This window comes from Phallusia mammillata, chromosome 6 (genome assembly GCF_965637545.1).
Source record: "Phallusia mammillata chromosome 6, kaPhaMamm4.hap1.1, whole genome shotgun sequence".
Classification (NCBI taxonomy): Eukaryota; Metazoa; Chordata; class Ascidiacea; order Phlebobranchia; family Ascidiidae; genus Phallusia; species Phallusia mammillata.
The window spans coordinates 12,711,287-12,783,375 of NC_137257.1; the positions used below are offsets into that span (position 1 = coordinate 12,711,287).

At 37.1% G+C, this 72,089-nt stretch overlaps 3 protein-coding genes across 5 annotated transcripts in view; 2 read left to right on the forward strand and 1 right to left on the reverse strand.

Moving 5' to 3' along the window:
* Window positions 1–3,021: 3,021 nt before the first annotated feature.
* LOC145232223 (lon protease homolog 2, peroxisomal-like) lies at window positions 3,022–32,163 on the reverse strand. Of its 3 annotated transcripts, none has more exons than XM_080096769.1 (16): window positions 32,045–32,163; window positions 28,206–28,310; window positions 27,939–28,087; window positions 19,049–19,282; window positions 18,298–18,391; window positions 17,822–17,950; window positions 12,342–12,403; window positions 11,599–11,720; window positions 11,225–11,451; window positions 10,658–10,795; window positions 9,069–9,253; window positions 8,786–9,004; window positions 7,669–7,732; window positions 7,361–7,609; window positions 5,866–6,044; window positions 3,022–3,423 (listed from the first exon to the last, which is right to left on the reverse strand). In XM_080096769.1, the coding sequence occupies exons 1-16, from the start codon at window positions 32,124–32,126 to the stop codon at window positions 3,190–3,192; spliced, it is 2,472 nt and encodes an 823-aa protein (XP_079952895.1). In that variant the 5' UTR covers window positions 32,127–32,163; the 3' UTR covers window positions 3,022–3,189. The 3 variants fall into 3 exon arrangements, with proteins under 3 accessions (XP_079952895.1, XP_079952894.1, XP_079952896.1); XM_080096768.1 differs by having other exon boundaries at window positions 17,822–17,953; XM_080096770.1 differs by lacking the exons at window positions 3,022–3,423; window positions 5,866–6,044 and adding an exon at window positions 6,919–7,031 and having other exon boundaries at window positions 17,822–17,953.
* A 5,041-nt stretch (window positions 32,164–37,204) lies between these two features.
* LOC145234279 (uncharacterized) lies at window positions 37,205–38,882 on the forward strand. Its single transcript, XM_080099024.1, has 2 exons — window positions 37,205–37,317; window positions 38,381–38,882. The coding sequence occupies exons 1-2, from the start codon at window positions 37,205–37,207 to the stop codon at window positions 38,880–38,882; spliced, it is 615 nt and encodes a 204-aa protein (XP_079955150.1).
* Window positions 38,883–57,458: 18,576 nt separating this feature from the next.
* LOC145232170 (dnaJ homolog subfamily C member 8-like) overlaps window positions 57,459–72,089 on the forward strand; it is a 22,689-nt gene continuing 8,058 nt past the window's right edge. The window contains exons 1-3 of the mRNA XM_080096702.1: window positions 57,459–57,791; window positions 64,179–64,289; window positions 64,948–65,062. Of these exons, the coding sequence (XP_079952828.1) occupies window positions 57,732–57,791; window positions 64,179–64,289; window positions 64,948–65,062 (286 nt within the window). The 5' untranslated portion in view covers window positions 57,459–57,731. The remainder of the gene's footprint in view (window positions 57,792–64,178; window positions 64,290–64,947; window positions 65,063–72,089) is intronic.

Consider the following 72,089-nt stretch of genomic DNA (forward strand, 5'->3'; position numbering starts at 1 on the left):
GTTGTAATATTAAGGGAAACAAACTCATCTGAACAAAAAAAATCAAAATAACAGCGCCAAACTAACTACAATAGATAAAAATATTATCACAATCCCGAATGTTGTTTGTAACACGACGGATTAGGAACGTGACAAACTACATAAAAAATTATTCGCCCTTTAAAATGAATTAGATAAACTTTGAATACCCGTAGTCGCACTCGCTGGGCTGCAGGAGAAAAAACACAAAGTACTTTTTAACCCGGGAAAGAGGTTATGCGAAAAGTATTAATATTTGGATCCTTCCAAATAAAAAAAATCTCAAAAGCTTGGAGGAATTTTGTATACTATTTTATGGGGAGAACAATGAAGTTTGAACTTCCCAATATTCCACTAGACAGTGGTGGGGAGACTCAACTCGAGTCACCTTTTTAAAAGACTTGACTTGAGTCTCAGTTGTGAAAAGACTTGACTTGGACTCGTCTTAGTAGAGACTCGACTCGGACTCGTTATGTCACCAACAAAACGAAAATTTCTTATAATTAATAACCTGTTCAGTTGGCTTCAACCAAACAACAGCAGCAATTTACTGTGCTACGCGAAGTTATTTTTGCTTAATTTTAACGTAACGAAGTCGCTGCTACATGCACAAACTTTCTTACGTTGGCATTAAGCGTTGTACTTCTTGCTTGGGTTAAGTTATCGAATGCAGTACATGTCAAAGCCAAGTGTTCGCTTTTAAGCGCTAATATTAGCGAACAAACGCTCTAGGGCAGTGCTCTTCAACCGGTGTGCACGATGTACCCTACGTGTGCACCAAAATATGCATGGGGTGCACAATTACGAAAAGGTACACAAGAGTGTATCACAAACTTTAAATGAACCATCAGTATTTTGACTTTCAGGATATTACCAAAAAGATGTAGGTTTCAACTGATGTATAACTTAGTTAAACCTTTTTAATGTTTTATCGCTGTGTCAAGTTTGATAGTGTCTGTGTTACATTCGGGTTATATTAGTATGTCGAGTTTTGGCTTTTTCACCGATGTTTCACAGAAAATTCGCCAACATATGCTTGGAGTATTGGTAGCAAATCAAGGATTTTTTGAAAGCTCCGCTCGGTTTAATTGACATGATGATATGCATAATGATTTTTCATATTGCTTATTAGGCTACCTAAGGCTGCGTTTACACAGAGGCACCGCCACGTGGTTTCGTACCAGGTGTTCACTCCGCGCGTTCACACTGAGCAAAAAACGTCGTTCACACTAGACCAGTGGTTCTTAACCTTTTTTCCTTGCTGCAGCCCTTTCAAATCACTAACCAATTTTCGCACCCCCTTTCAAATCACTAACCAATTTTCGCACCCCCTTCTGTAATTGCTTAAATATAATATACCTAACCAACCTTAATGATTCTGCATCTCCGCACCCCTTGGGGGTGCGTGCACCCCAGGTTAAGAACCCCTGCACTAGACGGTTTTCGCGACGAGGCATCGCGTTTTTTGCTGGTTTAGACGACAGGTTTTGACGTCTGAAGACAAGTTTCGCGATGAGAGAAAAGTGTGGTTTCAAACCTGATGTTGTTGAAAAAACTCACTACTATCGCTAGTTTTATTTGATTTTTGGCAATGTCAGATTAGAGTTTAACTGAACTGTGCAGGTCATGTTTGAAAAAGTTACTTTTTCAGTTTGTAGACTTTTTTGCATGCATTTCAGTTTCATAAAAAAAAAGAATAAATAGGGATTTAAGTGGAAGGCTTTTAAGTGTAAATTTATTTTGGACTCTTGCTAAACGAAAACGCAGACGTGTAGGCTACAGCTCAATCAAGATTTCCCTTTTAATTCATTGAGTTACACACATGTAGCCCAATGTAATTTTTTGAAACACGGCTCTTTGCCGTTAAAATCATGTGCTGAACCTCCTCCGCACTACAAAGTTTATTCAATTTTGTGACTTTTCTTTAGACCATAGTATTCCCCGTTCACTCATTTTAGGCACGCAAACGTACACTTCAGTTAACAAAAATAGACGGCACTTATTATAAACCAACGCACAAACCGCTGCATTCGGTTTCGCGCCTTGCTTCGTTCAGACACGGGTTTCGAACCTTGCATCGTTCAGACACGGGGTTTCACGACCACGTTTAGGCGCGAAACCACCTCTTGTCGTACCAGGTTTCGGTAGGTGACGTTTCGTTCACACTACCAAAAAGTTTCATTCCTAGTGGCGAAAACCTACCGCGGTGCCCGAGTGTGAACGCAGCCTAAGTTTACCTTTTAAGTAAACAGGGTGCATGGGTTCGTCACAATAACTTTAAAGGGTTCACCAACCCAAATAAGGTTTAAGAGCACTGCTCTAGCGCATGCAGTAAAATATGAATTTTTGGTTTTGAAAAACTCCTTTGAACAAATTGACGTTCTTTTCCACACTGTTTAATGGGTGTCAATTAACGTGTTTCATTAAAGTTGACCCTACTCTAAGAAAGGGACGTTGATGGGAAATGTTCACTGTAATGAAGCGGTGTCCGTTTTTAAGGTAAAAACGTCGCGATGAACCATTCAAATAAATAAACTATCTAAATTCTAAACCTTTAACCTTTCCTTGCAAAAGTTTTTGGGAATTGTCTTGACTCGAACCGCTAATGACTTGACTCGACTTGAGACTCAAACCTCATTTGACTTGACTTGAGACTCGACTGATAGGACTCGTTACCAAACCCTGCCACTAGATGCCATGGAAAAAAACGAAACCGAAATTCTGGAAACAAAGTTTTCAAACGCACTGAAAGACATGGGCGAAAACATATTCCCCAGGACTCGACGACTTTCCAGCAGATTTCTATTTTCGGTTTAGGAAAAACCTTTTTACGGACGCGTGGAGTTATTCGATATCAATTGGCAACTTACCACTTTGCCTCCAAATCAGTAAATAACCGAATACGAGTGGTTTGAAACCATGTAATCTCTCCTAAAACACACTGGTAGATCGTAACTCGAGGGTTGGGAAATGTGGCGAGCAGTAATTGTTGTAGTGTTTACATTCAGAGAGATCATTTAAAATTATATTGGCATAAGCATTCAAAAAACATCTATTGCAATTGAATCGTCGCGCAAAACACAATTAAAAACAAGGTTAGCAGAAACCGTAACACCATGATGTAACAAGTAGGTCAAACTCCTGTTCAAATTATAACAAACGACATAAATTTTACAATTTGCTAGAGTTGTTCATTAATGCTTCACATTGAATAGGAATTCTAACTTCATCGAGAAATGCATTTTCTAAGACTTCTTCTATACTTCCAACATATTGAATGTCCATTGCTTCACAAACATCATGTGGTAGCTCAGTGATAACGTCCCTTCGATTTTGTGCCGGTAATAACACTTTATTTATCCCTGCCCTGTGAGCGGCGAGTACCTTTTCTTTTATTCCGCCAACCTACAAAACAAAATTATAGATTCGTGACAGTGGGCTTGTGTATGGGACATTTGTGATTTAGGCAGATATAAGCTATTTGTATGTGTGCCAGACAAAATAATATGACTCTTTAGAAACAGACACATTGCATTTTTCTATTTGTTTTATTTGTAAAGCTTGTTAGTAAAGTTTGTTTTTTACATTTTCATCCTCCAAAGATGCATGTTAGAAATAAAGAGTGTTGTTTCTGAACGTAATTGTGTTATTCCGGTGAGATTACTTTGCTTAACATTTGCCGCCTGCTACAGTGTGGTATGTTTAAATTTGTTGCTATATTTACAGACGTTCTGCTGACACTGGTCCCAATAGTTTTGGTGATCGTAAACGTCTCTGTTTAATGAATGTTGCCGTTACTAAATTAGAAACATTGTCGGGAAAGCCGCCTTTTTATTCTTGTGCTCGCCGTGTTGTGGTACTGTCGAGCGCCACTATCTGACCATATTTCACAAATAGAAGAAAAATCTACTAACACCATACCTCACGGCAGGCCCACATTTAGCTTTTTTCGATAGGTGGCGCAAAGAGCATTTTACCCGTTTAAAACGAAATATCTCTCAAGAAGCTCACGGTTGGGGCTATTAGGATCGGGGTAAGGTATTAGCGTTCAAAATTCAAAAAAACTAGAAGAAGGACTTAGTTTCTATTGCAAAATTTTCCAAAACTTGCATCCTATCCCTAACCCTCTTCAGCTGCAAAATAAGTATTTCAGCTCCTGCGCCACTTAACCAGCTAAATAGGCGTTTGCCGCGAGGCGTGGTGTCAGTAGCTCTACCTGTACCATATAAAAGAGTTCGTTAATTAACTCTTGGTGCAATTGAGTTTGAGCGCAAGGAAAAACGCGCTAAAGACCATTTTAGGAAAACTAGCGATCGCCCCTGCAGTGCTGTCAGGAGGCGCATAGAATCACGCCTTCGTATAATGAAGACAGCGCAACAAATGGTCTTGTTTCAACAATTATACATTAACGCAGTGCTTTTCAACTTTTTTGAGAACACTTCGCACTTTTTTTTGCAAAACTTTCATCCGCACAAACCAACCGAAAAGGTTTACACAAAAAGAAAATGAAGAGATTTAACATTTTTTTTATTCAAATGCCCAACAAGTAGGCTACCGGTTTATCAATGACTTGGTTGTTGTTGGCAATTTCAGACCAGTTAGGCACAACTTCTTACTCCAAAGCTCCCCGCATTAGGTCATGAAGAAGACAACCACTTTTCCTCGTTTTGATGTAAACTAGTGCACTAAAGCCGTTTCGGCAAAACAAGTTGTGGGGTTTTGTACAAGAACTTCTGGTGCTTGGATGGTCAGGTCTTTATAAGAACTATCCAGAATTTGTTTTCCGCGATTAAAAAATGCTTGCTGGCAGAAATCGTTTTTGAGAGTATGACCTAAAGGTCCCGGAGGCTTCTGTTCACCGAAGGGGTTTGAAACCCACACGTTTGTTTTAATGCTTCTGTCTGATGGCTAGGAAAATTAGCTTCAAAACTATCAACAGAGTCGCCACCTACATGATACGCTACTCCAACTTGTGTTCCGTTTTATTTCCATTTCCATGTAGACATGAAGGTCTTTAGCATCTTCAATCTTTTAAGACTATCACTGCAGATTTCTTCTTTCAAAATTTGAATTTTTCGCTTGATTCAAGTAATTTTTGAGGTCACTTCAAATATATCAATTTCCTTTCCTTGTATACTGGAGTTGAACTCATTAAGTATACCGAATATGTCAACAAGACAAGCTAGCCGGGCAAGCCAGAATAAGTCTTGAATCAAATGTCGCAGGCTCAGACATTTTCTTGTCTGTCTGCCTTTTGATTACGTAATAATAATAGTGCGCAAATATTAAATCACTGGTGGCTGGTGTGAAACAAAATTATAAAAGCTACGATTAGCGATGCGTCGTAAGTCCAACAAGTTTTTACAAATGCGTCGCAACGATTAAAGTTAGAATGCCACTGTACCTAATATCCTATTAAGTTTATTTGAATTATTCCCTGTCAAAAAAAGTAAAAAAAATACACAATTATCATCCCCACTCATCCGCACTACAATTTTTTTCATCCGCCCAAGTGCGTACCATCCCACAGGTTAAAAAGCACTGCATTAACGTATTCTTATGCCGTTAAACCCATTGTCTTTCACTGAGTTGGAGCAATGTCGCTCAAACTTCTTGGAAAATTTTGCCCGCATTGGCCACTGTTTAAAAGCTTACCCACTAAAGGCAACATGTTCATTGCACCACAGAAATTTTTCATAAGTGGGGACTTGAAGCAAACAAAACAAATTAAAAAGTTTTACACTATGGGGCTGTCAAGTCAAACAGGTAAGGGAGCCAAAAATAGCCAGAGTCGCATTAACTCTCCAATAGTCATTGCAAGTTAGAATAAAAAACAAACAATCATACTGGTAAAACTCGTCCTTGTAGTGTGATTTCTCCGGTCATGGCAATGTCAGACCTCACTAACTTTCCTGACAGTAATGATACCAATGCTGTAGCTATGGTAATTCCAGCCGAGGGTCCATCCTTACCAACAGCTCCCGCAGGAAAATGAAGGTGTATGTCACTGTTTGATAATTTGGGGCCTACAACAGCAGTCAAGCTGTTAGGTTGGTCTTGATAAATTGTGGTTAAATAACAAAAGAGTATTGTATTTAAACTACAATAGAAAAAATTTAAAGGTCAATAAAAAGCAGTATGGGATAAATAGTGCAATGTGTTTGTTATTGCTTTGTTCCCTAAACCATAAATTTACTCCATCTAACTACATTTTTTAGACGTAATCATCCTTTAAACATGCAACTTATGAACAGAATGTATGTCCCAGACAATACAAATATTTCAAAAAAATATTCACAACTAAAAAAAATAAACGCAATGGAAATCATAAACGCCAGGCCTATTAAAGGAGTTATACCGAATAAGCCGGTCACCAAGCATTCACCACCATATGGTAAGGCGTAGCCTAGAAAAATCTAGCTTGCGGTGGGAATCGAACCCACGACAGTGGTCTTTCCGGAAATCGCGCTCTACCAACTGAGCTACGCAGGCTCAGAGAAGATTGAATCGCAAGTGCCGTGGCCTGTCTTATATGCTGCACATGTCAGCTTTGTAGTAGGGAATCGCCAGTTCGACTGGTAATCAGTTAAGACACAGATAAATAGCTGGGATCAGCCCTGAAGCTAAAACGTCGATGCAGACCAGCGACCACGGAACATTCATACAGAAATCATAGTACGTCAGGCCTATTGAAGTTTCCCTACTACGAAGCTGACATGTGCAGCATACGAAGCAGGCAACGGTGCTTGTGATTCGACTTTCGGCGGATTCTCCACTGAGCCTGTGTAGCTCATTTGGTAGAGCGTGGGTCCCAGAAAGACTCCTGTCGCGGGTTCAAATCTCACCGCTGGCAAGATCTTTCTAACCCAAACCTTGCCAAATGGTGGTGATGCTTGGTGACCGGCTGATTCGGTATAACGCCTTAAATAGGCCTGGCGTACAATGATTTCCATATGGGTGTGCCGTGATCGCTGGTCTGCATCGAAGCATCAGGGCCGATCCCAGCTATTCATCTATGTCATAAAAATCAAACGTTAAATAGGATAGTTTTTTATCTTATTTAATTGTTTGTAATTTATTCACCTAAGAAGCGTTTGAGCTAAGGTAAATTCGCTTGGTTAGAGGACTCCTGACACATTTGCACTAAAACAATAACTTAGTCGGAAAATAGTGGAGGCCACAATTTGTGGATCATGACCAACGACTCTGCATATTATAAATGTGACGGGAGCTCTGTTGGTATAATTACATCAAGCCCCCTCCCCCCCCATTGAAAATGAAACCATGTCAATCTTCTGCTATAGCTTGCCTACCAGGGATAGGATTACTCAACAATTCACACCTTTTAAGTCTGTTTTTTTCACGTTGCTTCTAACCCAACTAACAGCCAGCTGAGCAGATTCCTTCATCACATCACCAAGTTGGCCAGTTAATATAATTTTGCCGATGCTTGATTCATCCATTTGCCCACGATCCATGCAGCTTGCTTCAACATACATCAGTTCACCTCCTGTTTTGGTCCATGCCAAACCTGCCGCTACTCCAGGCTTACTCAAAATCAACAGATCTGTTCTGTCAAATTTTTGTGGTCCTGCTTGCACAAAACTCTTGTAAATGCCTGGAGTATCTCCACATTTATTTGCAACATACCCAGAATCGTTGGTAAGTCATCAACTCCAATGTCAACAAGTGGTGCTTGACTGTTGCTGGTTGCCTTAAAAAAACATAAAAGTTGAAATTGTTATTGTTTGTAAAATAAGCATGTAAGGCAAGTAAAACAAAGACAAATTATATATGTAATAAACTTAACATTCATAAATGTCAATCACTGGGTTCAAATTCCCCAGGGGTCGGCAACTCCTGGCACGCGTGCCAAGATTGGCACGTGAGGTGGTTTTTCATAGGACGCCAACCAATTTGCGTGTTTATATTTAAACTGTCAAAATGCTTGTTTTTGGATTTCATAATGCCATTCTCTTGAAATTCAGCTTTACATGCACAAAACTCTGCTTAAGAGTTGTAAACGATTCTGAAATTGGAGCCCGAACCCGAGCGTTTTTGAGAAGCCCGTTTAGGACGGAAAGTTTGATAGGTAGGTATGCATACATTGAAGCTTTAGAAAAAAACAAAGATAACAAGAACAATAGACAATTAGTCGTGAACAAGGCGTTTTAGGGCTGTTTGACATTATAGTTTAGGTCCAGCAACTAGCTACTTAGCTTGTTAATTTATTTAAAAAATACCGACAAATAGTGAGAAGTCAGGCCCAAAGCAAGCCCATTTTTTTTAGGAAACCTAAGCCTCAACCCGGCCTGAAAAGCCCGGCCCAACTTACAACTCTGCTCTGCTTTCTTTTTATTATTGATATCAGCTGGCATGGACCATTAGTATGTACAAAAAAATGTTGGCATGCGAAGTCATTGCCAAATGGATATAACAAATTGGCATGCGTCGCCTCAAACGTTGCTGACCCCTAAAATACCCCCTTGGGCTTGACCAACTCTTGCAACATCTTTTAAATCACAAAACCTACATTTGAAGAAACATTGTGATGCAGTAAGTCATAATATAAACTTTGTAACTGATCTATTGTATCAAAACGTTTTAGCAGAGGTAAATATTAAATAAAAGTATTATAATGAATAAAATTGGTAATCTAGAGAGTTTTTTGCTGCATTCAAATATTAAATCTACGCTATCATAGCGAGTTAAAATCTAATTATCTTGCCATATAATTTAGGGTAAGTAAACCTGTTGGCTGTTTTACCTGCACTGCAACAGCTCTGCATATTGATGCCAATTTTCTATCCAGTTCACGTACTCCCGCTTCTCGAGTATACATTTTCACAACTTTTTTAATTGCTTCTTCACTAATGTCCGGTTTTGCTCCATTATTAATGTTGTGCAAACCATGCACATCCAGCTGCTTGGGCCAAAGATGTTTTTTGCAAATTGTAATTTTTTCTTCTTCAGTGTAACCTGGTACCTGTACAGGATATTTTTATCAGTAAGACATCCAATCATTTTTAACAAGTTTTCTCATTGGTCACCTCTAAAATTTCCATGCGATCGAGCAGTGCACTGGGAATTGTAGAAGTAATGTTTGCAGTGGCAATAAACAAAATGTTTGACAAATCAAATGGAACATTTAAATAATGATCCACGAAAGAATGATTTTGTTCAGCATCCAAAACTTCTAGCAATGCTGCACCAGGATCTCCTTGGAGCCCTTTACCTTTGAACATGATTTTTAAGCATGTTACCATAAATTTAAACGATAAACAAAACACCTAAACAATGCAAATATTGTGCTAAAATTTATACCTTGATAGGACAGATTTTTTCAACGTAATAAAGTTGATTCTAACTGTGCCACAGAGTTTCTCAAAATAAGTTAAATTGACAAACTAAAAAGGCAGCTTTCCTATACATTGCTAATTTATATAATCTGCATCCTATTTAATGATGTTATACATTAACCATTTAACTTACTAAAATGACTGTTTTTGCAAGCAAAAACAAATGGGCCACCACACTTGTGTAAACGCAAATGAGTAACAGTATTAATATGGTTTAGGTATTTATCAAGTTCAAAGGACAAATTAGAACAAAGCATGAACCAAAACATCGAAAGATGTGTCCAGATTTTTTACATTATTATAGTGTCATATATATTTGCATTGGAATTGTTGTCTGAGGTTTGTTTTAAAAATAATAACGTCTAGAAAACTTAGGTAGTATTACAGACACCGACACATTTAAAAGCCAAGTTGCAGCAGATGTATAACAAATTGTTTTTAACCTTGCTTATGTGTTAACCTGCAGTAGCCAATCTGAATTGCCTTTCGACATGTATTTTAACAAAAAGTTTTGCTGAAATTATACATGACCATTGTTTCTCGCATCAATATCATATTAAAACACAAAACTCCAAACATGCTGTGACAAATGTATGACAAGTTGACAATAATAAAATAACTGTAGTGGACACAGCTTAGGGGGAAGTTTTAATCAAAAAGTATAACAGGAAGTTAAAAATTGTTGTGCCTTGTTTTTTTCCTGCTTTTATATTGTAACAAATTATTAATGAGATTTCTGTGTGGTATGGAATTTAAAAAGGTTTATTTAGTTCATGTATTTTAATTGAAGTTCAACCTGCCACTTACATTTTTTCAATGGTCTAAACACTTTTTTGGCCCAACATTGTTTATGTTGCACCTTTTTCAGGTTAACAACGCAACAGTTTTTGTCAAATAACTTTCCTTCAAAATTTTAAAATCTTCATATAATTAGGAAAAGAAATACATAAGTATGTCTGATTTGTTGCATTCCATTTTCATGTTGTTGTATAAGGTTTGTGTAATGACAAAGATGTACTCAAAGAAAAAAAAGGTTTTGGGAGTTTTCGGGTTAAAATTGACTCAACTGGGGTTAGACTTTAGAAGGACAAAGTTCAAAAAACTAACTAACATTTGTACAATTTTAAATAGAGTGCTTAAAACAAGAAATGGTTTAGTAGTGAAACATTGCCTTATTATAAAATAAAGTATTGTCCTTCTCTATACTAAAATAGTTCTTGCTACAAAGCAAGGACAAGGCACCTAATTAGTGAAAAACAACAGCACAACATTGGCCTTACCCAGTTTATCAACTTCATCCAATAAAAACACTGGGTTGTTTGCACCGACACTTTTTAAACCTGATATTATGCGACCTGGCATACTTCCAATATATGTTCTGCGATGTCCTCGGATGTCAGACTGATCACAAACTCCACCTGCAATGATAAATTATTCATTGCAAAATTGCACAATAAAAATTTAATTTTAATTAAACATTACATGGTTACTTCGTAATTTGTGGATGTATAAAAGTGGTTCTCACATTTTTCAAACATGTGGCGTATTAACTAATTGAATTCTTATTACATGGCACACTTGGTAGGTCAACAATATAAAAGTTGTTGAAAAAAAGTTAATGCAACTACTTTATTGTAGTGATTGAAATAGCTAACTTTTGAAAAAAGAAAATAAATAAAAACCTAATCATGCATGTTCGCATTTCGTCATTAAATTCTAAAACACCAGATACTGTTTTCATTTAGTAGCTATAGCATTCAGTTTAAAAACACTGTTTTCTAACAATCAGCAAAAAGTTGGTTCAAATTCAATATACCTGAAAGCAACAGAAATTTATAGTTATTTACCTAAAGAAATACGGTGAAATTTTCTCCCCAATGTTTTGGCAATTGATCGACCTATACTAGTTTTTCCAACTCCAGGTGGACCAACAAAACATAAAATAAGACCTCCTATGTTGGCTCCGCGATGCTTTAACTTCTGCACTGCCAAATACTCCAAAACTCTCTTCTTTAATATTTCCATTGAATGATGATCTTTATCTAAATCTTCCTTAGCTTTTTGAAGGTCCAATCTAAAATCATCCAAGGATTGAAAGATATCAAATAAAAAAGAAATAAATAAACATGAAAGTACATTTTTAGGTTTAATTGAAATTTTTGACAGCAACAAAAATATTATGAACATTTTTGAGCAAAACAATGAAAAATGAGACACTGACGTATCAGTTGTTGAAATGCACCATGGCAAATCTGTTAAAAGCTCTAAATAGTTCAGTAGTACAGAATGTTCTGGCAAAGCACTTGGCATCTTCTTCAGTCTTTGTAATTCCCGCATTGCCACCTGCATTTAAAGGATATGCACTAGAACCGTGGGTGTGCAACCTGGTTTACTACTACCATATGGGTCAAGAGCACTATAGAGGAGCATGTTACCCATATGGTAGTAGTAAATGTTGGGTAAATATAGTTTCAATCAATTAATAGCTCAGGACTTGGCGTCCCCTCGCTTTGATGGACACAAGATTCGTCCTTCGGATCGCAACCCTCTCAAGTGTAAGAAGACCCAAGTTGCAATCCGAACCAGGAGATTCTTAGCACCCCCTTTTTGCCCGGGGCTGAGGGCCAAACTAGTTTCATGATGGACTATATTAACATATTTCTAATTGCAAAATAGTAGCAGCCTAAGAGAGGGTGAATAATATAATGTTTGGAATGAAGGGTTTAGAAGTCAACAAAATATTTTAAAGCAAATAAAACTGTTTCATGCAGAAATTTTAATTGTGTTGTATGTTAACAGGAATCGAAAATACTTTAGGTCTTCACAGTACCCATAAAATAACTTATTCCAAAAAATGATGAAAAATGGAAATTCACAAGTATAAAAATATGCCGCAGACAGCAGTTAGTGCTTTTACATGCAACTAAACAGAATTGACAGTCTTGAAAACAATTAAGATTTTACCTTTGAAACATTAGGTGGTAATCCAACAGACTTTAATTTTTTCTCCAAACACTCCAAACCATCTGAAAAGTTTCAGCACAATATTGTAATTGAAATTTGTTGCCAAGGCAAGTAACAGCTTAGAGTTCAACAATACCGTTTTCCCAATTTATATATGACCTAAGTATTGATTCTCGAATTTATTTGTGAAAAATTACTGAAGCTATGTTATGACGAAAAATCAATCTTAACTGTGTTTGCAATACAAGATGTGACCTCTTGTCATGCAACGGCTAAACAAATAAAACAATGCTAAACAACGACCATATTTTTGTGGCTTTCAGAGATGACAAGTTCATTCTTTACCTTTATGTTGATCAACAACATTTTGTCCGACATATACATTGAAAATACTGTCTCATAAAATTTCTGTTCGTGTGTCCAGTGCATCAAACGGCCTCAATTGTAAACCAGTGAAACACTCCCTTCTAACTTCTATCTGACTGACTGAGTGTTCACGGTACACTTTACACATATTATAGACTGTAAAGGTAACCATTTGGCTGGTTGAGCCAAAATTTTAATTTCTAACAGGTAACTCACTAAAAACAACTGTTTAAAATTTCAGCACAATAGGGCTTGTATTTCTGGCCTAAAGGAATGGAAAAGCTAAAACCTTTTGAGGCCAGTGGGTAAACTGCTGGGTCATTCGGGGTTAAACTTCAGGAGAATCAAATCTAGATCAACTAGAAAGTGGCTTTCTAATATACTTCCTTAATATATATATACAGTATTCTATATCATATTTACCAATTTACTATACACATAATTTTATCTACACATATGATTGTTTTTGCAAGCAAAAACGAATGGGTCCCCACATGCATGTTTGTCTGGATTTATGGTAACTAAATGTTCCGGTTATGTTAAGATTCTAAAAAAATTGTACTTTTTGCTATTTTTTGCCATTGCATATCAACTACTCAAGAAAGCTTGTGTAGAAAATGCATAAATCGACTACATCTTATCGCATCGCAGGTCATAAACAACAATTTTTTATGTCTGAGTGAAAACAAAGCGCGAAACAAAAAAAGGTTGTCTGCAATTTAATGTTTTCGTTTCCGTCGGCGTAATCACTATGTCCATTGTAAACATGACGTGAAACAAAAATGAAGCTATCGCTGTTTGTATTACCCTACTCTGTGCATTGAGCTGTAAATCAGTGAATCACTCCCCTGGGACCAGAGTGATATAGTGTTAAACTCCATCAGAAGATTTAGTAAATGTTTTAACACATATTTGGGGGTGTAGGCCTACGGATAACCACTTGATAGATTTGGCTGATATTTTAAATAACAAATGAGTAACCCAATGTTAAACAATTCAGCACATTAGGGCTTGAATTTCTGGCCTAAAACTAAAACTGATTATTTAGGGGTTTTAGTGGTGAATCCAATAAAAAGTTGGAAATTATTTAGAATACCTTACATTGCACCAACCAACACCACATGAAACTCCTAGATCATGTACTTTACTCAGTAAAACCGATTTTTTTTCAAAAAAGGTTTTAACGTTTCAGGGGCCTGTGGGTGAACCGCTGGGTCATTTGGGTCAAACTTCTGGAGGATGAAATCCAGGATAATAACTAGAAGAGTGGCTTTCTGATATACTTCCATTTTATATATTCTATCCAATATTTACCAATTTACTATACACATTTGATCTACACATATTATTGTTTTTGTAAACAAAAACTAATGGGTCCCCACACGCGTGTTTGTGTGGATTTATGGTAAACTAATGTTGCGGTGATTTTTAGATTCTTAAGGACAAATTTTTATAAAGCATTAACCCAACAATAAAAAAATGTTCGTCTTCTTTTTGCACTATTATTGTCATATAATTAAAAACGATACAAATACTTCAATTTAATCTCTTGCTTCGACCCAGATATTGTCGTCCAAGGTCGGGTTTCAAACAAATTTTCCTACAAAGCCTTAATAGTTATATTACAGACACTATAAATTAAATAGCCATTTGCTGCACAAGTATACATAATAAATTGTTTTTTACTTAACTTTGTTTCGCAAAACGACTACCATTGAGCTTTAGTAACCTCTCACTGACCTTTAGTCACCTCTTTTGACGCGTTTTCAATAGCAAGCAGACTTAGTGTAAAACAATACCAGTTTGCCTAATTTATATTTGAGTATTGATTTGTCAAAAATAATGAAGCTACGTTGTGACGAAAATTCGATCTTAACTGAGTTTGTAATACCTACAAGTTGACCTTTAGTGACCTGTGGTCATACGGCGGCCAAGCTGACAACGAGAATTTAAAGACCATTTATCACGGCTATAAAAAGAAATTATGTTTATTTTATGACATGGCATTGCTGCGCAAAAACAGATGATTTCTAATCACTGAAAAGACTGTCTCTTAAAACGTCTGTCCGGACGTCAAGCTGATCCCTCCCGCTCTGCACTAAACCGTTTTAATCGTAAACCAGTGAATGACTCCCTTGGGACTTCTGTCTGACTGACAGTGTGCACAAACTATGGGTTGTGAAAGTCATTATTTGGCCGATTAAGGCAAAATTTTGAATACTAAACGAGTAAACTACTGCAAACAATTTATTGAAATTTCAGCACATTAGGGCTTGTCATTCTGGACTAAAATCAAAAAAGATTATTTCGGGATTTAAGGGGTGACAATTATTTCGGGGTTAAAGGGGTAAAAATGAGTAAATCTAATAAAAAAAACTAGAAGGGTGGCTTTTTGATATACTTCCATTTTATATATTCTATACGATATTTACCAATTTACTACACACATCATTTGATCTACACATATGATTGTTTTTGTAAACAAAAACTAATGGGTCCCCACACGCATGTCTGTGCGGATTTACAGCAAACAAATGTTGCGGTGATTTTTAGATTCTTAAGGAAAAAAAACACAGCTGATTTCTAATCACCGAAAAGACTGTCTCTTAAAACGTCTGTCCGGACGTCAAGCTGATCCCTCCCGCTCTGCACAAAACCGTTTTAATCGTTAACCAGTGAATGACTCCCTTGGGACTTCTGTCTGACTGACAGTGTACACGAACTATGGGCTGTGAAAGTCATTATTTGGCCGATTAAGGCAAATTTTTGAATACGAAACGAGCAAACCACTGCAAACAAATGTTTCAAATTTCAGCACATTAGGGCTTGTATTTCTGGCCTAAAACCAAAAAAGATTATTTCGGGATTTAAGGGGTGACGATTATTTCGGGGTTAAAGGAGTAAAAATGGGTAAATCCAATAAAAAATTAGAAAATTATTTAGAATACTTTACATTGCACCAACCAACAAAGTATGAAACTCTTAGATCATGTACTTTAGTCAGTACAGCCGTTTTAAAAATTTTACGTTTTGGGGGCTTGTGGGTGAACCGCTGGGTCATTCGGGGTCAAACTTTAAGAGTATCAGGTTTAAAACGATAGCTAACATCTGTGTAAATTTGAATAAATTAAAAGCATTCTTTCTTGACCAAACACGTTTGACAAACCAGCGTTTGACAGAAACGAATATTTCGGGGTTTAAGGGGTAAAAATGGGTAAATCCTGGTAAAAGTTAGAATATTTTTTAGAAAACCTCACATTGCACCAACCAACAGAGCACATAACTCCTAGATGATGTACTTTAGTCAGAACAGCCGTTTTAAAATTTTTACATTTTACGGCCTGCGGGTAACCCGCTGGGTCATTCGGAGTCAAACTTCAGGAGGATCAAATTTGGATTAATATGTAACATCTGTCCATCTGTCAGGGAAGTGGACCCATAACTAGAAGAGTGGCTTTCTGATATACTTTCATTTTATATATTCTATACGATATTTACCAATTTACTATACACATCATTTGATCTACACATACGATTGTTTTTGTAAACAAAAACCAATGGGTCCCCACATGCGTGTTTGTGCGGATTTATGGTAAACAAATGTTGCGGTGATTTTTAGATTCTTAAGGACAAATTTTTACAAAGCATTAACCCAACAATAAAAAAAATATTGTTCGTATTCTTTTTGCACTATTATTGTCATATAATTACAAAAACATTAAAAAAAAATGTAACAAATACTTTAATTTATTCTCTTGCTTTAACCCAGATATTGTCGTCCAAGGTCAAGTTTTAAACACATTTTTTTCTAGAAAGCTGTACGACTGTTTGACCTTTTGACATCGTTTTTAATAGCACGCAGTCCTTAGTGTTCAACAACACCGTTTAGCCTAATTTATACATGCCTTGAGTATTGATTCCTAAATTGATTGTAAAAAAAAACTCTACGTTATGATGAAAGAAAGTTCTGAACTGTTTTAGTAATACCTACTAGTTACCCGTTGTCATGCAGCGGCCAACCTGACAACGAGCATTTAAAAAACATTTATCTTGCAAAAAAGTCAAGTTTCATTTTTCATCTTTATGTTGATTAACAAAGTTTTGATTGACATATACGAAACCGAAGCACGCTTATCAGGTTTAAATCACGTCATAGGTGTGAAATATTTGCCAAAACTGAAAATGTGACGGATAACTTAATAAAACGAAATATAATTGCTGTGCAAAAACGGCTGATTTCTAATCACCGAAATGACATCTCGTAAAACGTCTGTCCGACGTCAAGCTGAGCCCTCCTGCTATCGTAAAAACCAGTGAGTTACTCTCTTGGGACTTCTGCCTACAGTGTCTTTCTTGACCAAACACGCGTTAGACACATTTATGTTTCAGGGGCCTGTGGGTGAACCGCTGGGTCATTCGGGGTCAAACTACTGGAGGATCAAGTTTGGTTTAATAACTAACATATATCCAAATTTGATTAAATTTGAAGCATTCTTTGTTTACCACACGAGCAATAAAAACCAGTGTTAAAAATTTTACGTTTCGGGGGCCTGTGGGTGAACTGCTGGGTAATTCGGGGTCAAACTTCTGGAGAATCAAGTTTGGATTAATAACTAACATATGTCCAAATTTGAATAAATTTGAAGCACTCTTTCTTTACCACATGAGCAATAAAAACCAGCCTTAAAAATTTTACGTTTCGGGGGCCTGTGGGTGAACCGCTGGGTTATTCGGGGTCAAACTTCTGGAGGATCAAGTTTGGATTAATAACTAACATATGTCCAAATTTCAGGGAAGGGGACCCATAATAACTAACAGTTTTGAATAAATTTGAAGCAGTTTTTCTTTACCGAATGCATGGGAAAACAGCGTTAGACAGAAAAAAGAGTACAGACAAAAACAACACGAGTCCCTTTTAGGAAAGGAGACCTATGACACGTAACATATGTTTGTTTGCCTTAAGACTATTACACCATATAGGTTTTTGTTTGAAGTTCATTGGCTTTATGAAATACATTTTATGCTTTGAGGTGAGAGTTTATGTCAAGATTTATTAAAACATTACAAAGACCGTACATCAGTTCCTAAATGAATTTTAAGTGGACAAACCCTACCAGCTAAGCTATCATGATCTCTTTTAGGTGTCATAATCAATTTGTCATCTTTGATTAGTCCCTCCTCATTTAAAATTTGCAAGTCTTTCTTACCAATTTTGTTTCCATTGGGAAAACTACCTGCCAGATCTTCTGAAATCAAAAATATTTTATGTAAGCAACTTGACCCTATTGAATGACTTCTTTTAGTTTGACAAAATGCAATACTTAAAAATGTGAAAACGTTGTTATAGAGTAAAAATAATGGAAGCACTTAAATTAAACACATTGTGTACATGTATATTATGTAGTTGGAATGTTGAGGAAATGGTTACAGGTTGTTAGTTGCCTCACATACAACTGTTGCAGCTATCGTTATGACTCTTTTATCAGACAAAAAGTTTCAGTTTCCAAAATGTTATTTTGGAAATTAGCAATTTTGCTTGCAACACTTGTATATATATGAAAAAACATAACTGTAAGTAAAGTAGTCATACTTTTAATCTTGACAAGCTTGACATTCTCTATTCGTTCCATAATTAATGGATAAATTCGCTGAATTCGTTCCAGGGCATCCAAACAATTTAGCATCTAAAAAAAATTGTGCTTCAGAACAGTGGTTCAACCTTTTTGTAGTCACGGACCCCTTTTATAAACTTTATAGGTCCGCGGACCCTCAACGTAATTTAGTCTTGCTATGTTTTTCGTTTCCTGCATTATACGGTATTACTTTCGCCTTTTTAATCAAAATTTAATCAACCTTCACAGTGCTTAAATCTCAATTAAGTTCTATACTGACGCAGTCAGTGCAACTAACAGAAAATTTTTCTGGGGTACAAAACCTGTAACAAAGCACTATAAGTTTGATTGTTCTTGTGTGTTGTGATGTTATAATGGAGGTAACAACCACAAAAAAGTTAAGGTTTAAAAAACAGTTTGCACTTGTAAGCAAGATTGTAAAAGGAGTTTGAAAGCTTACAAAAAAATTATTGTTGGTTAATGTTACTTAAAATGTTTGCCTCCACGGACCCCTTAAAACCCTCTCATAGACCCCTTGGGGGTCCGCGAACCCCAGGTTGGGAACCACTGCTATAGAAGCTAAAAAAGTTAAAAAAATGTTAATGCAAAATAAGTTAACTACAAACAAATTAACAACAACAATGTGATATTTCTGTTGTTACTGGTCAAGCATTTTATAAACTAAATAGCTTACACAAAATAATATGTTGAGCTGAAATTTGAATTTACCTCCATTTTTTTATCCTTTCTCATGTGCAACATAGAGGCAAGCAAATCAGGCAAAGCATGATCTGGCAACTTTTTAAGAAGTGTCTTGAGATGAATCAACACTTCCTTGTTCACATCCAAGGCATTTACAAGTTGAATGGCTGATTGGCGAAGTTTTGAAGAAAGTAATGGCAAATCACCATCATTAGGGATGTTATCATCTGGCTCAAAGGGCCACTTTCCAATTTGTGTAACCTTAGGAAACAAAGCAGTTTTTTAACAACACAATGTGTAATAATGACATTAATTTTTAGTACCGTACATACTCGCAGATAGGTCACAATTTTTTCCTTATATTTTTTTTAAAATATAGGTGCGACCAATCCGCTCTAAATAAGTGCAAATCACCACCAAGTCGGAACAAAATTGAAAGTTTTGGGTGCGTGCGCTCGTGCACGCACATACCAATGCGAGACAGTTTCATGAGCGCACACGCACATGCGACCACTCAGCGTGCATTGGATTTTCCTGCTTTGTTGAGAAAAAATGGTTTTGTGGTTTCAATGCAATGCAGTTCAATGCTAAAAAACAACCAATTGCACAAGTCATGCACCAGTAATCACTGCTTACGCAAACAAACCACTTTGTCTTCTGCACGTGCACCATTACAGTAAATGCACTGGCGAGTAAAAGAGGACAAAAGTGCAAAGAGAATGTTTGTAAAATATTATTTGTAACGTTAATAAAAATTTATTAGGACTATATCTGAATTAAATCATAGATCTACAGATAACTGGTACATCTAAAAAAGGCCTTTAAAATGAGTACTGGCATAAGAAAGAGTTATGAAACAGGCTTCAAGTTAAAACTAGTGGACTATGCAGAAGAACACGGAAGCAGGGGTGCAGAAAGAGAGTTTAGTGCATCTGAAAAAAATGAACTGAGTGAGTGGGTGTTAGACCTAAGAAGTAACGGACTAATAGTGACAAGACTGGCCATAAGGGTTAGGACCCTTCAGATAGCACCGAAGTATAATTGTCTGAACTTTAAGGCATTAGCAGGTTGGTGTACTAGGTTCATGAACTGGAGCGGGTTGACATTAAGACAAAAAACGCATATTGCTCAGAAGCTGCCCAAGGAGATTGATGAGAAAGTGCACAATTTTTTTGCATTTGTAATAAAGGAGAGGAAAAGGTTCGATTTTGCCTTAAAAAACATTATCAACATGGACGGAACGCCTATGTGTTTTGACATACCTGGAAATACAACGGTGGATAAAGTAGGAAGTAAAACTGTGTCAGTAAAAACCACAGGGCACGAAAAGCAACATTTTACTGTTGTGCTTGCTTGCCAAGCTGATGGAAAAAAATTTGTCCACTGGTTATCTTTAAGCAGGAGAACATGCCAAAGGAGACTTTTGCACCAAGTGTTGTTGTTAGAGTTCACCCAAAAGGATGGATGGGTGAAGCTCTAACAAAAGTTTGGTTAGTTGAAGTGTTCATGAGAAGACCAGGTGGTTTGCTGAAACCCAAAACTTTATTGGTCTGGGATATGTTCAGGGCCCATCGCTGTAATTTTGTTAAGGAAAAGTTGAAGAAGTACGGAACCAGACAAGCAGTAATTCCAGGTGGGTGCACCTTTGTTTTGCAACCTCTTGACGTATCAATTAATAAACCTTTTAAGACTTACCGTATATACTTGCGTATAGGTCGCAACTTTTTTCCTTATATTTAAAATAATATAGGTGCGACCTATCCGCTCGACATAAGTGCAAATCACCACCAAGTCGGAACAAAATTGAAAGTTTTCGGCTATTGTAAGTACCGTATTTTCCGGTCGGCGTATTTGGCGGATATAACGTATTTATTCGAGTATAACGCGCAAAATTTCATACTAATTTTCAATAAAAAATTAAGGGTGCGCGTTATAGACGCAAATTGTAGTGGAAATGTGCTATCGAATATGGGTACATGCGCTCGTGCACACACATACCAATGCGAGACAGTTTCATGAGCACACACGCACATGCGTCAGCTCAGCGTGCGTTGGATTTTCCCGCTTTGTTGAGAAAACATAGTTTTGCGGTTTCAATGCAATGCAGTTCATAGGTAAAAAACAACCAATTGCACTGGTTATTTATGCAAAAAAGCTAGGCTAAGGGCCTTTTAAATCCCTAGATTTTCAGTGCGACTTATGTGCGAGTCAACTATAAATTACACTTTTTAAACACAAAACTAATAGTGCGAGCTATACGGTGGCACGACCTATAGGCGAGTATATATACGGTATATTCAAAAATCTCGGAACACCTGGATGGTATCTGGTGAAAAGGACGAAAAGTGGGGCGATGAAGAGGCCTGGGCTAAGCTTAGTAGTACACTGGGTGAAGGAGGCTTGGGAGAGCATTTCTGATGACATCAATATAAAATCATTTAAGAAATGTGGTATTTCCAATGCAATGGATGGCACAGAAGATGACATTTTGTATGAAGATTTGATGGCTCCCATTACAGCACCTGCTGATCCCATTGATCCTCAAGATGAAGCTCAAGATGAAACTACCGGTAATGATGATGAACTGAATGACTATTATGATTATGGGGTTGATGACCTTGTAAGTGATGAGCAAATGAGGCAGCTCTTTGAGAGTGATGATGAAAGTCAGGAATTTGAAGGATTTGAATCTGATTAAAGCTTTATTTTAATTTTCACCCGCTAATGTGCATATTACTAGACTAGTCTAGAACAAATTTTTGAAACGTGCCCACAAGTAATTTGACATTTGAGCTGAATTTCCGGTGGATATTTTACAATGTTTTAATTGACGTTTTCAGTTAATTATAAAGTTTTCAAAATTTTTTTTTAACAAATCGTGTGTGTATTTTTGTCATAACAGGGTTAGGGGTCTGAATGTACTGGCAATGATATACAGGTTTGTAGGGAGTTGGTTTTTCATGAACATTGTATGGTCTGCACTTGCGTACATGCACTTATTATCGCTCACAGGTGTCAATAAACATATTTTGATTATATTAAGCTCTACAAAAAAATAGGAAGTTATCTATGCAAAAAAGCTAGGGAAAGGGCCTTTTAAATCCCTTTTCAGTGCGACTTAAGTGCGAGTCAACTCTAAATTAAACTTCTTTAACACAAAACTAATAGTGCAACCTATATGGTAGCGCGACCTATCGGCGAGTATATACGGTAGTCATGCATATTTGACAGAAATGCATGCATAAAAATTTTTTATTCGCCCTGCATATTTGACAGAAAACCGACATAGTAATATAAACACAGACTTCTTAAACAGTGACATTGTGGTGCAGCTGCAACAAACAATTCTAAAGTGTGTTGTACACTGTGTATTGACGTGTACTAACCTCTGGCCTAACAAGGTATGTGCCTGTTTTTTAAAAGTTATTTCAGGACAAGAAACATTATATATTTGTACACTAGGGAGTCTATGTCCATTTTCTACTACCAGACAAATCAAATTACATCAGCAAGTTCACAATATAATTTCTCGTACTGAAGACAATAAAAACCACTAAATAAAATTGTTGTGAATTAACTTTCCACAGTTGTGATATTTTCCCAATGGCTTTGTACATTTTTTTCATACCAGTTATGTAAAGTGTTTCTTTCCCAGCAGTTTTTCTTTGTTTAAGTTTGTCCTTGTTTTACGTTTTGAAAAATGTCTAAACTAGAAGGGTGGCTCAGCACATATTGCCATTGCACATAGACTTTAATCTATTTTGAAATATTAATATATTCCCTACACTTATTTTATATTGGGTCCTATATCACCCACTGTCTTTTATAACGTTGGTTGTTTCTGCAAGCAGAAACTCATGGGTCCCCCACACAGGCAAAGTTAAAAACAACGCATTTCAAGAGATAACCATCAGTCGGTTTGGTGTTAGCACCGTGAAAAAAGCTCCGTGGTCAGTGCTTGGCTTAAATAATCATGATATTAACCATTTAAACTATGCAAATCAAATTCAATTTACACATTGTCCTATTTAGTGTTCTATTTATCGGAAAAAAGGGGTAAATAGTTGCAAAATTTAGTAAAACACAACAATCGACACCTATAAATAGCAAATTCTACAAGCTGTCCAAATTTTGTTTAATTCCGACACTGTTTAAAAAACTCACTCATTTTAGGGGGCTTGTTGCGTAAATGTTCAAGCTATAGGGTGAAACTTAACAATCGGCACCTAAAAATGACATAATCTGCTAACTATCCAAATTGGATCCAATTTCGAAATGGTTTACAAACTTTACCCATTTTAGGGGTATACTGGGTATACGGTGGGGCTATAGAGTAAAACACAACAACTGACATCTATAAATGGCACATTCTACAAGCTATACAACTGTTTAAACAACTCACCCATTTTAGGGGGCTAGAGGGTGAATATTGGGTCTACAGGGTTGAACACAACAATTGACAAATTCTACAAGCTGTCCAAATTTCAGTTAATTCTGCACTTTTTAGGGGGTTAGTGGGGTAACTGATGGGGTTCAACACCCAAAAGTATAAAATATGAACCAACAATGACCCCATTCAACATTGATGTAAAATTTTAACAAAATCGGCCAGTGTTTAAAATTCAGACCACTAGAGGTGCTATTAGCAACATTCATTATAGCTTCTGACGTCACACGGCTGTTAACACCCCCCTCCAACTGGCATGTACAAAAACGCCAATATGTTCTGTTGCCTTAATTATACTGTTACACCACAGAAATCTTTTGTTTGTGGTGCGCAGCAACATACAAAAATGTTTTAGATTTTTGGGGCTAGCGGGGTAACCCCTGGGGCTATCGAGTCAAACGAAGCAGAGGACACATCTGCATGACCATATCTACCACCTGTAAAAGTTTCATCCAAACCCAACAAAAGTTTTCATGCCAAAAGTGCATTGACAAACTTTACCAGAGAAAAAAAAAAAATGAGTGAAATCAAGATGTGTCCTCTTCAGGGAAGGGGACCCATAATGATATAACAATTGGATTCGAAATTCCAGATTCGAAACAATTCTTTTAGAATACCCAGATGTTCTACTTGGAACATCTCCAACATGGACATTTGCTTTTCTAAAACTCAAAAAAATTAGGGCAATAGACTCTTCCAAGTTAGATCAGTGTGTACAAACAACACTGTACTGATGACAGTGTGCATTGGACTTAAGAAATGCTTGTTCATTGACATGTGTCAACTGCTTGTGACGTTTTAATGACTATTTGTGATGAGAATGGCAACAGGCAGTCCAATTTTGACAAAATAACAATAATAATATCTAACTCTCTTATGCAGCAAATAGAAGCTTTGTTATTGTCTGCTTATTTTACACAAAATCGTAGCAATGACTCGTGCAAAAACATCTTTTTTAGGGATGCGGATTTTCAAAAACCAGACAAATATAAAAATGTAGCAAGTAAATATAGCTAAATTAAACTGGTGTACTGCTGAATCACAGGCAGTTTGATAAGCAAAAAAAATTAAGTACCCAAGGTTCAAACGTTGATCAACAAAATAATATTAATGAGCCAAGATGAGTTTACCATGGTTTTTGTGGCGTTTCTTTAAAAGAGTTAGTAGACTGGGGAGGTTATGTTAGTCATCTACAAGCAGACAAACTCCCAGTAGGCAATAAAAATAACTACAATAAGTTCAATTTCAAATTTATTTTTGATATTTGTGCACTTTTTTATGCCTCTTGTGCAATTTTTTTTGCGAAATGTTTCTGCTTTGGTCAACTGTTTGTTCTATTTTAATTGGAAAACATTTTTATATTATCAAAAACTTGTTTTACTTTTAATATTGTCCACATTTTATATTGGACAGTCAAAAATGACATAAGATTTGGATTCAATTTCTGGATTGAAAATTGTTCTAGAATACCCAGTTATTCTACTGTGAACATCTCAATATGAAATGTGGGTTTTCAAGAAAACATAATATAGTCCTCTTAGGACAAGGAGTTTGTATGCTAAATTTATTCCTTTTTAGAGCCAATAGGGTAATTCTAAGGATTCAAAGTTTAACAAAGTAAACAGCTAACTACAAACAACAAATCTAAATTTTGTTTTCAATATGAAGCATTGTTCAAATTATATACAGTATTGTGACCTGCTTACAATAACATGACACAGTGTCATGCACATTAGTAATTGTCTGAAGCATATTTTTGAAGTTCTTGTAGATTAGTGATTTTTGTACTGTGTGCAAACAAAATTTTAGGTGTGCTGCAAAATACTAGTTTTTTTTTAACTGCAAACATGCTCTGGTATTTAAATACTTAAAGAAGGCATTTATGGCAACCCTGTTTTGGTTTAAACAACCTTATGTGCTTTTAACCTATAAAGAGTCCTGGGGAAAAATAGATGCTAATGTGTGGCAACTTGGCACGCAAGTTTAAGAACCACTGTGGATGATGAGACGACCATCACTCTGTTGTTAAAACAGTGTTTCACACAAGAATGAAATGAAACAAAATAACATTCATCATTCTGCGCAATATTTTTTTTCATTATTTTGTTTCAGTGCTGTTATTTTCGTTCATTTCAGTATGACCAAAACATTTTTATGTTACAGTATTTTTTGGTATTTAGGGTTTAACACAAGAATATTTCATTGTGTGTAAAGCACTGGTCAAAAAGAAGTGGCAAGCCAGGGTTGCAGAGTTTAAAGAAATATATAAGTCCAACTCAGTACTTTTACAACGACAAATTTATGAATTGCTAAAAATAATCTGTGAGCAAAAAAAAAGACCCCTAAAATAGAGTTATATGCTCAATCTAACTGAAGTAAAAGGGTGCTTAGGAGCCAGTCTCAGACTCCATTTCAAATTTTAGACTTACTACGACTGAGTCTGCAACCCAGCTCAAAACAACAGTTTGCTGACAGGCAAAAATTCTTATCAGCTCGCATGTACAGCAATAATGTACAAAATAGACTCAGTAGCTCACAAAATAGTAGTGATTTAAATGGATGAAAATACAATAAATGATATGTTTTACTCCCTACCATAGGCGCCCATTTGCCAAAATCAGCGGGGAGGCAGAATTTTATAACTTGGTAAAGACAGAAGTATTTCCAGCCCGGCTGTCACCTAATGTCCCAAATTACACTCTTTGCCGCATGTTTGTTTTAACATACATAAGCAGCTGATTCCAGCTGAACTATAGTATGCTTTATTTTTATGCAACAACGCGAAAACGCGTGTAAATAAGCCATTATGGGAATCGTTTACATAAATCGTTACGTTTCTAGGTCGTTTGGTACGTTTGAAACGTGTTGTCTATAAGATCAGTGAGTTGTATGTAACACATTTTTAGCTTTTAAATTTAGTTTTTTATCATAAATCAGGAGTCACCAAAGTAGGGCTTGCGAAGATATTTTTTATTAATATATGTCTTGGAAAAAAAAACGAGTTAACCGTTGAACATGCGAAAGTATTCCCACAACAACAGGTGGGATTAAGCTTACCTAGTTTTACACTTCACAGGACGCATAACAATGATCTAAAGGCAGTTTGTTACATCACAGATAAGACTATAGGCAACAATGCTTTCGTTATTGTGCGCAAACAATTGCCTTTATTTGTTAATTGTGATAAAATAATTGAGTAATGCCAGTCGAGGAGATAATTTATGCCAAATAATTTCATTTTTCGACAGTAGCGCTATCTGACTCTAGATAATACTGTAGTTTCTAAAGGTCTTGTAAAGGCGCTTTGTAGACCATAGTTATCGAATGGCGCCGGTTAGGGCTTGCAAGCTATCTGGCCTTCGAATATCATTTTCTTATTATACAGCTCGCCGTGAAATAAACTTGTTCACCCCTGCTTTAAACGGTGTCATGTTGAATTTATGTCGATGTTGCTGACTAAGTTTTAGCAAACACTACTTGCATGGTTTTACCAAATGGCCCATTACATATAACGCTTGAAGTATGCACGTTTGTGACGTAACAAAATGCGTTTTTTTCAGAAAGGCCTTTCTCTTCTAAAGTACTAAACAGTCGTTGACCGAGCAGTAGTTTCCAGACTTGGACAACTAGATAATTCTAGTTGGGCAAATTAGAGCAAAATGTCGGTAATTCTAATTCTAATTTAATTTAGAGTTATCGAGTAAGCTCTAATTCTAATGCTAATCTAATTTAAAATGTTCCCAAAATCGCTAGTTTGTCCAACGGCACTTTTGGCATGTGATCTGAGCATGCATTTTGTAACCAAAGCGCACAAAACCATGCAATTAACAAGACCAAACTACATCACTGAAACACGTTTGTCAGTGGAATTTGACACTCAGCTCCGTTCGATCACGTTTTAGATGCACCGAATCGTATTGTTATAAACATGCAAATCTATAATTTCAAATTTGAAACAAACTAAAGTTGGTTGGCTTAAATCTAATTCTAGTTTGAATTCTAGTTTAATTACTAGATTTTGAGAAAATGGTAATTCTAATTCTAATCTAATTTGTAAAAAAGGAGATGCCCTAATTTTAATTTTAATCTAATTTGGAAAACCGAAAAAAAATCTAGTTGTCCAAGTCTGGTAGTTTCAGTTAGAACAAAACTGTATTGGCATCATTTTGTAAGTTACGCAAAACTTGTTTATGACATAGTAAGCGACGCAGATACCTGGGGAGGCGGCGCCTACCCGCAAGTGGGCGCCAGTGCTCCCGACGTCATTTACAGAGTGTGTTTGCATTTTTGTTTCAGTGGAAAAAACAAATTTTGAACAGTTTGTATTTGTAAAATCCTGTTGTTGGGGTAGTTGCCAAACTATTCAAAATGTAAATTTGCCTGGTAATTAATTAGGGTTTTAAGCATCCAAACAACATGCAGTTAATCATTGAATAAGTAAACAAAGCATGGTATAGCATAACAGCAGACCTGTGCTACAACATACGGGGTGTTTTGAGTTATTCTTTCCACTGAAATGCGGCACAACCCATGAACAAGTAACATATACTTTGATGGAGGTTCATCCATCCCTGATATTTGCATGATTATCACAGCAGTTCCAATTGGGTGCTTTGGCTCTAAAATAAATGGTAAAAACTCAGTTTGTAACCAAGACTGCTTTTGCGTTAATATAAACTCCCAATTTCAATCCAGACTTGTATTAAGAAAAACCAAGTTGTTACTAGTATTACTTACTTTCCATTGGCAAAGTTCTGGGAATTGTTCCAATGATACAACTTCTTAAAGATGTAGTATGAGCAATCACATATTTCACCAAATTTAAGTCTCTTGACCTATCAACTAATAATTTAAAACAAATATTTATGCGAGTTCCAACTGTTGCAAGGAAACAAAAACAACACAGGAAAATAATTTGGTATAAATTTTTATCAGACAACAAGTTCTTTTAATGGCATTTTGAATCAACCAAAATTTAACTCAACCAAAATTTAACTTGGGAAAATGTTGAGGGTGATTAGGGACAGGATGAAGGTTTGTAATAACAATAACGTTATAATTTCATCTTAGATATCCTTTTTAGGCTAATATTCTTAGAAGAGTTAACATTAGAGTTCCTTCTCGAGAAATCTAAACAAATCGAGTCTCGATTCTCTTACGTCAAGTATCCCAAACAAAAAGTAAATGCGACACCTCTTATTACTTGTATTTTTCGTTTCAACTCACCCCTAGAGCGCACTGGGCACATTACTTTCTTCTTTTGCTCCCGAAACAGTGATTTTTCGCTCCCTAGAGCGCACTGGGCACATTACTTTCTATACTGTCGCTTTGTTTTTTGCTGGTTTGCCAGCGAATTACAACTCGCGATCGCTTCTGGGAAGCGAAAATGCATACAATTGATTTTTTTGTTTGCTTTTGTTAGAAAATCAGCCTAAATAAAAATTTTGAGACTCCCGAGAAATGAATTTTTAGCTTCTCTTTTTTAGTTTTTTAGCTTTTAAAAAAATGACCCATTTTAGGGGGCTAGTCGGGTAACTAATTGGGTTCGACACACAAACTAAAAAATATAAAAACCACAATGACTCAATCAATAGTACTGCAAAATTTCAGCCCAATCCGCCAATGTTTAAAATTTCGACCACTAGAGGCATTTTGAGCAACAACCGTTAATGTTTCTGACGTCATAGGGCTGTTAACAAGCCCCTAACTGCCATGGCGCAAAAATGTCAACCAAGCAACCCACCAACGAGCAACATACAACTGCTTGCCCTTGTAACACTATTGATCCAAAGAAATCTTTCGTTTGTGGTGCCCAGTAACATACAAATATGTTTTACACTTTAGGGCAGGGGTGGGGAACCTACTTAGTACTGCGGGCCGCATGAATTGCACAACATTTTTGGGCGGGCCAAATATTTTTTTATTTTCAAATTCCGTGTAAAAATGCCCCAAGCACACAAGTGTTTTATATTTCATCGCTCCGGATTTTTTTTTATTTCATCGCTCCAGATTTTTTTCTTTGCTGTTACTTATTTGCAACAAACATGGAATTCAGGTTTATCACTTAATTCGACTAACATTTTTCCATTCTTCTGGAATACCCTAGCTTCGTTATACCGAATACATTTTATCGCTCTAAAATCAATTTAAAACTAACACCACATGGCAAATACTGCAAGGAGAGGTCGAGTGACTGTTACGTCACAAATAGAATCGAGTGATTGTTACGTCACAAATAGAATCGAGTGACTGTTAAGTCACAAATACAGCAAGTGGTTGAATATGTGGCAATTTTTGTACGTTTGGCGTCAAACGTGGAAGTGTCGAAGTCATTTCAAGTAAATATTTGTACATAAACATTTTATTGTTTTTTTTTTATGTTAAGTTTTATGCTGTACTTCAACAAAATGTTGACGCGGCCACTTTAAAAAGGCAAGCGGGCCGCAGGTTCCCCACCCCTGCTTTAGGGGCTTGTGGGGTAAATGTTAGGCCTACAGGGTTGAACACAACAATCGACACCTATAAATGGCATACTATACAAGAAATCCAAATTTCAGCCAATTCTGACACTGTTTAAAAACTCACCTATTTCAGGGGGCTAGCGAGGTAAATACTGGGGTTATCAACAAAAACAAAGTGGGATGCACATCTACATGAATATATCTACCATCTGTGTAAATTTCAGCCCAATCCATCAAACATTTGATAGAAAAACAAGTCGGACAAACTTTGGGTAAAAACACCCATTTTAGGGGGCTAGCGGGGTAAATACTAGGGTTATCAACAACAACAAAGTGGGATGTACATCTACATCACTATATCTACCATCTGTGTAAATTTCAGCCAAATCCATCAAACATTTAAAGGAAAAACGAGTCGGACAAACTTTGGGGGGAAAATACCCATTTTAGGGGGCTAATGGGGTAAATACTGGAGTTATCAACAAAAACAAAGTGGGATGCACATCTACATGAATATATCTACCCATAGGCGCCCACTTGCTAAAATCGGCGGGGAGGCAGAATTTTATAACTCGGTAAAGACGGAAATATTCAGCCTGGACGTCACTTAACGTCGCAAGTTACACCCTTTGCAGTGTTTCTGTACTGGTATACATTAGCAGCTGATGCCGACCCAACTATACAGTAATACATTTTTTCTTTCCCCGCAACAATTATTACAAATCATGTTTTATTTTCCGCAACAAGGCGCACATGCGTCTAAAAAGCCATTATAATAATCGTTTCTTACGTTTCTAGGTCGTTTGGTTGGTTTCAACCATGTTTTCTATTTACACAGCAACTTGCATGTAACGCATTTAAGTTTATTTTATTTTAAATCAGGAATTCCCAAAGTAAAGCCCGCGAAGGTATTTGTTATAAATATATATCTTGGAAAATAACGAGTTAACCATTGAAAGTTAATTTGCCACCAAAAAGTTCCCACAACAACATGTGGTCTTAAGTTTACCTAGTTTTACACTTCACAGGACGTATAAAAATGATCCAAAAGCAGTTTGTTACATCACAGACAAGACATAAAGTATCAATGCTTTTGTTACTGTGCGTATACAGGTGCCTTTCTTTGTTAATTGTGATGACATAAATGAGAAGTTAGTAATTTATGCCACATAATTTTATAGTTCGACAGTAGCGCTATCTCTTAATAATATTGTATAGCTCCTGCTGGTCCCACAAAAGCGCTTTGTAGACCACAATTGCGGAACGGCGCTGCGTTTGTGCTTGTAAGCGATGTGGCCGTCTAATGTCATTTTCATGTTATGCGGCTCACCCTGAAAAAAAAAAATTGGCTACCCCCTTTGTAAACGATGTCAATTTGTGTCGATGTTGCTGACCCAGTTTTAGCAAAGACTTCTTGCATGTTTTTATCCAATGGTTCATTGCATATAACCAGGGTTGCCATCGACATGGAACTCGAAATAAGGACACACGAACAATTGGACTTTCATGTCAAAACAAACGTTTTTGAATCTTTGCATTTATACGAGCCTTGACATATCACATGTCATATTTCTTTTTGTCAGGAGCAACTCCTTGTTCGTAGAAAACACTTAGTGCAGCTCACAACAGCCCAGATCTAAGTATACTTTTAGCAGGGATTTGACTTGTGACTTGTAATTGTTAAAAATAAGGACAAATCTTAGAAATAAGGACGGTATGGCAACCCTGCATATAACACTTCAAGTATATGTTTGTGACGTAACAATATGCGTCTGTGTAAATTTCAGCCAAATCCATCAAACATTTGATGGAAAAACGAGTTGGACAAACTTTGGGAAGAAAAAAAAAGAAAAAAAAAAAGAAAAACAAACAAAACATTTTGAGTAAAATCAATATGTGTCCCCTTCAGGGAAGGGAACCCATAACTAGTTAACAAACCCCGACCCTGACACTAATAGCACTAACAGTCAACGTTTTCATAAGTTGTATTAGTAGTTTTTTATGTATAGATTGCGTAGATTGAATATTTTTAGAGGAGCTCTTACACAACGAAAAACTTAATAAGTTACAAAAAAGTTTGTTGCACAAATATGAATTTTTGTTTAATAACTTTACCTTTAATTACACTTGAAGAACCTGGCATCACAATTATGTCATCAGTGAACAAAATAGGTATCCTCGATGGAATTTGCAACATGATTTATTTCAGTGCAAACACTCTACAACCAAATCACCTGAAACAAAATGATTGGCCTTTAAGGTTTAGTTTGAATTTGAATCAAAAGTTTCAAAATGGAATAAATGGTGCATAAGCAATTAACAATTGTAATACTTTACACATGTAATCTTAACTTTCACCTGAGCTTCTATTCTATAGGCGATGTGCGACAACTATAAAACCTGAGCATCTGCATGAATAGATTCTAAATAAAATCGTCAATGCGCAGAGAACATACGATAGGTATAATTACTTTCAGTGTAATGTACCTAGTATTGTATTGTACTTGGATGAAAAAAAAACAGTTTACTGTGACCATTAGATTCCATGTTTCATTGAATTTCAATTAATAACAGAGTAACATGGAATTTTTACACTGCTTTAAAAACCATTGTCAATAGACACAAATTGAATTTCATTTAATAGATCATTTAAACTTTAATTTAAACAGATCAAAAATCTTACTGTTACAATTCATAATTAGGTCATGAGTATTTCCTTTGCAATCACTTTTTACCACCAAAAATCTAAAGTCAGTGCAGTGCAGTGCAAGAAAACAGCAATCAGATGTTCACCACCTGAAACCAAGTCCATTTTGTAAGGTAACGTCTAAATCTGTTCTAAAGCATGGACTAAGCAGGCACTTTGCGGACTAAACCGGGCCAAAGGACTATAAGCAGTGGGTTAATCGCGGTGCCTTCGAATACTGCAGGTTCACTTGGTGCGTTAAGTTCACTTGGTCCGCTAGGCACTTCACTTGGTGAGCTAGGTACTTCGCTAGGTGCACAGCCTGTAAATCAGGGGTGGGCAACCTTTGTTACTGTGGGGCCAATTACAAATGTCAAAATTGGTTCGCGGGCCGCACCTGTGTATAACACAAAGTGATTTTGCTTTGTTGCTTACCAAATCTGCTTAACTACAAGTATAATTCGTATTTGATTCTAGCCACACTTTGCCAGTTTGCAGAAAACTAGCATCAGGCGCATTAATCAGCTAAAAATATGCAATAATTGGACTTGTTTAGCATTACTTTTGAAATTCAAGCGTCTCTGAATGGCCACACGACCTTTACTCCAGGGATGCAGGTTGCCCAGTGCCCACCCCTGCTGTAAATTGTGCAGGTAACCTTTTTTGAAGCGAGTAAACTCGTAGTTAGTGCGACGTAGCGTAATAATGCTGTCTGTAGGTACTGCTTTAGTGCTTTAAAGGTTTGGTTAGGGTTTGGGTTGAGGTTATGATTAGAGTTAGGATTAAGGGTTTAGTTTTGGGTGCGTGTTGGGACTATCGTAACACTTTTTCAGCGCACTATTTGCGTGTGTAACGTTAACTGCAGTATTTACGATTCGTCGCATAAACACAGGACAGTTGCCGTATTTTAGAGTTACATCGCACCTATTATGAGTTTAATCTCACCAATAAGAGTTACCTGCAGCATATTTAAGTTACGTTGCACGAAAAAAGGTTACCAAGCGTACCTAGGCTGTAGTAAACGAAGGCACGCGGTTAATCGGGCTTTGCCCTAAACCTGAAACTTGCCTGGATAAGAAACGGGGATTACCCGTCCATTTTCGATGCTGGTAACCGCACAACGTTAAATTTTCCGAGAACGAGCAGTGGTATGTAGTAACTAAAAACTGGTCAAACAGAAGTCGAATATCCAGAACAACATATAAGCTATTGCTGCCAGGCATAATAAGTTTGTAGAGCTCTTCTGGCAAATGTAATTTTAGTTCGACGTTTCGACGTCCTAATCAGGGAGTCGAACCGGAACTGAACCCGAACCCGCGAACCGGTTTGAGCGGTTAATTTCATTAAACCCGAACCGAACCCGAACCGCTAATTACGAATTTCTAAAAATCCGAACCGGAGTTAAACCCTATTTTTGTTTGGCGTTGGACCCGAACCGGAACTGAACCAGTAAAAAATGCAGTCTGTTTTATAATTTGTGTTTTTTAAAAAAAAAACAGCGCACTGAAGAATACGCGGGATGACACTTATAGGGCGTGTCAAAAATAACAGTGCACGGTCAAAATTATTTTGGAGTTTGGTAAGGCCAAGTACATGATGAGTAGAATTAAATTAAACGAATGAAAATTTGAACCGGTTTAAAAGCCGCAAACCGGTTCGGACCGGATAATTGCACAAACCGGAACAAAACCCGAACCCGAAAATACACATTTTTAAAAATCTGAACCGAACCCGAACCCTTAAAAACAAAACGAAGTGAACCCGAACCGAGGAAAGGTGCCGGTCCCCGTCCACTTTCCTGTCGGTCCGCCAAATATGTTACAATTTTACATCTCAATTTAATTTTTTTAAATCTCAAAGAACCGCGTTTAACACATATGATATCAAACAGACAGCAGCAAACTTCTCAATATTGAAAATTTCATACTTCTTTTGAATTGCATATTTTTGTCGTAATTGCATTTTGGGTTGATTTTGAAAGTCCACCGGTCCGCAAAATTTGTTTAGAAAGTTTACTGGTCCGCCAACGTAAAAGGTTGAGAACCACTGCTATACAGGTCGCCAATGCGACTGGTACAGTGCATGATGAACCAGAGTTTCAAGTCGAACCGGGCCGGGTTCGGGCTTAGGTATTTGTCAGAAAACGGGCTCAAAACGGGCCTGACTTTACGTTCCGTTTCCGCCAGTTTTAGTAACAATTCTCTGGCTTGCACCTAACGCCCACCCTGCTCTAAAACGTATTGTTTGCCCCATTGTCTACTATTGTTCATTGTGTTTGTTGTCTTTTCTCTTGTTTTCTTACTTATACTTTGTTGCAAGGCTTTCGTGGTTAGGCCTGTCAATCAAAGTTTCGGGCCTAAACGGGCTTCTCAAAAACGTTTCGGGTTCGGGCCGGGCTTATACTTTCGGGTACGGGCCGGGTTCGGGCCGGGTTCGGGCCGGGTTCGGGCTCAGATTTCGGGCCCGCTTGCAACTCTGTGATGAACAAAGGAAAAAAGAATGAAACGCAAGCACGTCACAACGCAACGAAAAAAACACTGCGGCATAACGAATGATTGGGTCTGTAATCTTTGAGCAGGTGCCTGTAGCACGCCGAAAGCATCACGTCTTGCCCCGTTGGTGAATATTCCATGACTCAAGAAATAGTCCTTTCCTGTAGTCAGGCTCCCGGGCCACAACAGACGCCGCATTGAAATCAATATGGTGGCCTTGTTGTAATACCGCGTGATTGGAAAGGGCCGACCACAATATTACAGATAACTTTCATTATAAATCACAGTACGCCAGGGCCATTGAAGGCGCTATACCGAATCAGCCGGTCACCAAGCATTCACCACCATATGGCAAGGCGTAGGCTAGAAAAATCTAACAACTTTCATTATACTAATTTTTTTTTCTTTAGCAAAATATAATAGGTATAATTTCCGCCTTGTTCGGCATTTTTTTCATCGAAAAAAATACATTATGAAATTAATAAGTTATCTATGTTCGAACTGCAGCTCCAGTTTCGTGACGTTTGCAGTTGTGCGCATGCGCACTTGGAAAAGCTACATGCCCGGCGAAATAGGCGACAGGGTGCTGCGGCCAAAATCCATAGAAAACACAAGTTGTCGCACGAACTGGATTGCAGTGTTTCGGATCATGGGGATGAAAATGGGGCGAAATTAGCGCGAATTTTGCATTGCGCCTTATGGGGCCGATTTATAAAATGATTAATTTGGATACTTTTGCGGTGTTTGATTTTGCAATTTCTGCAAAATTTTGAATAAAAATATAACTACGCTCAACTTATAATGTTTAAATGGAACTGATGAACATGAAATAGAGTTTAAATCAGGTTTTAGCGGGTAAATTTTCCAGTAGATATACATGTATAGTAGGCTAAATGCATGTAGCCTACTTAAGTCCCGAAAGATACAAAGGTTGTGATGTATATTCATCTAAAATTGGAACAAATAGTTTGACTATGTTCCTCCAAGGTCAGAAAAGTCATGACGTAATAGTGACGTCATCGTTTATTTACTGCATTTTGACGCTTTTGGCAGTAGGCTACCTTTAAAGGTGTTGTACAATCTTTCCCTCTGTTTTTGATTTTTTTTAAAGATATTTGACACTTTTTCGTGCTAAAAATATTTATTTCATCAATTAAGGACTATGTTGAATATGTGTACTGTCATATGCAACACAACCGCAAGCAATATAAACAAATACAACTAACATTTTTCAAAATTGTTAAATCTTCTTGAGTCTATTCACCTGTACAGCACAAAAAGTTTTGTGCGAAATTTTGCATCCAAAGTGGCACTTTTTTCATTTATTTCAGTTTCAGATACTTTTTTTTTTTTCACGGGGTTCGAACCCAGGACCCTCCCGGGGACGAATCCCGATCAGGGTTTTTTATGTCTGTATATGGGTCAGGCGCGCCAGACCGTTCGGCCAGTTTACTGCCTCAGTTTCGGCTGATACTTCCCACAATACATGTTATGTGAGGACACTGGCGCCCACTTAGGGGGAGGCGGGGAGGCGCCGCCTCCCCGGGTATCTGCGTCGCTGACTACGTCATAAATAAGTTTTGCGTTAATTTATGCACACACAGTTTTGTCGTAACTCTGTAATACTTCACAGTCAACAACTGCCTAGTTTGAACAGACAAACCTTTCTGAAAAATCAAACAACGCATATTGTTACGTCACAAACGTATACTTGAAGTGTTATATCACTATGGTTATATGCAGGGTTGCCATACCGTCCTTATTTCTAAGATTTGTCCTTATTTTGAAGGGCAATGTCTTAGCAAAGTTTTTGTCCTTATTTCTAAGAACTGTCCTTGTTTTTGACTTGAGTCCTTATTTTGTCTTATTTTTAACAATTACAAGTCAAATCCCTGCTAAAAGTAAACCTAAACCTAGGCTCTCGTGAGATGCACTACGTGTTTTCTACGAACAAGGAGTTGGAGCAGATTGTTCCTGGCAAAAGGAAATATGACATGTGATTTGTCGAAGCTCGTATAAATGCAAAGATTTGTTCAAAAACGGTTGTTTCGTTTGACATGAAAGTCCAATTGTTCGTGTGTCCTTGTTTTGAGTTCCATGTCGATGGCAACCCTGGTTATATGCAATGAGCCATTGGATAAAAACATGCAAGAAGTGTTTGCTAAAACTCGGTCAGCAACATCGACACAAATTGACATCGTTTACAAAGGGTTAGCCAATTTTTTTAGGGTGAGCCGCATAACATGAAAATGACATTAGACGGCCACATCGCTTACAAGCACAAACGCAGCGCCGTCCCGCAATTGTGGTCTACTAAGCGCTTTTGTGGGACCAGCAGGAGCTACAATATTATTAAGAGATAGCGCTACTGCCGAACAATAAAGTTATGTGGCATAAATTGCTAACTTCTCATTTATGTCATCACAATTAACAAAGAAAGGCACCTGTATACGCACAGTAACAAAAGCATTGATACTTTATGTCTTGTCTGTGATGTAACAAACTGTTTTTGGATCATTTTTATACGTCCTGTGAAGTGTAAAACTAGGTAAACTTAAGACCACATGTTGTTGTGGGAACAATTTCGTGGCAAATCAACTTTCAACGGTTAACTCGTGGTTTTCCAAGATATATATTTATAACAAATACCTTCGCGGGCTTTACTTTGGGAATTCCTGATTTAAAATAAACTAAACTTAAATGCGTTACATGCAAGTTGCTGTGTAAATAGAAAACATGGTTGAAACTAGAGATGTACCGAATGTTCGGTTTGCCGAATTTATTCGGCCGAATCGATCATTTTTGCAAAGATTCGGTTTGGGCCGAATAATTTGTTGCGATTCGGCCGAAACCGAATTTTTTACGAACACAAATTTAAAGCGTTAAACGTGTCTTTCTGCTTATTAAGGTCCACGCAATCTTTCAAAAGCCCAAACATAACGAAAATTGCGTCAATGTTTATCTTTTTCAAAACATTATCGTTTTTCCCACGGTATAGTCAAAAAAAATGGTGCGCCAAGATATGGTCCTTGTACAATCCCATTCAAAAACTGGTCATGCGACTGTTAAACTGTATAATTAGTCTCATCTTACAAGCAATGCTTGTATATTACGCCACAAGCGAACCGATGACGGTGTCTTGTACTCGAGAGTGTACCACAAGCCAACGAGTTCCGGCAGGTATCTTAATTTTCGATCTCATCACCCCACATACCAGAAAAGAGGGGTGGTTCGTTCCCTAAAAGATCAGGCACGACTATTGTGCACTCATAGCGACGACTACGAGGCAGAACTGGCTAAGGTTCGCAAAGCCTTGAAGTATAACGGCTACCCCAACTGGATTCTCCGTGATGGACGGGCAACGTGTCCCAAACAGGTGACCCATCCAAAAACAGAGGGTTTTGTGACACTTCCGTACATACCGAAATTGACGGATATTCTACGGCGTATGTTGCGTGACTTCGGCGTAGCGGTTGGCGTTCAACCTGCCAATACTCTCCGCAAGCTACTGAGTCACCCGAAAGATCCAATCGACACCCTTGAACAACGTGGTGTTGTATATTCTATTCCCTGCGCCGAGTGTCCGTTAATATATATCGGGGAGACTGGAAGGTCACTCATCACCCGCCGAAAAGAACATCAACGGGATGTTGCCAACAGCGACGCGAAGAAGTCGGCCCTGTCCAATCACGCGGTATCACAAGGCCACCGTATTGATTTCAATGCGGCATCTGTTGTGGCCCACGGGAGCCTACAGGAAAAGGCTATTTCTTGAGTCATGGAATATTCACCAACGAGGCAACACAATGAACATCAAAACAGATGTGATGCTTCCAGCGTGCTACAGGCACCTGCTTAAAGATTAGAGGGCCAATCATTTGTTATCGCGCGGTGTTTTCGTTGCGTTGTGACGTGCTTGCGTTCTATTCTTTTTTTCCTTTGGTTATCGTGCACTGTACTAGTCGCATTCAGTGTTATTTACCCTGATGAAGACAACCTGTATAGGACGTCGAAACGTCGGAATAAAATCACATTTGCCAGAAGAGCTCTTTAAACTTGATAATTTTTCTACCGTTAAGACGTTTAAGACATGGTTTGGAAAAAGTATCAAACGTTGGCACGCGAGTATATTTTAAAACCTAGATTGGCACGGCGGTGCTTTCGAGTTGGACACCCCTGCATTAGAGCTTCAGAAAAGACGCAGAAAATCAAAAGACCAAAATACAATTGGTCTTAAACATAGAGTTTTAGGGCTGTTTGACATTAGGTCAGGACCAGCAGCTACTTAACTCGCTAAGCATATTAAAAAAAATTCCGATACAAGTGTAAAGTCAGGCCCGAATCAAGGCCGTTTTTCATGAAACCCAAACATGACCCGAACCCGGCCTGTGAAGTCAGACCCGACTTACAACTCTACTACAATACCACCAGTTTTGTAAGGAAGTTTTTTAAAAAGTTATCTTTTTAATCACTTTTTCTTGAAACGAAGTTGGAAAAGGCGGTAAAACCAGAGTCACCAAGAAATCTTGTAAACAATTCAAGTTGATGGTAATTTTCACATAGCAGATAATTTGTTTGTGGCATATCGGCCTTTTAAAGAAACCAGATGTTCCCTAATCTAGCATCGAACGCAAAATCAGCCATCTTTGAAGGTTTATTTATAGAGAAAAACTAACTATGTTTTTAATCACTTAACTTGCTTATTGCAAAAAAATGATTACGTAGCAAAACATGAAAGATAGTCAGGAAGCGCGAAAACGGAGGGAGCACCTTGTGGATACCTATAGAAAAGAATGTCCTGTACATCGTCTTCTTCACATATCGAGTTAGGTGCATTACGAGTATGATGTGCGGTAAATCAGATTCAAAAGTTTCCAACAATTTCAACGACCAAATGAATTCTAAACGACCATATAATGTCTTTTTAACTGCATTGTTAATCAATTATTAAAATGAACTGTGATGTTTGTGACACTCCAAACGAAATTATGTTATGTAGCATGTTACTTAGGCTACACAAAACACGATAATTTTCAAGCACAATCCAAGATGTATTGGCGTCTTCTTAAGATCGCACTCGTCTGCTGTTTTTGGAATCCCTTACCATACAGGATCACAGCCCCGAACTTATCACGTGACCGTTTTATCGCTGTTTACTGCACGTTTTTACCAGTCACTCGCGTTTGTTTTTGCATGTGACTTGTAAATTTGCCGTTTACCAAAACCAACAAAAAATTGTGGGGCTGCTCAAAAATACGTAAGCCCAAAGGGTGCACAAATGGTCTGCTGAGAGAAAAGTAATCAAGCGATCGACTAGAAATTGCTCATCAGCTTTCTTGAGGCGTCTCTCTATTTTTTACCGTCTTTGCCGACTTCGAGTTCTAAAAAATGACTTTGTGACGTCACAATTACCATTTAAAAAAAAACGTCCTTTGGGAGAGGGGGCACTGTGCAGCGCCCTCCGGTGACATACCTACCGGGGGTGCATCAATCGACGGTAGGGGCCCTAAGGTTTTTTGCGATGGCTCCCGCTTGTCGCTAGCTCAGCGCAAAGCCGAGATGTAGGCTCTCAAAGATGACAGATTTTACGTACGATTCTACACTTGGTAACAACCGGATACTTACGACTGTACGCAAGGCCGACATGCCACAACTAAATTGTCTGCTGAGAGAAAAGTAATCAAGCGATCGACTTGAAATTGCTCATCAGCTTTTTTGAGACTTCTCTCTATTGCAGTGGTTCTCAACCTTTTTGCCTTTGCGGACCCCTTTTGGTACTGTCAAGCTTATCGCGGACCCCTTTGAAGGTTTTGTTTTTTTGTCCTTTTTTTATAAACAAGCAACCTAAAAAAGGGGCAGAATATACCAACCACGTTTGGTCCAGGACCAAAATTTTAATCACTTTGACTGGGTTGCGACATCGGAACTCAATAATAAAGAGCCATTACATTGTGATGTGACGTTGTTTGCCAATGAAAATTTACCCCTGTTGCATCACAATGGGGTTAAAATGTCACAATGCATTTTGGTCTATCGCCTATGACAGTGGTTCTCAAACTTTTTTGACCGCGACCCAAATCTGGGCCGTATGAACATCTCACGACCCAAGCCTCAAACATCAAAAATGTATTAACGAGACGGACTACAATTTCGAGGCCATCCTTAAACGCTAATTGTTACATCTCCCGTTAAGTTACCGGGATGCAAGATTAACTTCCTATTATTTCCCGTGCTATGACGTTGCAATCGCCATGTGCGTAACAGTAAAATTGGAAGGCTATTGTCTGTATGTTGTAATGATTGGTTCATTTTACTGTACAACGTGGTCGAGTGATGTGACTTTATTTTTGCCTTAAGCAAATTCGTTTGTGTTTACTTATTGCAGTAATAGTTCATTTGTGCAAAATTGAATCACCATAGCGCGACCCATTTTTTGACCATGCGCGACCCATGTTTGGGTCGCGACCCATACTTTGAGAACCACTGGCCTATGAAGAACGATTTTAAACAGGTTTCATGCTATTTTAAAACGCTGAGACATATTTTTGAAATAGCGCTTTATCAATATCGTTGTCTGTAAAATTAGGAAGCTGTCGCGGACCCCCTGAAAACGCTTTGCGGACCCCTGGGGGTCCGCGGACGCCCGGTTGAAAACCACTGCTCTATTGTTTACCGACTTTGCCGACTTCGAATTCCAAAAAAAATGACTTTGTGACGTCACAATTACCATTTTTAAAAAGGTTCATTGGGATAGGGGGCTGTGTAGCGCCCTCCGGTGACATATCTACCGGAGGTGCATCAATCGACGGTAGGGACCCTAAGGTTTCTTGCGATGGATCCCGCTTGTCGCTAGCTCGTCGCAAAGCCGAGATGTAGGCTCTCAAAGATGACCGATTTTACGTACGATTCTACACTTGGTAACAACCGGGTACGCACGACTCTACACAAGGCCGACATGCCACAACTAAATTGTCTGCTGAGAGAAAAGTAATCAAGCGATCGACTTGAAATTGCTCATCAGCTTTCTTGAGGCTTCTCTCTATTTTTGTCTTTGCCGACTTCGAATTCTAAAAAATGACTTTGTGACGTCACAATTACCATTTTTTAAAAAAGGTCCTTTGGGAGAGTGGGCATTTGTGGAGTATTATTTTACACTAATTTCGACTTATAATGTCGTTTTTTATCAATTTATTCTCATGCTAGCTCTCTTGTTGGTTTATCAACAGCTAATTTGTAATTTCGTGTTGTTCCTAACTTTTATTCGGTACTTTATTTCGACCTTATTGCAACAGTGGTTGGCAAGGCTTCGCATCAGTGACGTCAAGTTTTTTGTTGTTTTAAAACAGGGTTAATGACGTCATGGCTACGCAAAATTTTGCATGACGTCATAATATGACGTAAACTATGTTGTGACGTAATTTCATGATTTTGTGACTTCATTAACCTATTTACGTACGATTGTACACTAGACCCCAAAACACAATAAACATTCACACAGTGTTATACAAAAACTTTTCCTATGGGACGTAAACTGAAGACGTCGTGGGTCTCCACCCCGTTAAACGCACCGAATAAAAGCTGTAACTGTAACAGAACAGGATGAGGTTTTACAACAGAATAAATAAATCGAACATTATTACTTAACAATAGCTCGGTAACAAGCATATTATTACGTCATTGATGGATGTGTCAAACAGTCATTATGTGATGCCTTCACAGTGAAGTGAAGGCTTCACTATGTCTGTTTGTTGTTACATCTGATAAGGTACGTGTATGTAAATCCTACTTCCGTTAAAAGATACTTCAGTGATAGTTAATATTCTGTTTATTGCACTACTTTGCTACATTGGGATTGGCAAGAATGAGTATCACTGTCAGATGATTTTTGTTCTGAAATACCGTTTATCGAACGGCGATGTGACGATAGTATTGCCCTCCCCTGTATTTTTTTCTGCGGACGCCCATGCGGTTGGCCGAAACATTTCGGCCGAATACGCTGTTTTTCAATGTTTCGGTTTCGGCCCGAACATGATTTTTATTTAAATACACTCACAGGTCCAAATGCCATCAATATTCAAGTTTTTTTTTTAAGTCCCTTGAAACATATTGCTTGTGTCAAGTTTCTTAACCTTCAGAGTGGTTTTCAGTTACCAAGCATAAACAAAGTTTTGGTCAATTTTCGGTAGCTGTCAACACGTAAGGTCATCTACGAATTTTTTTTACTATTTCCTTCTTTAATAGGCCCACACAAATATTTAAACATTTAACTAATATTCTGACATAGGTTCATGGCACATAACTGCATTATTGCTGTGAAAAACAAAAGGTGTTTAAATTGTTTAAACCTTGAGCTCAATAAGGCAAGGGCCATGGAAAGAATGGGAACGTTTAAAAAATCAGTTCAGTCATTAAAAGAAAAGCATCGATGTAGTGCAGAAAAACTGAAGATTCCGCTTATTAAAAATATATGTATACATATAAAAAAATTGTTGAATCTGTAAAGGCTAATGAGATTTTTTTTCTTTGAAAATGAAAAATTGGCAAGTATTGCAATGTATAGATATGTACGAATGAGAGTATATTTCAACTCTTACAGATGTATCAAAGAATATCGGAAAAAAATACAAAAAAACTGAGGATTTTAAAAAGCCTTTGAAAACAAAAATACATGGCAGAAGATCGAGTGTTTTAATGTTGTTTCTTGTCTCTGTGTAAGCCTTGCTTTACAATGTGTGTTTGTACATAATTTATTATTAAAACATTTAAAATACTTACTGCAATAACTAGTCATTCTTGTGGAGTTTATCAACAAAATGCATCAAATATCCCCATAGTGCACAGTTAAAAACAAGTTAGATAACTTTTTGACAGTTTTACACAGAAGCAAACTTTGTAGTTTCAAGTGTCTAATATACTTTAATACAATACTAACCTTTTTTACTGAATGGTCCATTTCGACTCTCACATATAAGTTACTTTATTCAAAAAGTAAACGGTACATACAACGCGTTATGTTTAGCAAACTAAATTGGCAAAATCTCTCAGTAAGATTGCTACCTACTGGCGAAGGGAGACTTTCCTAGTCAAATAAAGGTTTGCGCATATTTTCTCAGGCATGTAATGATTAAATAAAGTTTTACATTACAATTTACAGAAAAAACTAATACAATAACAAAATTACAGCTAACCACACGTTTTCTTAACACCGATTCCATTGTAGCTTGCAAAAGTGCCACACCACCGCTAGATGGCGTAGCTTTCCACTTTTAATGCTGTTTTTGCCATTGCGCTTCCAGACTAGGGTATGTAAAGACTATGGTTGCAGGGCTGCCACTTTTGTTTGAATGAAATCATCTAGTTTGACTTCAAAAAATATCTAGAATCATATAGATTGAAAAAAAAACATCCAAAAATATATCTAAACATAAAATAATCCAATTTAATGTAATATATTAGCCAAACAACAACACGTATAAATGTTTTTTGTATAAATTGCTCCATATTACATGTAAAAGAAGCTTCCTTCTTCCTTATCATCACTTTATTTTTTCCGTTACAGTTATAACATTATAACGTTGAGGCTTTTGTGGTTATCTGGGTGAAACGTTTGTAGGCTTATACTGTTCCTATGGATCTAGACCAGTGGTTCCCAACCTTTTTTTTTATCACATTCCTCCCTTTGCCCATTTTCGAACTATTCATTCCTCCCCTTAAGACGAAAAACAAATGTAACATAAAAAATTATAGAAATTTGACATAGAACTTATTATTAGGGATGTCCATTTTAGAATCCTTTACAAATATTCTGTAACATTTTCAATGTAATTTTTTTTTTACAGTTTTTATAAATTCCTCCCCTGAAATGATAAAATTCCTCCCTAGGGGGTAATTCCTCCCCGGTTGGGAACCACTGATCTGGACTTTATAGGTTGTACCGAATTTACTACCGCTTCGTTTCGAGTCTGTGTCACGTGTGTTTTTGTGTCACATTATTAGAGCGAAGAACACAGACTGGCGCCAAGTTGTGACACTTGTATTGTGACGTCATAAAAAGCATTTTTTCATTCACGGTTGTTAATTTCCTGTAAAAAAGTGCTTACCTAACGCTGACAGCCATGATTTCTACTAATGTTCAAAAATTGCAAAAAAAATCTCATAGTTAACGCACAAGACTTCACATAGCCTTATTTTTTGAAATTTATGAATAAAATACTCTATTTAATGTATTTTTTGCGTTATTTATTTCGTTTTGGCATTTTTTGCATTGTTTTACAATTTGATATGGTACCTGTGTTGCAAAAAACAAGATATTTGTCCGATTTTTGCGGTGTTACGCAACGTTCAGATAAAGAAGGAAATGTGCGATCTGACTCCAAAATTAAGAACGCTGAACGACTCCTGGCTAATAACAACTAGAACAGTGGTTCTCAACCTTTTTGCCTTTGCGGATCCCTTTGGGTACTGTCAAGCTAATCGCGGATCCCTTTAAAGCAGTGATTCCCAAACTTTTTCATATTTTTTTCAAAACGGTCCCTTTGCCATTATTTCGAGGGCTAGCGGTCCTTAAGCCTAAATGTGTATTTCATAAAAACGAAAGTTGATTGCAGGATTTTAGCCAGTTATGCAAAATTGCGCATAACAATCATTCAAAGACAGCATGTGACATCACAAACAGGAAAAAAACATTACGATTGTGCGCGAACAATTGCATTTTTGATAGTTGTCATTCAATAAAGGCCATTGTTTAGCAATGGAGACAGTCGATTTTCAATTCTACTTTGATTTTAAACTTATTTAGTGGCGCAAACTGACGCCAAATAAGATTATAGAATTACTTCAACCGCTTCGCGGTCCCCCCAAAATTGCCTCACGGACCCCTAAGGGACCGCGGACCCCAGTTTGGGAACCGCTGCTTTAAAGGTTTTGGTCTTTTTTGTCTTTTTTTTATTAACAAGCAACCTAAAAAAGGGGCAGAATATACCAACCACGTTTGGTCCAGGACCAAAATTTCAATCACTTTGACTGGGCTGCGACATCGAAACTCAATAACAAAGAGCCATTACATTGTGATGTGACGTTGTTTGCCACTGAAAATTTACCTCTGGTACATCACAATAGGGTTAAAATGTCACAATGCATTTTGGTTTGTCACCCATGAAGAACGATTTTAAATAAGTTTAATGCTATTTTAAAACGCTAGACTTTAAAGAAAAGACAAAACTGCCTTAACGTGTCAGATATGCCGCTAAAATAAAAACACACTAAAATATATAATACGCATTGCTACCGAAGCCACCTTCGTTCAAAATGTTTCCCGGATTGTTAGTTATAATTCCGCCTGTTCCATATCTTCTTCTTGTTCCATTCCATCCATCCGAGTACATTGTCTAAAGTTCATGATGCGCAGATTGCGATGTACCATTCATTTGTGAATGTTCATCAGAAGCTAGTTTGCCAGCGTCGGTCGTCCATTCGTCAATGGTGTAGCAGGAAGGCTACTCTTCAAAACACTTGCTTGTGAGCATGACGACTGCTTCTGGAATTTTCGAGCGTACATCAGGCGATACGTTGCGCATCAAGGAAGTTGGATGATCTTCCGCTTTGTATTTGTTGCGTCCTGGAGGTCTGTTAAAACTTAAAGAGTGCTTAGGTAACAATAAGCAAAAAAAAACACTAAATACATAATATAATGACAAGTAATTTTTAACTTTGCGACGCTAACTTTTTAGTAGAATTAAACTGTCGGCCAAACAAGAATTTATGCGCAATGCTACGCTTGATAACGGTCTGCAAAACAATCTACACCAGTGGTTCTCAACCGGGGTCCGCAAAGCGTTTTGAGGGGGTCCGCGACAACTTCCTAATTTTGCAGACAACGATATTGATAAAGCGCTATTTCAAAAATATGTCTCAGCGTTTTAAAATAGCATGAAACTTGTTTAAAATCGTTCTTCATAGACCAGTGGTTCTCAAAGTATGGGTCGCGACCCAAACATGGGTCGCGCAGGGTCAAAAAAATGGGTCGCGCTATAGTGATTCAATTCTGAACGAACTGTTACTGCATTAAGTAAACACAAACAAACTTACTTAATGCAGTAGCAAAGTCAACTCACTCGACCACGTTGTACAGTAAAATGAACCAATCATTACCATATACAGACGACAATAGGCTTCCAACTTTACTGTCACGCACATGGCGATTGTAACGTCGTAACACGGGAAATAATAGGACAAGTATTCGTACAAGGAAACATGTTTAGATTTGGGATTCACTTCTATCAACGATCATGCTGCAAAGCCACGATGTGTGTTGTGTTATGTAGTGTTGTCGAACGAATCGACCTCGTTAAGCCTGCAGCCATTTTGGCATGCTATGCGGCGACGACGTGGCCTCGAAATTGCAGTCCGTTTCGTTGTCGAACAGGACAGTTAAAAGTCGAATCACAGACCGTTTACTTAATATAAATATCAAGTGGTCTCTTGAATGAAAAATAGAGCCGTGCATTGAAGATTTATGAAGGAAAAATTCAATTTAATGAAACACGCTACGATAAATCAATCATTGTTTCATAGTACTGTGTACTACAACTGGCTGTCTGCGTCTTTTTTCATGCATATCAGAAGAAAATACATTATTTGATGTTTGAAGCTTGGGTCGTGAGATGTTCATATAACTCAGATTTGGGTCGCGGTCAAAAAAGTTTGAGAACCACTGTCATAGGCGATAAACCAAAATGCATTGTGACATTTTAACCCCATTGTGATGCAACAGAGGTAAATTTTCAGTGGCAAACAACGTCACATCACAATGTAATGGCTTTTATTATTGAGTTCCGATGTCGCAGCCCGGTCCAAGTGGTTGAAATTTTGGTGCTGGACCAAACGTGGTTGGTATATTCTGCACCTTTTTTTGGTTGCTTGTTAATCGAAAAGGACAAAAAATACCATAACCTTCAAAGGGGTCCGCGATAAGCTTGACAGTACGAAAAGGAATCCGCAAAGGCAAAAAGGTTGAGAAACACTGATCTACACCCTAATACAAAACTCAGCACGTCAACATGCAATAACGAGGGGCTGTCGTACCCTAATATTCAAGGACTTTGCATAAGACTGCGGAGCGCTATATGCCGGTCACCGTAGCTCGGGATTCTTCGTTAAAAGTATCTGACGGTGATTTAAGGCTAAGCCATCTCTGGGCAGTTTGTCTGTGGAGGACTGGCCTCGTCCAGTGGCGTAGGCAGCCAAAAATTGGGGGGCAAATAGTTTGCTGTCTAATACAACTTTTTGCTAACGTTCGGCGTAAGACGTGCTTTTACCAAACACGTGACTTGCCAAACTGTGGTTCGACGGGACAGCCAACACTTTATTGATTTATCCCATGTCTGCATAAATATAAGAGAAATGGATTTCGGTTTCTCAATAAATGACTTTAAAAAATTGGGAGGGGCTATGGCCCCTTAGGCCCCTCCTTGGCTACGCCACTGGCCTCGTCAACTCCAAACAGACCGTGGGGTAAAAATAGTAAATAAAGATAATGAATAAAAATAATGGCTGCCTTGAAAAGCCAAACGATAGCCCACAATATCGCACCTCAGTATAGAAAATGGGGGATTTCCAAAGCTAATAAACGGACACGTAGATATTCGACCGTATCAAACTCACACGTTACATGTTTCTTAAACAGCGAAAGTAACGTGATATGACGCTCTTTTCTATTCAAAAGTTAGCAAGACCCAAAGTGACGTATTTGCGAAAAATTACAACACATATCTCAAATGGATAGGCGTAGCACTAATAAAAATATATCAAAGATAGGGGAGCAAAGTCAAAGAAAGAGCCTAAAAGAAGAGATGGGTTTAGTAGTGGCTTGGTTGATATTTTCCAGAACAACTTTGTTCACTTCGAGTCTTCGAAAGATGTTGTTTTTGTTAGATGTATGTTTTAAGTTTTTCCCAGAGTGGTTCCAAGGTGGTGGTGGTTTTGCATCCAAAAAACTTAGCTTTAACCAGACTTTTTTTCGTTTTTTCAAATTAGATTAGAATTGAAATTAGAGCATCTCAATTTTTTTTCAAATTAGATTAGAATTAGAATTACCATTTTCTCAAAAACTAGAAATTAAATTAGAATTCGAACTAGAATTAGATTTAAACCAATCAACTTTAGTTCATTTTAATGTCTCTAAATTTGCATGTTTTACGCTATAATTTGGCGTGACTGGAATGCGTTCAGGCGGACCTGATTGTGGCCGTCATGTCAAGGAGTTCTCGAGCAGCATCAATTCGAAAATTATCTGTTATTTTGGCCTGAGATTTTCGTGGGTCTCGATTTTTTAACGTCGGCGGACAGTTGCAATTGTGCTGCCCCTTCACGATTTACGCAGTTACCGCAATATCTCATCTCTGTGTTTTTTGTTTCTTTTGAGTGGATGCCAGATAGTGTTTCGTATAGTGACTCAAGGAGTTGTTAAAAGGGAGAAGCGACACAGCTGCATTTTATTCTTGCCTACTCGCCGAAGACCTGAAACATTTTACACCCGTCTTAATATTTTAGTCCAAAATTATTTTTTAAGCCTAAAATCTCAAGACTTAAAATACTAATGAACATAGAATATTGGGGCGGCATTACGAACACATCTCGCTAAGTTAAGCGAGCTCGATATTGACGCACGACCTCGTTAAGTTGAGACTTGGTATTACGAACCCCCGTCTCGCTAACCGGACCTCGCTAAACTCCTCGCTAACTAATTAACGAGGACCTCAGACCACTCGCTAACACCAAATTGTTGTTGACAAAGTCACACAGTCACGTCGGAAATCAATTGTGGCTACGTATTATGCTGGTAAAAGTTTGTACAAACGAAGAAAAATCGTAAATGTCGGTTTTGATTTAATTTTAAAATGGCGTTTGCGAAGAATAACTGTATTGGATTGATGCCATCAATTCATGAGGATTTACACATTTTCCAGTTAAAGTAAGATGCAAAAATTCCGGTAAAAAGTATCTGATCCTGGAAGAACAAGTCCTTATTATAGACTTCCGTGTGCGCAATACAGTTTAAGAAATCTAATTTGGGCAATCACAACATTTAAGCCATTGTACCAACCGTCTGTGTGGATTGATCACAGTAGTTATTTTGTGTTAAATTTATAACATTGTCATGTATTTTTAGTTTTTAAAACACTTGTCCGTTTTGTAATGCGTCTCAAATCTCTACCTGCAAACACCGCCATTGAGGAACCTCCACAATAAATGTAATGATCTACATGACAATATTGCCAGATACTGAAGTGATTCCATTTTAATAACATGATTATTCAAACAGCATGTACTTGTGTTTATTAGAAACAAAAAGTGACAGTGTGGCATAACATGAATAAAATTGAAATGAAAGAATCGAGAAAACTAATAAAACACAAAAACTTTGAACAAATTGACAATTGAGTTGTTCTAAATTACCATGTGAGGTGGGTAATAGACAGAAAAACTATAATGCACATAATAAAAACACCATGTACAGTATTAGCATTGAATAACAATGTAATTGTTTAGTGCAGTGGTTCTCAAACTTTTTTTGTTGCGACGCCTCTGGAAAAGTTTTCTGGACTTGCGACGCCCCAGCAAATAAAAGTTTATGCGAAAACTTATTATTAAAGTTGTGTGTATTGATACAACCACAAAAAGTCATGCATATTTTTCAATGTGACGTGTGGGTTTGTTTGTTTTGACTTTTGTTAATTGTTTCAATTCTTGCGCACATTGTCTTGTATGCTGCAAGGCCTCAACAGCATCAATAATATTATTATTCGTTATGACAAATTACAATGAAAGAAATGTTACGCACAAAATAAACTTACGCACAAAATAAACTGATGCACAATAATTTACTACTACAACTCATGCACAATAATTGCTTTAAAAATTTGCTAACTATTATACGCAGATATTGCCATACCGTCCTTATTTTTAAGATTTGTCCTTATTTTGAAGGACAGTGTCTTAGAAAAATGTATTGTCCTTATTTCTAAGAAATGTCCTTCTTTTTGACTTACGTCCATATTTTGTCTTATTTTTTAACAAACAAATCCCTGCTACAAGTAAAAGTAAACCTAGACCTATGCTGTTGCGAGATGCACGAAGTATTTTTAACAAACAAGAAGTTGCTGAAACAAATTGTTTCTGGCCAAAAAATCGCATGTGATATGTCATGGTTCGTATAAATGCAAAGATTTGTCCAAAACGTTTGTTTCGTTTGGCAAGAAAATCTAATTTTTCAGCTGTCCTTATTTAATAGTTCACGTCGATAGCAACCCTGATTATACGTTACAACTTCCTCAAGCCTTTGCTAGAAAAGTCGCTTTTATCACATTGTTATGAAACATGACTCTATTCACATAATCAAGTTTAATGCCCGCCAAGCATCGCCCCAAACACCCGCCGATCGCGCACTTGCTGCATGGGCTGTTTCGTCTCGACGTACATTAACAGGCAGCCGCATTTTCGATCAAAAACTTTTGACGTAAATTCACGTCAGTCCGCACTCTACGCCAAACGTCTTTGGACGTAGATATAGGTCAACCGCACTGAAAGTGTTTTTTATAAGATATAAATATAATATACCTCATTTTTATAAGATAAACTGAGTTCAGCCACGATATGGAACTATTCTGCGACGCCCTTGGAAAATTGAAACGACGCACCAGGGCGTCGCGACGCACAGTTTGAGAACCACTGGTTTAGTGCTTAAGGCTGATTGTACTTTTTTCAGCTTCACAGCAGTCAAATTTGACCTGTAATTTTGGTCACAATGCTCCAATTTGGACTTATTTTGTGTGTCCAGCAAGCCTCTTTCTGCATCATGGTTTTGGTCTGTCTCTTTGTAATTGGGACACTGGTTCTTATTTTGTTTTAAATCTGTAATTGAAAAATGAATATGTAATATTGGGATGGTTAATTGAAGATGCAAACCATAAAACCTTATAAAATGAGTTGTACAAAACATGTGTTTAGGTATAATAAAGTTGTCATTGTTTCAAAAATAAATGAAAATCACCCTAATGTCACTACCGGTAGTTAAAAATTGTAAATCATTTTATAAAGTGCAAACTTACGTTAATCACAGATCTTACCGTATTGTTATAAAGCTCCAACGTTTTCTTTGATGTAAATTAAACCAAAAGATGTTTTGCACTTTTTCTAAGATATGAAACTTCCATTTAACTGTTGTCCACCTTTAAATAAATTCTTGCAATGTTTCTTGATGTTCTTATGCTACTTTATCAAATAAACAAATTCCAAACTGTCCGTAAATTAGGAAATCCAATAATTTTGAGGTTATATTGCAAATTTACATTAAAAACAGCATAAACGACAGGCGAAAATTGTTTGTCGCAAGGTGTCGCATAGCGCGGCGTGACAATTTTGCTGAGTCAGGCGTCTTTTTTCTTACGATTTTGACGCATTCTCTCGTATTTGCGTCAGGCTAAGAAAAAAGACGTCTGACTCAGCAAAATCGTCATGCCGCGCTATGCGACACCTTGCGACAAACAATTTTCGCCTGTCATTTATGCTGTTTTTAATGCATTTTGCAATATAACCTCAAAATGTTGGGATTTCCTTAATTTACGGACAGTTTGGAATTTGTTTATTTGATAAAGTACCATAAGAGCATCAAGAAACATTACAAGAGTTTTTTAAAACATGGACAACAGTTGAAATGAAAGTTTCATATCTTAGAAAAGGTGCAAAACATCTTTTGGTATAATTTTCATCAAAAGGAAACGTTGGAGCTTCATAACAATACGGTAAGGTCTGTGATTAACGTAAGTTTGTACTTTATAAAATGATTTACAATTTCTAACTGGTGACATTAGGGTGATTTTCATTTATGTTTGAAACAATGACAACTTTATTATACCTAAACACATGTTTTTTACAACTTATTTAATAAGGTTTTATGGTTTGCATCTTCAATTAACCATGCCAATATTACATATTCATTTTTCAATTACAGATTTAATACAAAATAAGAACCAGTGTCCTCATTACAAAGAGACAGACCAAAACCATGATGCAGAAAGAGACTTGCTGGCAGTGTTTCATACCGGAACGGAACGGAACGTTATACCGGAACGAAATAAATATTTTTTGGCTCAAATACCGGAACGAAATACCGAAATAAAAAATATTCAAAATACTGGAACGGAACGAAATACCGTTAAATTTTATTCCGGTATTTCGTTCTGGACATTTGACGTGATACAATTGCTCAAAAATTTCGCGCCGTTAGGCTATAATAAAAATTGAAGCTCCTACAATTTACATCCGTTTGACCATCATTGACAAATGTTATGTGACGTAACAACTACCGACAATAATTATTGTGTGTTGCAACTTTCTTCCTTTTTTCGCTTAATAATTGCAAAGACCACAAACAAATGTTCGTTTGTTAAGACCGAAATACCGAAAAATACCGTTATAAATTTATTTCGGTCAGACCGGAACGAAATGAAAATATCGGTCCAGAACGAAATAACGAAATAAATAATTTGCTCAGAACGAATAACGTTATTTCGTTTCGTTCCGTTCCGGTATGAAACACTGCTTGCTGGACACACACAAAATAAGTCCAAATTGGAGCATTGTGACCAAAATTATAGGTCGAATTTGACTGCTGTAAAGCAACCTTAGGCACTTAACAATTACATTTTTTATCAGTGTTAATACTGTACATGGTGTTTGTATTATGTGCATTGGTGTTTCTGTCTATTACCCACCTCACATGCTAATTTAGAACAACTCAATTGTCAATTTGTTCAAAGTTTTTATGTTTTATTTGTTTTCTCGATTCTTTCATTTCAATTTGATTCATGTAATGCTACACTTTCACGTTTTGTTTGTTATGAACACAAGTACATGCTGTTTGAATAATAATGTTATTGACCTGGAATTACTTCAGTATCTGGCAATATTGTCATGCAGATCATTACATGTATTGTGGGGGTTTCTCAATGGCAGTATTGCAGGCAGAGATTTGGGCACATTACAAAACGGACAAGTATTTTAAAAAATAGAACAAATACATGACAATCTTATAAATTTAACACAAAATAACTACTGAGATCAATAAACAACCTATCTTGACACAAGTGATAGCTAGAGAGTTGAAAGAAAATATGGAGGGTGTAAACAACTTTGAGTCACTACCACATGGACAGTTAGTATAATAGCCTAAATGTTGTGTTTGCCCAAATTAGATTTCTTAAACTGTAGTGCACACAAGGAAGTATATAATAGGGACTTGTTCTTTCAGCATCAGATACTTTTTACCGGATTTTTTGCAACTTATTTTTTAGTGAAAAAGTTGTACATCGTCGTGAAATGATGGCATCAATCCAATACAGTTAATCTTCGCAAACGCCTTTTCAAATGTAATTAAAACCGACATTTACGATATTTCTTCGTTTGTACAAACTTTTACCAACAAAATACGTAGCTATAACTGTTTTCCGACGTGACTGTGTGACTTTGTCAACAACAATTTGGCGTTAGCGAGTGGTCTGAGGTCCTCGTTAGTTAGCGAGGAGTTTAGCGAGGTCCGGTTAGCGAGACGGGGGTTCGTAATACCAAATCTCGAGTTAACGAGGTCGTGCGTCAATACCGAGCTCGCTAAACTTAGCGAGATGTGTTCGTAATGCCGCCCCAGGTTTCCATAATCGGGCGAGTTGGTGAACTTTCATGCAAAACCTACTTCAACCGACCGACAAATTGTATTCCCTTTTATCACCAGACTGCATTATGACGCAACAGCCCATGAGGTAGCAATAAAGAATGCGGGTACTGTTCGTCACAGTGCCAAGTATAACTGAAAAACATGTTTCGGTGATGTGGTTTGACCTTGTTGGTGATGTGGGTTTGGACATGAAAGACATGCTCATATTACTTGCCGAAAAATGTCGTTGGACAAACTACAGCGTTTTGGGAAAAACTGTAAATTAGATTAGAATTAGAATTGGAGCTTACCCGATATTTCTAAACTAGATTAGAATTAAAACTACTGCCATTTTGCTCTAATTTGCCGAATTAACATGCTTCGCAGACAGCGTTTGCGCAACAAGTTATTGCTCTTCCGAAACGCCACATTTTAACCCGCGCCAAACTGGCATCAACCCCCTTGTGACGTAACAATCGCAGGCTATGGTTACTGTTGTTAATGCCCTACTGACTTTTAAAAAATACACCGTCATTCTGGCAGAATTTTAGCTAGACCATACCAAAATAGTTTTAAAAGTAGCAGGTACGATACCCAAATAAATTAAACATATTTTTTTAAAGTGCATCAAATTATACAAAATGTGTACACTTACATAGAAAAGAAACAAATCAATTGAAAAATCAATCATAGTATAACTATAATTAACAATAGAAAAACCAAAAAAAATAAACAAAAAAACATCAATCAGTGAAAAATAAAACCAAAAAAACATCAACCTTTAACAACCACTTTGACCGTTTACGTAATTTGCGTAAAAGCCAAAATTCAAAGTATTTTTCTATCATTTAGCTAAATTTCTCCCAACGGAGATTGATATCACTGGATAGGAAATTGTATTCTCTACAAGAATCTGTTAATCTTTAAACAATATCATCTGCGGAGGTTGACCAAATCGACCCTTGAACATGGCCCGAATTTGACCGTTTATACGTCATATGCGTAAAAGTCAAAATTCAAAGTATTTTGCTATCATTTTGCTAAATTTCTCCCAACGGAGATTGATATCACTGGATAGGAAATTGTATTCTCTACAAGAATCTGTTAATCTTTAAACAATATCATCTGCGGAGGTTGACCAAATCGACCCTTGAACATGGCCCGAATTTGACCGTTTATATACGTCATATGCGTAAAAGTCAAAATTCAAAGTATTTTGCTATCATTTTGATAAATTTCTCTCAACGGAGATTGATATCACTGGATAGGAAATTGTATTCTCTACAAGAATCTGTTAATCTTTAAACAATATCATCTGCGGAGGTTGACCAAATCGACCCTTGAACATGGCCCGAATTTGACCGTTTAAGTCATTTGCGTAAAAGTCAAAACCGAATTTTGCTCTGTAGCGATTGCGAGATAACTTGTGCAAACTTTGCAATAGTTGTTTACCAAAGTAGCTCGTTTTCGACTCGCTAGCTCAAAACTTGCGAGGAAGTTAAAATGTGTAGCACCAAATCCAACTGTATTGACAAATCATGTTCGGACTTTGTAATATTTCCTGTCGCAGTTAATTGGGATGCAGATGCGTCTTTGTGATCTGGTGTTTATGTGCTTTAGCCGTATGTTTTGCCCCGTGCTGTGATTGGACGCTGCTTTGTGTGGAAATTGTGCAAGAGCCATTGACAAGAGCACATGTGTACGATTTAACTCCTTTATCCGGGGTATATATAAAACCGCACTCGTTCATTTCGATCTTTTCTTTTTCTATCCCTTTCCCTTCTCCTGCAATAAACAAACGAACCGAAGTGCAAGACACGTGTGTGGAGTGTCCAGGACCCGATCCTGACAAGCCCAGGAGCTTGGGAGGTTAAGGACGGTGGTATACCTCTTTTAATTTGTAGTGACGCGGTTATAAACTTGAGACTCATCAGCAACTATTAACATAAAAATTGATCACTACAGCTCAATTAATTTTAATAGAGTGTTTGGAAAAATAGGTCAGAAGCAAATCTCTCATTAATTTGACATTTCAAAAACTGCTATTGACAAAAAGAGACTTGCAATATTACCCTTTTATTATTCGTTGTAGTGACTAATCGATAATCCAGGAGAAATGCGAGATCGGCCCGTGCTATAATCCGGTTTGATGTATTTGGCCCGCTCTGCTAAAGGTTGCACACCCTTGATTTACACCATACTCCAACGTTACAGGAATTTAAAAACATTGCTTAAATTAAATATGATATATATTTGATCCTAATGATTTTTGTATTAGATTCTTTAGAAAATATTAGAAGGGCAACCATGTTAAAAATGATTCAGAACAATTGACCACAAGGCAGCACTTTGGCCAGGATAAAATAATTAACATGTATTTCAGAGATACATTTGGAAGACGAGAAAGTCTTTTGAAAACGACTAAATTCATTCATTTTTGTGCAAACAATTTAAAAAAAATCGTTTTTGTGTAAACAATTTAAATTCATTTTTTTTTTTCTATGTAAGTGTACACAGTTTTGTAAAATTTGGTGCACTTAAAAAAATATGTTTAATCCATTTGGGTATCGTACCTGCCACTTTTAAAACTATTTTGGTATGGTCTAGCTAAAATTCTGCCAGGATTCTGCCAGAATGACGGTGGTGTAAAAAAGTGCTTACCTAATTACAAAATGAAGCTTTTTGATGGTTTCTTTTGTATTATTAATACTTGTCAATCTCAGAAGAAGAAGAAAAGGCGACGAAACTGCTTTTGTTGTGACGCTTACATCAGACCCATCAGCTTAATAACTATGTTGTAACTAAGTTCCATGATTTTGTAACGTCATTTAACCTGTGTTTATGTACGATTGTATATTAGACCTGTTTGAGCTCTAAAGATTTTGTACCTGGTTTGATACTTCCACAAATCATAGCATGGCATTTTCTTCTGCATCTAAAGACAGTGACGATCCATTTTCTCTGTACATGAGTGAGGTAAGTAACAGTGTTACAGTTGACAACTTGTTTAGTGTTACTGTAACACTAAACAAGTTGTCAACTGTTTTGAACAATCAACCAAGGACATGAGTTGAGTTTATTTCGCATGGTACAAAGAACACATAACGACCCGATTGACATTAATTCAACAAGCTGAATTTGTCAACAAGCTTTATGTACAGCGTTGCAATTTGAGGATCAGGCTTTGGAATTGTTGATTGTAGAGTAAATATGCCCAGATTGTTCCATTTACCACTGCCTGGTGCCTGATAAAAGGAAATTATTGTCTGAAAGTCTTTTGTCCTTTTCAGTGGCGCAACTAGCGGAAAATTAGGGGGGCAGGCAACGAATTACCAATACGGCTTTCCCAAAAACGATTGTATTGCTAAGTGCGTATCACTGATTGGTCGAATGGTCCGACGTGTTTTTCCACTAATAATATATAAAAAAAACTGGGATTCGTCCTTGGATTGTACAGCTTTGAATGCCATGAAAAAGTACCACTTGTAAGTCACAAAGTACATTGCGATAGTATATTGACGTTTTAAACTAAGGCATTGTTTCGTAACATATAAACTCGTTCGACTGGGTGTTAACACGTTAACGTTTCAATCTGTCTACTAGTGCTGTACCATACTATGTGTAAGTTTCTCGTGATCTGCAATGATGGCTTTACATAGAGACGTGGACGTAAATTACAAACAAGTTGTTGAAAGATTTTTGGCTGAAGCTCCACGCTGATAAACATTTTATTTTTGTGTGTTTACATGTAAATACGTTTTCAAGTTCCAACAAAGATTGTTGTTGCGGTTATTTAGGATGTTGTATAAATACATCGCTGAAACTTCGTTTTTACCATCACAATACATGCCGATGAAGTGATGTACTGCTGTACCGGCACCATGTTCTGTCATTTGAAAATTATTTTTAGCTTTGATGCGAACGAACGTGTTTTCGGCGCTGTACGAGAGCCGTTATACGCAATAACGCGAATAGAAAAGGGACCTGGCATGCCGACGAACCTGCCCCCCCAGTTGCGCCCATGGTCCTTTTGTATCCCTTCTTTAATTGTCAATTGTGAAATTTGTGGGATAACAATCACTGATATGGATCTTTAAATCATCTAAAAAATTCCAATGTGTTGTTGGGACACAGTTTGAAATTAAGCTAAACAATAAACATGTTATTATAGGTCCCCTTCTCTAAACTAGACTCATAATTTTGTCTGTATTTTTTTAGGGTTTCTTTTTTTCCATGTGATCAACTGTGTGTGTGTGTGATTGACCCAGTCACTTGAATAACCCAAAAAGTGCCATTGTGCATGCTGTACTACTTATATATTTTGTACATACATCATTCTAAACTTTGCGGATATGCTGGTAAAATGTGTGTAATAATTAAAAATTATGCTACGAAACGAAGTCAAAAAGTAGATGCTCTTCTTGTCACAAAAATGACCTATAGGTTGGGAAAAAAATGGTCTACAGATTGTTGTTGTTTGGAATTATAAAATCTTCACACAATATTATGACTGTTACTGACTTGCACATGTATCAGGGATGGTGAACCTTTTTCATTAAATGGATCATACATGAGATCGTAATTCAAAAATAAAACAAAGTGGGTCATAGATTTTATTATATGTCAACATCAATGAGAAACTTGTTGCTACATCTTCTCTGCATGTCTTGCAATCTTTAGCTTATAATGTGTAATTTTCAGCTTAAAACATGTAGCAGTCATGTCTGAGCTAAGACGATTCCTGGCACTCGATTTTGTAAAATAACAATATATTGTTTACAAAAACACGCTAATTTCAGAAACAGCCAAAAGGGTTGCGGTATAGATTCTAATCAGTAAAAGCTTCTGCTAACAATGAAGAACACTGTACATTTGTTACGTCATACATGTTTACCGTGATTAATTGATTACATTTAAAATATGACTGGGCTTTTACTAGTAATCTAGGCCTTTAGGGTTACCATATCGGCAACTTTAGGCAAAATTCTCGACAATCTAAAAGTACCTTTAACGAAACCAAACACCAATCAAACCGCATTTCCCAGTGTATCTTACAGTATATGCAACCGATCGCTTTTTTGTTCATAATTTAGCATCGCTACAAAGTAACACACTTATTTAACCAACTTGCAAGCACTTCAGCAATTTACGTTATGAATTTTACACATTTATCTAGCACGGGTTTTTACTCTGCATCCCGTCTGCAAATCTGCGCTTTGTTTAAGTCATTTTTTGCTACCGCGGGGTTGACTATGAAATGACCAGTAAAGCATGCATGCTATCAATCCTAAGCAATGACATGTGTGAATCTGGCATGAAAGCAAGTTGCACATTTAAATAAACATATCTGTTGTCTCGCAATTGACTAGACAATCTGTATTTTAAGACAATCTGGCAAAGTTAACTGTTGTGTTGCTTTTTAACCTTGGACGTCTGGTAACCCTATAGTATTTTTTTGAAACTACAAGTGGGTCACTGAAATTCACGTGGTGGGTCACTATGTGACCCGCGGGTCAGTGGTTCGCCATCTCTGACATATACATATATATACATAACTATATATGTATATATATAGAGAGAAATAAATATGTGTGTTTGGTGACCCATTTTTTTGCTTGCATTAACAGTCTTGTTGGTTGCTCAAGTGATGTATATGTGTAGTAAATTATAATTTAATTATTAAATTGAAAGCAGAGCACATTAATTGACAATATATATGAAATTCACCTTGTTTGTTGCAAATATTCCATTATTTTTATTATGGGTCCCCTTCCCTGAAGGGGACACATATTGTTTTTGTCTATATATTTTTTTCTTTTTTTTTGTCTAATGCGAATTTGTTTCCACGTTTTGGTCAAGAAAAAATGGTTCAAACTTTTTAAATTTACACACATTATAGATATTGGTCTAAAGATGGTCCATGTGAATTTTGACCCCGTTTGATCCATCAGTTCACCCACATACCCCCAAAACGTGAATTTTTTTACGGGTATACTTGCTAAAGCAGATGATTCTGGAGTTTCATACTTTTTTGATTGGTACATCGCAGCATATTTTTTAAGTATTTTGTAACTTGTATATATCCATTTTCACCCCTTTACCCCCAAATATTTGTTTGTTTGTTCACATGAGGTCAGAAATACAAGACTTAACCTGCTGAAATTTTAAACAGCTGAGGATAGGGTGCTCCTTGTTGGCTGTTAAAACTTTCAGTGCTATCGGCTCAGTAATTACTCTTACAGCCCCAAATATGTTTTACATGCTGTCCTTTATCAAATCTGTGCTCTCTCAGGGCACAGCTGACGCAATGGAAGTGATTGACGATAGCACGCACATGAAAAAAATGCCTCTGCTTCACGCATGAACTCAGTCATCACTTGACCATTTTCTCACTGGTTGGAATTAAGATGTTACGATGTTAGTTATATTGTGCTGTAAACGTTAATGTAGGTCAACTTATTCGTGTTTCGAAATGCAGAGCGACAACGCAGCACGATTTGTTACACCTGTGTAGAGTGACTTCTCAAACTGAAAGCGTTAATAAAACTGTTTCAGAACAGGTTTTGGACACAAAGAGCCCAGCTAAGCAATCGTATTGTTGGTATGTAGAAACTTAACGGCGCCAGGGAACGCTATGTGCAGATTAAAAATCATAATTCTATTCCAGTTTAACAATGATTGTGCCCTATTTTTACTGTTACCAAATCGCATATGCATATGTGTGGGGACCCTTTAGATAATGCTTGCAGAAACAATTATGTCATAAAGTGTCAGGAAAAAGATAGGGACCCAATAAAATGTAGATGCCAAATATATATCCATTATAAATATAGTAAATGGTATATGTGATACATCGTTAAATTTGATGTAGTTTATATAAACTGGCAATATATAGGAAAACCACTATCCTAGTTAGAATATGTTTTCATTGTTAACAGATTCGTATTTAATAACCTGCCAATAGGTATACTTTGCTTTTTTGTGTTTCTTTGTAACAAATTTTAGCACATTTTAGCACTTTAATTACACAATACAGAAAACAAGTTGACATCAGTCTCTTCTTGCAGCAACATTCATAGTTTGATTACTGACTAAATAGGCAACACAACAACGACTGGTTGTTTGACTTGTAAATTACAGTTATGTGTATGCAGCCCAATAGATTCATTAGGGGAAAATCCCTGAAGCAGGATAAAACTTTGTGTCATTAGGAAAATTTTTAAAATTAAAATATCCCCTCCTTTCAGAATTTATGAATATATTACCTTTATATCACATATATTGAAGGATACTTTCCGTAGACATTACCACACAGCAGTGGTTTCTTAGTGTGGTATGTGTTGGCATTGCTGGTGGTAAGCGAACACCTTTCGGTATTTTATTTATTCCCTATTTTTGCACACCAATTGCTTACTCTGACATAAAACATTTTTTGCTTAAAACCAGTGTTTCATACCGGAACAGAACAAAACCTAAATAGCGTTATTTGTTCTGAGCAAATTATTATGGGTCCCCTTCCCTGAAGGGGACACATATTGATTTTACTCAAAATGTTTTTTGTTTTTTTTGTTTTTTTTTCTTTTTTCTTCTACCCAAAGTTTGTCCGACTCGTTTTTCTTTAAATGTTTGATAGATTTGGCTGAAATTTACACAAATGGTAGATATAGTTATGTAGATGTGCATCCCACTTTGTTTTTGTTGATAACCCCAGTATTTACCCTGCTAGCCCCCTAAAATGGGTTATTTTCTTCCCAAAGTTTGTCCGACTCGTTTTTCCATCAAATGTTTAATGGATTTGGCTGAAATTTACACAGATGGTAGATATAGTTATGTAGATGTGCATCCCACTTTGGTTTTGTTGATAACCCCAGTATTTACCCCGCTAGCCCCCTAAAATGGGTGTTTTTACCCAAAGTTTGTCCGACTCGTTTTTCCATCAAATGTTTGATGGATTTGGCTGAAATTTACACAGATGGTAGATATATTCATGTAGATGTGCATCCCACTTTGTTTTTGTTGATAACCCCAGTATTTACCCCGCTAGCCCGCTAAAATGGGTGAGTTTTTAAACAGTGTCAGAATTGGCTGAAATTTGGATTTCTTGTATAGTATGCCATTTATAGGTGACGATTGTTGTGTTCAACCCTTTAGTCCTAACATTTACCCCACAAGCCCCCAAAGTGTAAAATGTATTTGTATGTTCCTGGGCACCACAAACGAAAGATTTCTTCGGTGCAATAGTGTTACAAGGGCAACCAGTTGTATGTTGCTGGTTGATGGGTTGCTTGGTGGCCGTTTTTGCGCCATGGCAGTTAGGGGCTTGTTAACAGCCCTATGACGTCAGAAACATTAACGGTTGTTGCTCAAAACGCCTCTAGTGGTCGAAATTTTAAACATTGGCGGATTGCGCTGAAATTTTGCAGTACTATTGATTGAGTCATTGTGGTTTTTATATATTTTTTAGTTTGTGTGTCGAACCCAATTAGTTACCCTACTAGCCCCCTAAAATGGGTCAGTTTTTTAAAACGTTAAATAGGACATACTTCAAACAATATCTGGGGTGAATCTTATTTTATAGTTTGTATTCTACATAGTATTATTATTTAAGTCCAGTGCCGATCACTGTGTTTTACCTTACAACACCCGACTTTCTCATGGTTATCTCTTGAATTGCATTATTTTCAACTTTGCATGTGTGGGGACCCATGAGTTTTTGCCTGCAGAAACGACTAAAGTTATAAAAGACGGTGACTAATATGGGACCCAATACAAAATAAGCATAGGAAATATATTTATGTTTTAAAATAGGTTATAGTGTATGTGCAAGGGCAATATGTGCTAAGGCACCCTTCTAGTTTATTTCGTTCTGGTCTGAACGAAATAAAATTATAACGGTATTTTGGTCTGAAAAAAAGAACATTTCTTTCTGGTCTTTACAACTATTAAGCGAAAAAAGAAAGAAAGTTGCAACACACAAGAATTGTTGTCGGTAGTTGTTACGTTACATAAACGTTTTCAATATTGGTCAAACGGATGTAAATTGTAGGAGCCTCAATTTTTATTTTATCTTAACGGCACGAAATTTTCAGCAATTGTTTCATGTCAAATGTCTAGAAGAAATACCGGAATATAAAATAACGGTATTTTGTTCCGTTCCGGTATTTTGATTATTTTTTATTTCGGTATTTCAGCCAAAAATTATTGATTTTGTTCCGGTATAACGTTCCGTTCGAGTATGAAACACTGCTTACAACAAGGAGTTGTGTATCAATTGCTAATCTGATGAAATTTTTTTGATTAATTGGTTACACTGCAGTTGTACAGAAAGTAACAAAATGATTATATATGACAATAATTTGTTAGGTGAAAGCAATTGAGAAAGCAGATGCAGTTCTTACATCTTCCCAGCAAATCGACCGTCTTAACCGCCCAGGATCAAAATACTTTAATTTAAACCCATATGATGTTTTGCAGGTAATGAACAGTTACATTTATTTGTAGGTTGCAGAAATTATCCATACATCAGAATTTGGGCCAATGAAACAATTCATTTTAAAATTTTGTTAAATTTTGTATTGTGCGTTTTAAAGACAAGTAAAATTATTGTAAAATATTTTAGAATTTTGAAATATATTAAAATTTGTTCACAAACAGTGCATGCTAAGACCGACCCCAGTATAGTGTTTAGGTTAATTACAAAGTTTTGTTTCATGCTGAATCTCAAAATGTAGCCCGGCTCTAGTTAAAAATGTTTAGGTATGTAATTTCTCATTTCAAATTTCATGTCTATGTATTGTTTCAATATGTAGATCTAAATTAACAAACTTCAGATCGTACACTGTTGTGACCTATAAGGTCTCATCAGTGTAACTGGTGATAAGAGAATGGCCGTAGTGCCAAGTGTAGCCATCCATCTGCACTACAGTTTGTTGGAAGTAATATGGTAAAATCCCATTCCAGCCAATTGTGGCATTGCACAGAATAGGCGAGGCATGGGTTTTTACCATGTTACTCCCAACAAACTGTAGTGTCGTTGGATGGCTTAGCATGCTATATAAACAATATCTGAATAAAATTTGCCCGATCAAAGTAAACACACACATGTGGTTTTCAAGCACTACTTTTTGTGTAGGTAGACCCTGAGGATGATTTAAATGAAGTCAAAAAGAAATATCGAAAGCTTTCAATTTTGGTGCACCCAGACAAAAATCAGCAAGATAGTGAAAGGGCCAAAAAAGCATTTGATGGTATATATACCTAATATCTTTTATGGACACTGTTTCCATGTTCTTACTCGTATTTGTCTGTGCACTTCAGTTTTGTAATTGATTTGGATGACTTTAGTCAGGGGTGCAAAAATTTTTTCGGAATCTGGTAGCGCGCAAACAATTTTACTAGGACATACGTTTTTGTGTATGTGTCTTTTACAACCATTTCGCTACTAATAGCCGTATCGCAGGTTCCTATTTTACAAACGGCCACCAAATGTCTCAAATTGTTTATAATCTAGTGATTTAAAGAAATTTATGTCTAATCCATAGATTTTTTATTTTTTTCAAAAAGTTTATGCCTAATCCATAGATTGAACTGAACAGCTTTAATGACTTGTTTCAATTGTTAATGATGCCACTATCTAAATTGTTAAGTTGTTTGTTGCCTGACATTTTGCATTGTTCGCACACAATAGCGTACAAAAAGTCTGTCCTGATTGCTACCGAGAGTAGCCCCGAAAAATCTATTTATACCAGTTTTATAGCCTAAAATTAAGTTTAAATCAACGCATTACCGCCAACACATATACTTCCATATACAGTTTCGCGGCCGCACTAATTTGTCTCCGAGTACGCATACGGCGGCAGGTTGTGGAGCATTGTGCTTCGGTAACATCACGGCATAGTCTATTGGCATAGGATTTGGAATTGGGGTTTGCCCGATATCCAGTTTTTAACCCGACGCCTGACAAATCGTCGATAAAATTGCTGATTTGGCAAATCGGTCTTTCGGCTGTCTCATATGTTCTCAGATACGAACAGCAAACGTCCAAACCTGACGCAGAGATTGTGTTGCAACTAGGCCTACCATATTTCCATCCCCAAACAGGAGGACACATTGTTGAAAAGAACATGAAAAAACAGTTTAAGCCGTGCAAAGTGACCGTTCGCAAAATTAGTTTCAGAAATGGCAGACTAAAGCACGTTTTACTCGTTTATAAAAGTATCGGTATTTGTTCCGATGCCACCTAAGTATCATCAGGTAATACTGTATTATCGGGCTAACCCTAAATACAACAACATGTATTGATTTATGTTATACGACGCATCATACGAAGATTTGAGATTATGACCTGAGCATATTTTTGTGGCAAACGTTTTTTGCCAAAATATTGCGTCTTTTCAAATCTAATAGCTACGATCCGTTGAAAATGTTTGTGCGGCGTAAGTGACGTGTTGTTAAGTGCATATGCGTTGCAAATTCTTTTTGAGAAACGTGTGCGTTTGCACCATACCCACGACGATTAGCATCACATTCGCGCCCAATGTGTAAGAATGCTTATTATGATAGTGAAAAGTAAATGTTCTTTTTAGGTTGTAAAAACGTGTGCGTAAATCACTACTTCAACTGATGGCAGTCACGTCATGTCAATTTATGATTGCCCATTTTACACAGTTACCGTAGCATCGCAATAGTGCCTCATAAAATATGCGACTAACGAAATTCGGTCGCGGCTTGACTCAAGCGTGTTTTTCGCGAAAACAATATTGTTAGATCGTTGCCTACTCTCTATTTTTCCGCTAATTGTGCCACTTCACCATTGCTTTATTATTATTCTGAGAATTAATTACAAAAATATAGACCACCTTTAATTGTGACTACAAACTGCGGTCGCGCACGCAAGTTTTTTGGTCGCGCGGCGCGACCGTGCGACCGCATTTTTGCACCCCTGACTGTAGTAGATAAACTCATGTGGGTAAAGTTGGGTCATATATTTCTTTTGACTCGAACGCCCTGGTTTCACCTTTTTAAGTTAGTTACTTACCTGAAGGAAAACATATTTTTTTTAGTAGGCATTTATTTCCTTTTGTCTGTCGAACACTTTTTCCACCTGTTTGGTCAAGAAAGAGTGTTATTAAAATACTTTAATTTACGTACATGTTAGTTAGTTATGTGAAGTTGAATTTCCCTTAGTTCACCCCTGGATGACCCAGCAGTTGTAGAATCTGAAAATGCTAAATTTTAAAAATACCATTATTACTGTACTTGGAATACAGACGAATCCGGTTAATCGCATCATCGATTTGCCACGGGTATTTGATGCGATTAACCGGATTATGCGATAATCCGGTTGCTATGTAAGCAGTACACGCCGTTAACGAAAGTGCTCATTTTCACTTCCCCAGCTAAAACAAAGTTGCAGTGACGCTCAACTATGGCAACGGGGCAGTATTTTCTCTCTTTTGTTGCCGAGAATTGAAAAAAGTACTCTCAAGTCAAAACTAGATTTATTACCTTCAGCGCAATGCATGACGTCATGCTTCCTAACTGTCGTGGCTATGGTGCAATCGCCCAAGTGTGTTGAAGAAACAGTAGAAACGCACACACACACGCTTAGTTGGCGCGCACGCCACAGTTCGCTTGATTTGTGCTTTCTCTTGTAGTAAGGTTTATTTGAAAAGATATGTTACATCGCATCGTAGCCAAGGGGCCCAACATTTAAATTTGGGAACTTCCCTATGAAGACGGTTTATGACGTTTTAGTCTTGTTTTGGGTAGTTTCCCTTATAAATGTGCCAGGCGCCTCGCTTCATATACACGTAAAATGGCCTGTTGTTTCTAACCTATTTCGTTTTCTAGTTCAAACCAACGCGTTAAGCGGCAAAGTGCTAGGTGCATATTTGTAAGCAGGCCCAAACCCGAAAGTACACGACCGAAACCGGGTCAAACTTACAACTTTGGCACATTCTACAGCGCAAAGGCGCTAAGGCGAGCTGCAGCAGTTTCTATTACAACCGGTTATACAATTGACAAAAAGAATAATTGATTTTAGCAAAACTTTAAAGACTCAGATTGTGGCGCTACTTTCTAGCTTACACAGCAAAACTGCAGCTGCAGGACTAGCGTGACTGTCACGTGATCAACGTGTGATCGTTGCTTCAAAAATTTAAAGCAGCAACACGTACTAGACTAGAGGAATAAATGCCTTTTTTAATCGGTGTTCTTCCTGATAAGTTGCGCAAGGTCACGAAAGAAGACATAAAATATGTCAGTCGTTGGCACGTTACCAATTACGTGAATCTAAACAATATCGTGTGATTACTTGCGATCTAACATTTTTTACAACCATTGCGTGTTTGGCGGGTCATGAACAATATAACAGAAAACATTTTTAAACATTTGTTTTACACTTAACATTGTTTAAATTTCGACATTTGGTGCAGTTCGCACTTAGTAAGAAATTACAATCAGCGTCCTTGCCGGAACACGGGTTTCGTAATTTTAACACGTTGAACTCTTTATTTAAACGCTTGTTATATCACTATTGGCGATTAGATAAGCCAATAAAAAAGGATCAATGTGCACGGCTTTGAGATAACATCTCCTTGTTATCGCACAGCGGTAAACTGAACGCCGTTTTAATCACCTAATGACTTTTCCAAAATATTTTATAGTCGAGACGTGTCATTTTCAACGTTGAAATTAGATGCGATATTTGGTGTAGAATGCAAACATGCATCCACGTCTTTTCGTGTACATTACCTCCGGAGGATTTTACTATCATATCGTCGTTTTTTATTCGAAAAACTCGGTCTGTTCGACTTTCACATAGAGATCATCAATCCGGTTAATCGCATATTTCGTTGAAAATCGATGCGAATATCCGGTTTATGCGATAAACCGGTATGCGATTAACCGGACGATTTTCTTAACAAACGATGGGCGACGGTTTGGGATTTTTGATTGTGATGCAATTAAACGGATTATGCGATTAACCGGATTCGTCTGTATAAGTTTTATATTAAAACAGGAATAAAATTTAGTTGTATTCATCCATTTTTTTTACACATTAACCCTAAATACTTATTTAGGTTTCTCAGTCCTTTAGGTCAGAAATGCAAATCTTCCTATTAAAGCGACATTGTCCCCTCAATAGACACTCATTTCCTATAGTGGCAATAGAAGAAGCATGGTTACAGCTAGACATTACAGCTAGGAGTATTTAAAAAAAAATACATACCATTAAAATCATGTAACGAGAATATGGACAAAAGCAATTAAAATTTTGGCAAGTTTGTTTGTAACTGTCATACAAAGTGGGTTGATTGCAAGTTGGTCAAATTGCTGCATTAATTTGTGCAATTCTATGGCTTGTGAATCTTTATATAAAAGTCACAGATTTCAGTGTTTTCATCAAATTTGTGTGATAATATGTTATTATTCCGAAAAGTATGTTCAGCGAGTGTAGCATGTTGTGGAGTGCCTGTGCATTGTTTTTGCACTAACTTGGGTGTTGTTGAAATAAACTGAAACTCGTCTCAAGTTTGCGCCTTGGACAACAAACCGTAACATCCGCTTTAATACAATCCTGACTGCTAAATAAAGTGCAAAGGTTGAACAGAAATAGGCGATGCTGCTATTGAACAGTGTTGCAAATGTATGTGTGATCTGTCCTCCATTGTGTGGAGTGTATGCATGTTGCAGATTGCATAATACCACCACATCAGTTGCGTTGACTAGCTCCTATAAAACATTTGTCTGTTCTGGAACTGGTGGTGTACGCATGTTTGCCATTTCAGATTTAACTTTACTTCCTTAACTTTCTACTGATAGATTCAGGGTAATGGTCAGTTAGAGTAGATAGCACTTCATACAAAAATGGTGTGATTAGCTTAAACAAAATTGCACTAAAATGAGAAGCTTGTTTTTTACACATTCTCATGGTTATAGTAGTTTTGTTATTATGGGTCCCCTTTCCTGAAGGGGACATATTGTTTTTGCCCGTATTTTTTTCTGTTCAACGCTGGCTTGTAACGCTCGTTTGGTCAAGAAAGAGCGCTTCAAATTTATTCAAATTTGGACAGATGTTGGTTATTAACCCGAATTTGGTTCTCCAGTGGTTCATCCACAGCCCCCCCAAAGGTAAATCTGTCTAACGCTGGTTTGTACACTCATTTGGTCAAGAAAGAGTGCTTTCAATTTATTCAAATTTGTGCAGATGTTAGTTATGGGTCCCCTTCCCTGAAGGGGACACATATTGATTTTACTTGAATTGTTTTCTTTTTTTTCTTCTTTTTTTTTTTCTTCCCAAAGTTTGTCCGACTCGTTTTTCCATCAAATGTTTGATGGATTTGGCTGAAATTTACACAGATGGTAGATATATACATGTAGATGTGCATCCCACTTTGTTTTTGTTGATAACCCCAGTATTTACCCCGCTAGCCCCCTAAAATGGGTGAATTTTTAAACAGTGTCAGAATTGGCTGAAATTTGGATTTCTTGTATAGTATGCCATTTATAGGTGTCGATTGTTATGTTCAACCCTGTACTCCTAACATTTACCCCACAAGCCCCCAAAGTGTAAAACGTATTTGTATGTTCCTGGGCACCACAAACAAAAGATTTCTTTTGCGCAATAGTGTTACAAGGGCAACCAGTTGTATGTTGCTCGTTGGTGGGTTGCTTGGTGGTCGTTTTTGCGCCATGGCAGTTAGGGGCTTGTTAACAGCCCTATGACGTCAGAAACATTAATGGTTGTTTCTTAAAACACCTCTAGTGGTTGAAATTTTAAACATTGGCGGATTAGGCTGAAATTTTGCAGTACTATTGATTGAGTCATTGTGGTTTTTATATATTTTTTAATTTTTGTGTCAAACCCAATTAGTTACCCTACTAGCCCCCTAAAATGCGTCAGTTTTTTAAAACGTTAAATAGGACATACTTCAAACAATATCTGGGGTGAATCTAATTTTATAGTTTGTATTCTACATAGTATTATTATTTAAGCCCAGTGCCGATCACTGTGTTTTACCTTACAACACCCGACTTTCTCATGGTTATCTCTTGAATTGCATTTTTTTCAACTTTGCATGTGTGGGGACCCATGAGTTTTTGCCTGCAGAAACGACTAAGGTTATAAAAGACGATGGCTAATACGGGACCCAATACAAAATAAGCATAGGAAATATATTTATGTTTTAAAATAGGTCAGGGGTGCGGCACTTCGCCTGGTTTTATGTGGCTCTTTAAGTTGTTGTCGAAGTTTGGGGCCATTGTGTATATTTGGGTTAGTATGTGGCGATCTGGTACAAAAATCGTTACATTTTTCCTTTTGAACAAACTTATTATCGATATGGCCACAAACCTTGCCTTAAAACTGCAACTTTATGTGGCAAATGGCTTGATTATGATGGCATATATTCAATTGTGAACAATGAATGGTCGCTCATTGTTGCGTACAATGCGAATGAGACTCAAAGCAACAGCAATATTTGCAACAAATGTGTTCCAAAGTAAATAATGCTTCAATCTGTTGTTTTTCGGGTTATGACGAACATTATATTTTATCGGCAGTTTGTCTTGGGTTTGAATTGAGCGATTGTTGGTGGTGAATGCATTATTGACGTCGCAATGAATTTAGTTTCGCCACTTTGCACTTGAGGCACATTTGTGTTAGGTGTTTGGGGCGCGTGCGTGTTAGATGAAAATACCGCAAGTTTTTTCAACTGGGAAAATCTTTTAAATAAACAATGTTTGTCAAGTTAGCCTTCAAACTGGCAGTGAAAAAAGATTTTAGCAATTCACCAGAAATGAATCTCACCGCACGTTATTTATAGAATGAGAAAAAAGGCTATTTTAATTCATGTTTTTGTTTGATGGATTCGTTGAAATGAGAGTTTTGTGTGAGAGACAGTGTTTGCACTGACCATTTATTGTTGAAAATGACTGGCCCGTGGTCTGTACAAGTCAAATTGTGTCATTATTATGTTGGTGTGCGACATTTAGAATAGATCTGGCTAAGCACAGGTCTGTGTGTAAGGAAGGGACGAGGCATTAAACAAATGTGCTTATGTGTATAATGTGGCTCTTTGTGGTAACACAATAAAAAATATGGCTCTTAGGCTTTGGGCGGTTGGCCACCCCTGAAATAGGTTATAGTGTATATGCAAGAGAAATATGTGCTAAGCCACCCTTCTAGTTATTAATTCGAATTTGATCCTTCATAAGTTTGACCCCGAATTACCCATTGGTTCACCCACAGGCCCCCAAAACGTGTATTTT

Coding starts and splice junctions, on each gene's coding strand:
- LOC145232223 (XM_080096768.1), bottom strand. CDS start 32,126: ATGTTGCAAATTCCATCGAGGATACCTATTTTGTTCACTGATGACATA. Junction 28,088..28,205: donor CAGAACTTTGCCAATGGAAA/GTAAGTAATACT, acceptor CATTTATTTTAG/AGCCAAAGCACCCAATTGGA. Junction 6,045..7,360: donor GAAAAAAACAGACTTAAAAG/GTGTGAATTGTT, acceptor CTGCTGTTGTAG/GCCCCAAATTATCAAACAGT.
- LOC145234279 (XM_080099024.1), top strand. CDS start 37,205: ATGTCGATGGCAACCCTGGTTATATGCAATGAGCCATTGGATAAAAAC. Junction 37,318..38,380: donor ATTGACATCGTTTACAAAGG/GTTAGCCAATTT, acceptor GTGCACTCATAG/CGACGACTACGAGGCAGAAC.